Source organism: Polypterus senegalus, chromosome 11 (genome assembly GCF_016835505.1).
Source record: "Polypterus senegalus isolate Bchr_013 chromosome 11, ASM1683550v1, whole genome shotgun sequence".
Lineage (NCBI taxonomy): Eukaryota > Metazoa > Chordata > Cladistia > Polypteriformes > Polypteridae > Polypterus > Polypterus senegalus.
In genome coordinates, this window is record NC_053164.1 from 151,348,150 (window position 1) to 151,420,238 (window position 72,089).

The 72,089-nt window shown below is 37.9% G+C and overlaps 1 protein-coding gene across 1 annotated transcript; it reads right to left on the reverse strand.

The window, feature by feature from the left end:
• Positions 1–7,010: 7,010 nt before the first annotated feature.
• On the reverse strand, positions 7,011–58,239 carry LOC120539624 (transcobalamin-2-like). Its single transcript, XM_039769907.1, has 10 exons — positions 58,147–58,239; positions 42,104–42,181; positions 34,732–34,921; positions 33,198–33,355; positions 30,143–30,289; positions 26,912–27,090; positions 18,820–18,994; positions 16,588–16,774; positions 11,749–11,867; positions 7,011–7,378 (listed from the first exon to the last, which is right to left on the reverse strand). The coding sequence occupies exons 2-10, from the start codon at positions 42,168–42,170 to the stop codon at positions 7,317–7,319; spliced, it is 1,284 nt and encodes a 427-aa protein (XP_039625841.1). The 5' UTR covers positions 42,171–42,181; positions 58,147–58,239; the 3' UTR covers positions 7,011–7,316.
• Between the last annotated feature and the right edge of the window lie 13,850 nt (positions 58,240–72,089).

Sequence of the window (72,089 nt, forward strand, 5' to 3'; positions counted from 1 at the left end):
TCATGTCTTGACGTTTTGTCTTTTTTGGGGGGTAGTGTACTGGACAATGTTTTAAAAAAAACAAGTTACATTATTGTAAGTTAAAAATGTTTATTTTCATAGTCTCTTTTTTCCTGTTTTCTTAAGAATTTCCTTTATTGTGGTTTAATCTCATTTATACTTCTTATCAATGAAGCATAGTTTCTATTATTTGTAAGGTACACATTTTAAACATACAGCCTTCTAAAATCTCTTTGTTTAGCCTATAGCATTTTATTTTTCCAAGCTCAGAAGCACTACCCACATTTTCAAAAATATTTAAACTAAAACACAGACATAACCCAAACAGCATACACTAACTACATACAAAAAATAGGAGCATATATTGCAGTTTAGGGTTCAAGGAGCCTCTCTCTGCTGTATCTGAAGTAAGGCATTAAAGCAGCACTCTGCAAGATGCCAGTTCATCACAGGGTCCATTCCAACACTGGGATAAGGTGGGATCACCAATTAACCTGTCACTCTTGTCTTTGGGGATGTGGGAGCAGACCTCATGCAAACAGAAATATAAAGTCCAAAGGGAATCAAACATCAGATTTAAACCCAGGAAGCTGGCTCAGTGAAGCAGCACCACTATTCACTTGTTACCATGTTGCCTATAAATGATATCTACATACACACACAAGGGCTAATTGAAAAGGTTTGCTTTCAAAAAGTAGTCACCCCGCCAATTATTTCTCATTTAGCTGTGGTTCAAACTCAGACTAACAACACATTTTTCTATTCCTGTAAAAGTAATTCCCCTTAGTGTTAAGATGAAATGAGAAGGATTTAGGAGTCATTGTGGACTCGACCCTATCAACGGCGAGACAGTGTTCAGAAGCCATTAAGAACGTTAACAGAATGTTAGGTTATATAGCACGATGTGTAGAGTACAAGTCCAAGATGGTTATGCTCAAGCTTTATAATGCACTGGTGATGCCTCATCTGGAGTACTGTGTGCAATTTTGGTCTCCAGGTTAGAAAAAGGACATAGTAGCACTAGAAAAGGCCTAGAGAAGAGTGACTAGGCTGATTCCAGATGAAAAGTGCTTTGCCTTTTCAGTTTAAGCAAAAGAAGATTAAGATGACAAATGACTGAAGTGTTTAAAATCATGAGGGGAATTAGTCCAGTGGATTGAGACGGTCATTTTAAAATGAGTTAATTAAGAACACAGGGACACAGTTGGAAACTTAAGGGTAAATTTCATGCAAACATTAGGTAGTTTTTCATTACACAGAGAACCATATGTACATGGAGTAAGATACCAAGTAGTGTGGTAAACAGTAGGACTTTTGGGACTTTCTAAACTACACTTGATGTTATTTTAAAAGAATTAAGTGGGTGAGACTGGTGAGCTTTGTTGGGCTGAATGACCTGTTCTCATCTAGAATGTTTTAATATTCTAATTAAATAGACGGTACTAAATGTATACGTTTTCACCGTCTTTGTTTTAATAAAATAGTGTGAGACATTCAGCTCTCTCGAGAATTTGCACTAAATAAGTTAATTGTGTATTCGAAATGTGAATTTAAAATTCAATTGTGTTCAATCGTATTATTGCATAATAAATATCCTTGACTTTGGGAGGTTTTAAAACTAAAAGAGAAGAAAGCCATTCTAAAAAAGACTAACAGTAAGTCACTCCAGGCATTTGCTGGAAGTCACTTGAGAAACTCTGATACCTATTGGAAAGAACATTTTGTGGTGTGATTTGACTAAAGTTGTGTGGCCTGAATGCAAAGCACAATCTTTGGTACAAAATAGTGAGGTAACATCTGTGGTAGAAATTCAATAAAATCCCTTAGAGGGAGAATTCTTCAAAAGCAGTCCGTTACGGAAACTAAAAATTGAGGTTCATTTTTTAAACTATCGAATTTACATACAGTGTCAATCAATGCATAAATTTACTATGGTTGGTTTGTGGGTTTACACCCAAATGACTTATATAAAATAAAACTTTATAATATTGTATTCTGGTTCTTCTTATACCTTTGAGTTGAGCCACCACCCTTGAAATTTTTGTGTATATAACAACCGTGCATTCTGGTTCTTTTCAGGCCATCTGCTGATTTCTTAGTCATCTTTCAGTACATTCTGTTTTTCACTTAACCTTTACCTGGCTTCCTCAGATGCCTGCAAAAGTTTCTGACATTTACTAACTCTTTATGCTATTTCTTTAAGATGAAAGCTATGTTACCCTAAATTACTCTTCCACACATCATCCCTGCCACCAAGCATCATGGTGACAGCATCATGCTGTGGGGGATGTTTTCAGTAATAACTGGACTGCTTTTTCCCTTCCAGAGCAACACGGATGGAGCCAAATTCAAGCTAATCCTTGAGAAGAACTTGTTTATGTTAGCCAGAGATCTTCATCTAAGGCAAGAATATACTTTCCAGCAGTACAATAATGCAAAATCCATTACGAAATAGCTTGATAAAATGGTTAATATTCAAAAATGGTCCAGTCAAAGCCCAGATTTGACTCCAATTGAAAATCTGTGGTATAACCTGAACATTACTGTGCACCGATACTCTCCAGTTAATCTGACGGGGGTGTTATATGTCTGTATTGAAGAAAGGACAAAAATTGTAAAATCTAAATGTTCAAAGCTCATAATGGACACTGTATACCGAAGATTAAGACCCTGTATACCCTTCTTAAATTAAAATATTTACCTACTCTTAAATGTGTTGAATTTATTATACTGTGGTATTGAAGGGAGAAAAAAACATTCCAATGCAATAGGTGTTACAAAAACATAATTTGAAAAAAATTCAAAGGGGTGGGTGTATATTTGCAAGGTCAGAAGGCATAGTCAAGATAGCAGTGATGCCAAGTGCCACTTCAGGGCACTGAAAAGACAGCTATGAGATAAATGCAATGATAGTGACAGCTATGAAAAAAGAAAAGCCTCAACAGCACTAAATATCCAAAACCCTTCTTCATATGTTAGGTAATCACTTAACAGATGGCACATCTATTTTTTTCTGAATTAAATTAAAAAAATAATAAATAATTGATGGTGTAAGTATTCAACGCATTCTTCTGAAACACTAAAATTACCCCTGTAGGAACCATCTTTCTTCTCCAAGTCACACAATCATTTGACTACAACCCATATCCATATTGACTACAATCCATATGTTGGTAGCTGAGCTATTTTACATACTTATAGAATATGCACATCTGTGTCTGGGAGGTTCCCTAGTTAATTGGAGCATTTCCATGAAACAATACACCATGAAAGTCGAGGACAAGGTGAAAAAGATCAAAGGAGTGAACATTTTTTTTCTGAAGTACAGTACATGCTGTGGGCTCAGATGGGTTGTCTTCTTTTATAGTTGGACACTTGACACCAAGTGAAAAAGAAGAAGAGAATACAAGAAGTCAATAGGGAGTCAAACATACACCATAATAATTCAGTCTTATTATTTTCTTGAAGCGCAGTTTACCACCTTCCCCTTTTTACAGTATCTCCTAAAACAGAATTAATGGCAAACCAGCAAGGAACACAACACATCCTGTTGTTGTACATTTAGTCTGAGAACCCAGGGGCAATTCTTTAAATAGAGAATGTGCTCAAGGGTACGGTGATGTATAAAGTCCGTAGATGACAATCTTCGGATGGTCAGATGAAACAGAAAGTAGGAAGGTTACAGGATAAATTGAAAATAGGCATTTTACTAGGAGACAAGGGATCACAAACTAACAGCACTTCTTCAACGCCATGTTTTTCTTCATAGCTATACCAGGTTGAATGTGATCTATTCACCACACTTTATATTTCTAAAGTTAGAACAACTCAATATCGGTCATTTATTGTTTTTGTTTAACTGTTCTAGGTGCCCTTTCTACTTAAAATTTAAATAAATATTGAAGAGTGCATTGACTGGTAAATGCATATTTGTTAGCTTTACAGCTTATTCCATAATGGTCATAAGATTTACCTTGTTTAACAAATTTAAATTATCTTTTAGTATCAACATTTACAGTTAGGTCCATAAATATTTGGACAGAGACAACTTTTTTCTAATTTTGGTTCTGTACATTACCACAATGAATTTTAAATGAAACAACTCAGATGCAGTCGAAGTGCAGACTTTCAGCTTTAATTCAGTGGGTTGAACAAAAAGATTGCATAAAAATGTGAGGGAACTAAAGTATTTTTTTTTTTAACACAATCCCTTTATTTCAGGGGCTCAAAATTAATTGGACAAATTAAATAACTAGAAATAAAATGTTCATTTCTAATACCTGGTTGAAAACCCTTTGCTGGCAGTGACAGCCTGAAGTTTTGAACTCATTGGCATCACCAGATGCTGGGTTTCCTCCTTTTTAATGCTCTGCCAGGCCTTTACTGCAGCGGCTTTCAGTTGCTGTTTGTTTGTGGGCCTTTCTGTCCGAAGTTTAGTCTTCAACAAGTGAAATGCATGCTCAATTGGGTTAAGATCAGGTGACTGACTTGGCCATTCAAGAATTTTCCACTTCTTTGCTTTAATAAACTCCTGAGTTGCTTCAGCTATATGTTTTGGGTCATTGTCCATCTGTACCATGAAACGCGCCAATCAATTTGACTGCATTTAGCTGGATTTGAGCAGACAGTATGTCTCTGAACACCTCAGAATTCATTCGACTGCTTCTGTCCTGTGTCACATCATCAATAAACACTAGTGTCCCAGTGCCACTGGCAGCCATGCACGCCCAAGCCATCACACTGCCTCCACAGTGTTTTACAGATGATGTGGTATGCTTTGGATAATGAGCTGTTCCACGCCTTCTCCATACTTTTTTCTTGCCATCATTCTGGTAGAGGTTGATCTTGGTTTCATCTGTCCAAAGAATGTTTTTCCAGAACTGTGCTGGCTTTTTTAGATGTTCTTTAGCAAAGTCCAATCTAGCCTTTCTATTCTTGAGGCTTATGAGTGGCTTGCACCTTGCAGTGCACCCTCTGTATTTACTTTCATGCAGTCTTCTCTTTATGGTAGACTTGGATATCGATACGCCTACCCCCTGGAGAGTGTTGTTCACTTGGTTGGCTGTTGTGAAGGGGTTTCTCTTCACCATGGAAATGATTCTGCGATCATCCACCACTGTTGTCTTCCGTGGACGTCCAGGTCTTTTTGTGTTGCTGAGTTCACCAGTGCTTGCTTTCTTTCTCAGGATGTACCAAACTGTAGATTTTGCCACTCGTAATATTGTAGCAATTTCTCAGATGGGTTTTTTCTGTTTTCACAGCTTAAGGATGGCTTCTTTCACCTGCATGGAGAGCTCCTTTGACCGCATGTTGTCTGTTCACAGCAAAATCTTCTACATGCAAGCACCACACCTCAAATCAACTCCAGGCCTTTTATCTGCTTAATTGATAATGACATAACAACGGACTTGCCCACACCTGCCCATGAAATAGCCTTTGAGTCAATTGTCCAATTACTTTTGAGCCCCTGAAATGAAGGGATTGTGTTATAAATGCTTTAGTTGCCTCACATTTTTATGAATCTTTTTGTTCAGCCCACTGAATTAAAGCTGAAAGTCTGCACTTCAACTGCGCCCGAGTTGTTTCATTTAAAATTCATTGTGGTAATGTACAGAACCAAAATTAGAAAAATGTTGTCTCTGTCCAAATATTTATGGACCTAACTGTAGTTCAATATCTTCAATTGCACAAGTAAGAGACATGCTTTGTAAAAATACTAGGAGTACTGCAACCAAAACATACAACCAAAGTTATTGGACCTGAGAAAATATTTTCTCTTCATTTGTAATCTTTTATTACCACATGTCCTGCTCAGATGGTAATAGCAACATTTCTTTAAAACGGAGGTTGGAGGCAATGTAAGACAAACAAAACTAGAGACCAATAAGTACTTACTATGTCAAGAATCATCCTTGGATGTACACTTCTTTTTCCTGATGTTAATTAGCCTGGCATCACATTTAATGCAGTTCATCATGGAAGCAGTAAGAAACAAAACAGGAAAAATTGAAGTTGATCTGTTTCTTCCAGTTCTTCTGTGTTAATTCATACTCAGCTAAAATAAGTGAGAACTAAAACTCTACATATCTATATATAAAGTGACAAAAATTGGGTGTCCACAAGAGGGGTACAATGTCCTGTGAACATATGCAACAAGAAGTACAAAAAAAGAGGGATATAAGGGCTAGCATATCTAGTGAACACAGGTACTTATATGCAAGATGTGATTGAAACAGACATTCCATTTAAGAGCATTTCACTGTGCTAGTATTGCATAACAAAAAAAAAGGGAAAATACTGGAGAGATGCACAAGCTGGCGCCTAACCATGCGAAACAAAAACCTGTACCATAGCTCCTCATTTATACAGGCCTTGTATTGATCTCTGATTAGAAAAAAAATCGTGATGCTCAGTCCAGTGTTAAGAGCCTTAATGCTATCACATTGTAGTGCAGCTGTTATGTAAGGATTGTAATTGTTCATTGGACAAGCATGACTTTCATTTAAAGTCCTGTACAACATGTTAAATCCTAACAGAACACACTTTCATATTGTACAGAATTATGATTGCCTGTCCTACCTCCTACCTTAGTGAGTCCAGAGATATGCTGATGCTACCCCCATCCATGACTTAGTAAATACAAAACCTGAACATTACATTGCGATTGCCCTTTTTTATGATTTCAAAGTAAATTCAACTCTTTGTTTGTATATATGTGTGTGTGTGTGTGTGCGTGTGTGTGCATGTGTGCACGCGTGTGTATATAGTTATATTGACTTTTGACATATTTCATGTGACATTATTATATGATGTGTGGTACTGCCATCGAGTAAATAAATATATAAACAATAATAATGTTGAAAGGTTATACCTATCAACTGGTAACATTGATTACATGTCATACATGTAAAGCTCTTTGGCACAGGATGATCAAAGAACAACGTTTAAAGAATTCAGTTTTTGATTCAATTTATTTAAAACATTAGGAAAGAACATATACATCACAAAGGATAGTTAAATTAGTATATTGCATTTTGTAAGTAGGTGATGCTACATAAAATTTAATTCATTTAAAGTGCACTGCCATTATACAATGATACTAAAGTATTAAAGTATTATTCTGGAACTATATACTTTTTGTTAAGTTTATTTATAGAAAACTTGATTATCCCATTTAAAAGATATCAACATTGACATAAAATGTCTGTTAATGTTTAAAACTATAACATTTCAATGTAGAGATGAAAAACATTCTATTTTTCCCTATTTAAACTAACGAAATCTAGCAGTTGTTCAGCAGCATGTACAAATTCACATTACCATTGAACCTTTCTTATGATTATAGTGTCATCATGGTAAATTTTATAGTCTGCTATACCTGAAAGTAAAAAAAGAACAAATTTAAGTGAAATGAATTACACATTATGAATATAATTTCTTAACAATGTTCTTCATTCAGTATATAATAGTGAATTATTGGCATATATCCATCCATCCATCCATCCAATTATCCATTTTCCAACCCGCTGAATCCAAACACAGGGTCACAGGGGTCTGCTGGAGCCAATCCTAGCCAACACAGGGCACAAGGCAGGAACCAATCCCGGGCTGGCTGCCAACCCACCACAGGACACACACAAACACACTCACACACCAAGCACACACATATATTTTGACAAAATTATCAATTTTCTTTCAGTCAAACTAGGGGTGCTTTTCCTGAAAATGAATGATAATAGTGAATAATGAACAAGATAGCGAACAATATAGGTAGAGAAGGAGTGAGTTTTGTGATTGTTTCCCAAGGCCCCTCTTTATCTGACATGTAAGGAACAATTTAAAATACTTCTTTGTTGGCTTCTCCCCTGAATCCACATCAGAAAAGTACAGCCCGTTGATAACAGGAACATCAATCCCACATACTGCATTTCACTTTTCAAATATATATTATATTGTCATACCAGTCATATGCAAATATAAAAATAAAAAACTGCAATGAAAAATTAAAACACACAAAATAAAGACCAAATTCATTCAATGAATTAGTCAAAAATCTGTAAATGGGTGCAAAACATGACATGGCTTCCTAAAAGGAGCAGTGGTGAACAGGAAGCAACACTTCAGAAAAGTGGATTTAAGCAGGAAGAGGTGGCAAAAATAAAGTGTTATTTACAAAGGTTCACGGGGATCTTTGCAATACTAAGAAGAAAAAAAAGGATGAGATTATAGAGAGAGCAGGAGCCTGTAGTGCCCAAAGACAATCTGGCATTGGAGTCAGAAAAAAAATGACAAGGCTTTTCCAGTATAACCAAAAGAAAGGGTGGTGAGGTGAGAGGGCAAAGATCAAAAATGGTGACAGGCTGTCACAGGCAGTTCCTGTCACTCCAGAGAAAGAGTAGGCACTGGCCAACCATGACTGAGGGAATGTCTGGAGTGGTTGATGTGTGATCACATGGGTTTCTATCCACCTCATCCCAACCTGCCTCTCCATTGTGTCATTCTTCCTGCTCCAGTGCTAGCCCATTTCTAGGGCACTCTCACAACTGGCCCATTCAGACAGCAGCACTTGCAAATACTGAATTTAATGGATGTGGATGTAGTCACAAGTTGATTGCTTTGGAGAAAGACGGGCTTCAACTGAAGAGAGAATAGCTCCTGTTAAAGAAGGAAGAGTTACAGGAGATGGAGAAGCACTGTCAGGAGCTAGTCCTACTCAGGAAGTCAAAGCTGACATCTTTAGCAAACAGCTTGCACTGACAGAAGCAGAATTGAACAGGTCCTCCATCCTCCATTTAATATATTATGTTCAGAATGTTAGTTATTCATTCAGATTAAAATAAGTTAAATATGAATTAAATATGAAGGTGTTGAATAAAGTGCTGTATTCATTAGAACATTAGAACAACCCAGATAAGAACAGGCCATTCAGCCCAACAAAGTTTGCTAATCCAATCCACTTAATTCTTCTAAAAACATCAAGCCTAGTTTTAAAAGTCTCTAAAGTCCTACGGTCTTCCACACTACTTGGTAGCTTATTCCATCATCTATGGTTCTCTGTGTAAAGAAAAACTTCCTAATGATTGTAAAAAAAATTAATACGTTTACAGCTGTGTCCTTGTGTTCTTAACACTAGAATTACCAGAGCCTACGAAAAAACTCGTAAATCCGTCCCACCTTAAATTGCTTCTTAAAATCGTTCACAGCTCTCCTCCAGCGTCTTTTGTCCTCTAAATGTGCTGATAAAAATCAGGCTGCAAGCAGCCGGCTATTCCATCCCCCCACCAACTTAGAACGTGCACAAACTTCTCCCAGCTCATGCCTTGATTGATTTTCTGGGAGTGAAGTGGAGTTTTAGAGTGGAAATAATAGATCGTTGTTTGGAACACACGCATTTCATGTCTGTTCTGTTTCTACAGTAATCTGTGTAAACACATTGTTAAAACAGAAACGTTTTTTATATTCTACTAGTAGATGACAAAATGTAGGCATAAACTATATACTGTATGAAGCCTGAAGTATCACACAAATACTTTCATAAAAGGTAAAAATCTAACACAACAATTGCACTTTTATTCAAAAATATAACTGCAGAAAAAAAAGCCGCCTTAACATGCGACATTGACACCTGTTGATTATGACTGCCTCCGTGGTGCAATAGAATAAGCTGCCGCCTGGGAATCAAAAGGTCGTGAGTTTGATCCTGCACCACTCCGTTTTGAGAAGTAAACTTCTCTTAGTCTTACTATTTTAGGATAAAAACATACATTTGATTTCAGTCTGTAACAGCCGGTGTAATTTATGATACTTGTAAAGGTTAGCTTTGGTTTTTTTTTTTTTAGTCAGTTTTATTATCTCGGCTGCGTTCATGAACCCAAACACACCCCACCCCCGCATCTAATACTGCTGTTTTCACATAGACGCGCTGTAACAGATGTAAACTCAGCTCCCTTCTACATCGGAGCAAGAATGCACATACCATTGCTTGCATACTAAAGTGTCAGCAGGCACTTTTTGTGGCATTACACACAGTTTCGAGCATGTTATCTGCACTTTAGGCTTTAGGAAGTAAATAAATAAATAAAGGTAAATCGTGTCATAAAATGATTTCTTCAAAACGTCGAATGTTATTTATTTGGCACGGACATGTCTGCATGCACTTTTTGTGGCATTACACATGTATTTTTTGAGCATGTCCCAAGTCCATCTGTAATAATTCAATGAAATCCAGATTATCTGCCAATCCACCCCTCTTGATATCATCTGCAATTTTTTTTTTTCTTCTTTATTTCACCTCATACAATTTCTTGTATTAGGAATTTGTTAGTTTTCGCATACCCCTTGGGGTCAGAGTGCAGGGTCAGCCATTGTACAGTGCTCCTGGAGCAATTGAAGGTTAAGGGCCTTGCTCAAGGGCCCAGCAGATTAGGATCTCTTTTGGCACTGACAGGGATTCGAACCAGCAACCTTCGGGATACCAGCACAGATTCTTAGCCTCAGAGCCACCACTCCACCTAAATTTAACCAACTTGTTACTTACATTCCTATCCAAATCATTTATATATATTAAAAATAGCGGCAGTCCTGGCACTGACTCCTGTGGAACACCTCTGTTAATGTCAGCCAGTTCTTATAAGGTTTCTTGCACCTCAACCCTCTGCTTCCAGTGTATAAGCCAATTAGGCAACCATCTACAAACAACACCCTGAACTCCCACTTCTTTTAGTTTGATGTCCAACTTTTCATGTGGCACCTTCACAAATGCTTTCTGAAAGTTCCAAAGCCAAGCAAAATGACACCTTTTATTGGCTAAAGAAAAGAATTACAATATGCAAGCTTTCGAGGCAGCTCGGGCCCCTTCTTCAGGCTGAAGGCTTGAAGTCTGAAGAAGGGGCCCGAGTAGCCTTGAAAAGATCACAGCATTATCAGCAAAGTCAAGATCCATGAATCTTTCTTTACTAACAGATGCCCTGCAGCCGCTGGACCCCAAAACCCAGTCCATACAAGCATTGAACAGAGTAGGAGCAAGAACATACCCCTGACGAATCCCCAGAATCAACTGGGGAAAAAACGCAGAGGTTCTGCCTCCACTCTGCACAGCACTCACAGTACCAGTGTCCAGGAAAAGATGAGGAGGGAAAAATGTCAGTGGCCTCCATCTGTTAAACCATTCCTGTTTTGGTGGTCATCTCATTGTTTCCCCTCTAGAGCACCTGTTAATTTCATTAACACCAAAGCAGCTGAAACTGATTAACTGACTAGATTAATAGCCCAAACAAGGGCATCAGTGTGTTTTTGTGATCTTAATGGCGACCTTGGTCTCTGTGTCAGAGCAGCAGGCAATGGTCCAAATAAAGAAGGACTTAGAAGGTAAAAGTGGGTTGGGTTACTCGTTAATTTCTAAATGACATTACATACTACTTTAGTTATGTAAGGTTTCAGGAAATACTCACTAATTAAACAAAAAATTTAAGTACAAGATAACACTTAATAGTACTTAGCGTTACAAAACTTTCGGGAAATGCACCCCTGATTTGTAAAACATTCCACTCTAAATTAAGAATTGTTTGTGACACAATTGCAGTCACAAAGTAAAACTCAATCTACTAACAAATAAACTGAAAACAGGAAATTAAACAAAATGCATATTTAACAATACATGTATAAAGAGCAAATGCAAAATTGAATGACTTTAAATTTTCTACTTATGGCAATAAACTTAACAAATACATCACAAAGTTTTTTCCCTACCTTCTAGCAGCATGGTGTCTAGAGTCCTAAGTTGCCAGTACGTTTTGTCTTTTGCCAATGCCTCCACTTTATTGACAACAGTTAGATAAGGCCCCCACAAGCTGTTCTCAGTTTCAAATCTGTTAGGAAAAGATTACTTTAAAACAAAACCTTTTTAAAGCACTTCAACTTCATAGTTTACTATTTTAAATAAAAATAAAACATTCAGTAAGCTGAAGTTTCACTTGGGCCAATAAGCTGAATTTTATCAAACCTGAAGTACTCTATTTTCACACAGATGCTATTTATCAGTCAGTCCAATTCACATAAACTGTGCAATGCATAGTGGGATTTTCTCACTCCATGTTTTGTTAAACTCTTCTTTCTTTTAATGGTGTCTGTCTTTTCCTAATCTTTTTCTGGAGTTATCTTTGATTCAAATTGTGTTGCAGAAAAGTCTACAATTTCAGAATATTTGTTTGTATCATTGCTATTTGAGTTTATTTTTACTTTTCATGTTACTCTTTCTAATCAGTCTGCATTGATAGCTTACGGCACAGAGTACCTGTTTCAAGCATTTCTCATCTGCAAATCTATGTGAGTCTTCAGCACATCGAGTTACACATCAAGGGTTAATATTATCAGAAATTAAAATATTGCAAATCTTCCTAATCCAGTTCAGGGTCAGGGGAATAGCCTAGAATTGCAGGACTATGTACAACATCAGCAAAACACAGGCCACCAGTCTATCACAGACCTACACTCATATTGGGTCAATCTGAAGTAGCACATTATCCTCTCATGGGAATCACCATAATATCATGTTGTAGATGTTTATATGACCTTGTGGGATTTTACCCAACAGGACGACACGTGGAAGAGTGTCCCGAAGCGAATCCAAAAAGACTGCAGTCATGCTATAAGCACCTGCCGTTGATAGGTAATACAAGGAACATTATGCATGCGCAGGGCACAGTATTGCTTGGCCACTAACCTGGGCATGACCCTGCCTGACTGCTGTGTCTGTGTATAGGAGAGTGGCAGATCCCGCTACAATAAATAACTGCGCTGTTCCTGTTTCAAGCTGAATAAAGATGGTGTTGCTAAAGTATTGAGAGTCTGCTTCGTGTTTTGGGGTGCAAGACAGGGACTCACACGTCACAGCACACACACGTGGCCACAATGCTGTAGTAAACAGTATACGCTCGTACGGATGTTGACTACTCATATTGCAAGACCTCGCTCGTTTATCAAGTCAAAATTTATTAAACATTTTAGCTCGTCTTGCAAAACACTTGCAAACCAAGTTACTCGCAATCCAAGGTTCCACTGTACAGTACATGAAAAATGAGAGCCAACTCCTGCTGAAGCTTAACCATCACTTCACTGAGTGAAGAACAAGCACATTTTAACCAAACATGCACAGACACAGACAGTCAAGGTAAAGTGAGACTTCTTGTACATGCACAAGCTGCCTTGTTCTAATGTTATTTTCTATCAGCTGTGCTATTTGGAGGGCAAGTGAATATTCAGTATTATACTGTCAGTGTACAGTATATCTTGTCACTGTAAGTAGTTTGCACTGTTCAAACATACACGTTACCTGCTGTAGGTATTGGCTTCAAAAGCTTTGTTGAGAAAAACTGAGGTTTGGAACTTTGTGTTATTTGTGCATCTTTATTTTGTAAAGATGTTATTTATTTTTACTCATTTTTCATTTTATTATTTTGAAATATCAGAATTTGCACATTATTTTATATTTTTGTCTGTCTTATTACAGTATTTCTAAAAAAATAAATCATTTATTATGATCAAACAGTTACTCAGTACTTGAGTAGTCTTTTCACCAAATACTTTTTTACTCTTACTTGAGTAATTTTTTGGATGACTACTTTTTACTTCTACTTGAGTAATATTATTTTAAAGTAATGCTACTCTTACTTGAATACAATATTTGGCTACTCTACTCACCTCTGCTTGGGAGCTATGTTGTCCAGAGCAGAAGCTCCTGGTAGAGCCTCCAAAGGTAAATTGGTCCCTGGTGAGGGGTCAGACAAAGACCAATTCAAATGCACTTAATGATATAAATGCAGAAATTTAAAAAGAGTACCCACCCTTTATGGGGTTACCAGGGCCTCGGCCTGGAGCCAGGTCTGGGGGTAGTGGCCACAGTTGAGCACCTGGTGGCTGGGCTTGCCACGGAGACCTGATGGGCACAGCCTGAAATCATGGGCCTACCATCAGCTAAGTACAATGTGACTTGGGCAGCAGTTTAAGGCAGAGATCTTGGAAGACTGGAACCCAGATACACAAACTGAGTCTGAGGAACGGAAATGATACCTTTTTTGGAGGAAAGGAGCTGGAGTTGGTGGGTGAAGCAGAAAGCTAATGACTAGGTATAGTTGGGTTCTGGAACCAAACCTCTTAAAAGAGGTTGGGCTCTCCTTTAATCTGGAGTTGCCCAGGGTAAAGGCATTGGGCAGGAGTGGGCTTCTTATTGAGCCCCTGCCTGGTCGATATCATTTTGGAGTTTGTACTGGAAAATAAGAGAGTTGCCTCTGGGTGGCTGAAGGTCACAGATGGGAAGACTCTGACTGCCACATGTGCTTATGCATCAAATGGCAGTTCAAAGTACTAGTCCTTGTTGGGGTACCTGAAGGGGATGTTAGAAAGGATGTCACCTGGAGAATCCATAGTTTTGCTGGGAAACTTCAACACCCACATGGGTAACTGTGAAGACACCTGGAGAGGAGTGGTTGGAAGAAATTACCTCCTTGATCTAAAACTAATCAGTGTTTTGTTATTGGACTTCTGTGCTAGGAATGGTCTGACCATAACAAACACAATGATATATCATAATGTGGCTCATAAGGGTACTTGGTGCCAGAACACCTTAGGCCAAAGATCTATGCTCAATTTTATAACCGTATCATCAGATTTGTGGCCATATGTTCTGGACACTCAGGTGAAGAGAGGAGTAGAGCTGTCAGTTGATCATCACCTTGTGGTGAGTTGGGGCAGATGTGTGAAGGAGACCCCTGGATAGACCTGGAAAGCCTAAGCAAGTAGTAAGGATGCACCGATAACATCTGGGGGAGGCCCATGTCCAGAAGACTTTCAACTTCAAAAGAGCTTTTCCAGAATCCCAGGGGAGGCTGGGGACTTTAAGTCCAAAATGGGCCTTGTTCAAAGCCTTCATTGTGGAAACAGCTGCCAACTGTTTCAGCCTGACAGACCCAAGGACCCAATGGTGGACACCAAAAGTGAGGGATGCCATCAGGCTGAAGAAGGAGCATTTCTATATATGGTTAGTGTAGGAGGCTCCTGAAGCAGCAGAAGGGTAACAACAAGCCAAAAAGGCTGTGGCCTTGGTGGTCAGGGAAGCAAAAATCCAGTTGTGGATGGATTTCAGAATGACTATCAATCAGGCTCAAAGAGTTCTGCCGAACCATCAGGTAATTTAGAAGAGGAAGGCAGGCTGTTCTCTGCAGACAGCAAGTTTCACAAGGTCATTTTGCTGATTCACCCCATCCTGAGAGAATCCCCAGGGAGTTCAGTGAGAATGTATAGAGAATATCCTCCAATGGTATTAGTGTAAGTAGATTTAAGGGAATGTTTAACTTCTCCTTATTAGAATAAAGTTACTTCAAGTTAAAAAATCAAGGTGTCCTCATAGCCAGTTTCTTCTCTGTATCAGTATTGTCATGCCTTGAATTATAAGGCTTTGTTCCCGCTTGAGCTCATTTTGTGCTCAATAAGTCTGCAGAGGGGCCTCTGGAGAGATGTATGTTCAACTCTTATTTACACCTTTGTTATCAGATGATATCCAGGCAAATCCTGGTACAAGCTGGAGTTCAGTCACTTAGTAGAAGTGTAAGTTGGGGAAGGTGCAGCCTGATGCCTGCGTCCCTGTTAAATCTGCTTTTTTAACATGCCTGGTGTGCCATTAAACCCTTGAAGAATGGGAAATGCTTACTTTGTTTGATCTGTACTACAGCTACTCTATTGAGGTTACACATGGTGATGCAGTCTTTTGCTAATGGATCTTATACCTGCAGAGTATTAATATTAGAAAAGTTTTGAAGAAAACAAGCCATTCAGTCCAATGAGCTTGTCCATGGTAGTCATCCAGATTGTCCAAAATAATATCAAGTCAAAATCTGAATATTTCTAAAGTCCTACATTCCAACACACTACTATGGTAATTTATTCCACATGTCTTTGCCTGAAAAAAAAACTTCCTAACATTTGTACCAAATCTTTCCTTGACAAGTGTCAAGTCATGTCCCTTTTTTTTCCCCCAAAGTAACTGCTGGAATCAACTGTACAACTGTCTTTTATCATTTAAAACACTCCAGTCATGTCTCCTCTTATTCTCTGCTTAAAGTGAAAAGGTTCAACTCCTTCAATATCTACTCATAGCTCTTACCTCTTAGTCCCAGAATCAGCCTAGTCACCCTTCTCTGAACTTTCTCTAGTGCTACTTTGTCTAGCCCTTTACATCAGCTAAATGAGTTTACTGGTTTCATATTGTTTCTCTTGCCTTTTGCAAATCACTTTCATTTAGGAAGGCTAGATTATGCTGCATCAATGGCAGTCTGTACTGATTCTCCTTCTATTACATATAGTGTGAGATACTTCATGAAGTCTCCGGAATTTAGCAAGACAATGGTACATTTATTAACTGTACAGTTTGTAATGGCAATTAACCTTCTGGGCAAATTTATGTAAGTAAAAATGTACTAAAATATTTAATGCATATATCTTCTCAAGAATTGTACTTCCTACTAAGGTTTTCCAAGAGGAGCCTAAATATCTACCAGTGGATAAACATATACATTAAAAACGAAAGATACTCACGTTAATTTCTCATTTTCCTTCAGTGCATTTAACACATCAAGTAAAGATGATTTTTTAGGAATGTCCACTGTATCTTTAAAGACTTCGGGATAAGTGTGATTTAAAGTATCCTCAACTTTCAGATTCACCAACACATTTTCAGTTATTTGAATATCTCCCAAAGGCTTTGCAGTCAGTAGAATGTTATCTGGAGGATCAAGAAAATGATGGCTACAATGTGAAACTAAAGTACCGACTTCTAGAACAACTAAAAGTAGAAGTCATGGACGAAAAGACAGGCTTTAATGCTGATAAGAATAATGAGTGTTAGTTAAGCAATTAAAACAAAACAAAATTTAATTTTTACACGTGAACACTTGGAATAAAAAAAAAGCCTGAACATGCATTAGAACAAAAATTCTATTATTGATGACTGCATACCTTTTGTGCAGAAGGGTAGGCCCAATGTTTACATACTTAAGTGAGAGCAACTTGACTGAATGTAGCATGGATCTAAAATGTGTCCAATTGCATAAACATGCCCACACATGCAAACTATGTTACACAAATAAATAAATTACAGTACATACAGTAACAGACAAGAATTATGGTAAATGTAAAGTACAAAAAAATTAAATGATCCCTGTGAATGTTTTATTATAGCAAAGTCACACCACTAAAAAATAAAGTCTCTGGGTAAACAAGACTACAGGAAACAGATGGCTTGCTTTCTGCTAGTTTCAGCTATATGACTACGGATGCCCTTATTTCTCAGGGATGACCTAAGGCAATAAGCATGGTAACTTCACTCCCTTTATAGAAGGAAGTCTTAAGATGTTGCCTCTTTCTCCTTCATGCCATACTGATACTGCATGTTTATAATGCTATATAAAAACTATACAAACAAGTTCATTTATATTATGCCTGCAAGGAAATCTTTAAAAAAAAAAAAAAGTAGCAGGATATCATCTCCATTTATATAGCTTCTACATGATTACAAAGTGAGCAGGGAGAGAGGACTACCCTGATGTGAGCTTCCCAAATCATAGAGAGGTTAAGGCATGCCAAAGATTGTAAGTGTAAATTGTGAAAAGAGAATTACAAGTATTGATTAGACTGATAAGGTAAAAGCATCTCTCAAATATATGTGGTGAAGAATTGACAGCAGGAATGCCCTTTTTAAATATTTAATTGCTTTTTTTAGATTCCAAAAACAGGAGAACAAATTAATTTTTAATTTGGGATTGTCTTAATAAAGCAAAATAAGTATTTTTATTGGTGCATATGAGCAATCTATACAATAATTTACTTAAACATACTACAAATACATTAAATCTGTACATATAATAAATGATCTTTAAGCTCCTAACTGTGAAAAGCAAATGGTAATGTACAAATATGTTAAACTAAGGCCTAAAGAGTTCTTGAATAAGGTTTTCTGATTTCATTGACAAAGGGCTAATTTGGAACTAGAATTCTTATGGAAAACCAATTCAGACACAGGGAAAAGGTCGAGACTCCACATTGACAACAACTGGGAGCAGGATTTACACCCAGGACTCTGGATCTGTGAAGTAGCACTATCCACCTTTCCACTATATATGGTAAATTAATATTAATTACCAATCATAAACAATATCATTCACTTCTTGTGTTTACATTTGAACCACACAAAATTATTTTTTTCATTACTGACAACAATTTTCAGTCCATTACAGAATAATGCTTCCAATTACTTTGCTTTTATTTTTTTCACTGCCAATGTAGGTTTCAGTATTTGAGAAGTTTGTCTAGTTTTCCGGTGATTAATCTGTTTTGTGTGCATTTAGCACCTTAATGGTATTTACTTGTGAATCTGTTCAGTTTTTTTTTTTTTTTAATAATTTTTTTCCAAGTGATGTTTTCTACCATCACCATAGTTAGTTTTTGACTCATTTGATGATACAAGAAATTTAATTATTAATCATGTTATATTTTCTTAATGTGAATTATTTTTACATGGTAAAAAATATGTTTATGTTACCAATTATTGATATTCTATAAATAAGGCATGTTAGTTGTATTTAGAGAAGCAAACAGCAAGAAAGCAACTATACTATCTATTATATTTTAGAACTTACCCTACTGAATATTGATTCCAGACATACCATAGATATGAGCTATTTTAAATGTACAATGTATCTGTCCAGTATAATCCATACATTTGTCCTCTATCTAGTACAATAACTATATTAATGTAATTTCTAATTTTACCAGTCTCATTTAGACAATCCATTGTTCCAATGTCTAAGTAGGTCTTGTGCTTGAGAACAGGAAGTAGCATAGACAGTGCCATAGGATTGTAGAACGTTCCTATCTTAGACTCTCTAACAAGCCTTTCAAGTGATTTGGAACATCCAGAATGTTCAGACTCCGTGGTAAGAAGGACCTGTCAAGAATCAACATTTAAGGGTGTTTTTAGTAACAGTTAATACAATGTCATTAGTGTGCTTACTTTCCACATACCTTTGGCTATATAGCGTACTTTTTAAAAAAGTAGGTACTTAAGCTGTGACTAATAGGTCAGCTTGATTATACTGAAAATGCATATATCTTTGGATCCTTTCTACACCATATTTGTCTCTGCTATTATGTTTCCAGTTTCCGTATCTCAGTATTGTTTATATTTAGAATCTATGGTCATGAATCTTTTTTATGGACCTTTCAGAATCATGGAACCCTTACCTGGGATAAAACTATCATGTATTAATGCTGTTAACCCAGGAAATAACTTGGAGCCCAACTTAGTTTCTTAACGGCTATGTCAACTCTCTTGCTAATCTTGACTCATCATTTTTCATGTCTTCAAATTGTCAATTTACTGAGCTGTGGGTCTAATGATAAACAGGCCATTCATAATGATGGCTGGTCAGTTACTGCACCTCTACTTTTCTGAAGTTGCAATCCTATTAACATTTTTTTCAATGTTAGGTGCAGCCATATTGACAGCAAACTCTGAAAGCACATATGTTGGACACAGTCCATAAATGAATGCCAACTATGTTAAAGGTTGGTGATGGGGCAACAAGAGACAAATTATACTTATATGCAACCTAAGAGACAGGGTGGTGAGTGAACTGAACAACACAGAAGATGTACTGAGATTTACAGGGTGAGCTAAAATGAAGTACCACATTTCACAAAGTCACTGCGTGCAGTAAAGGCAGCCAAGTGGGTTGGGATCCTTTGATAGGTGATAGATTTTGCAGTCTCCTCTTCTAGACGTTCAGTGCACAATCATTCTTCTGCCTTAGGCATTTCCAACACGTCTAATTTCCATCCATACAAAATGATGGTAGTGCAGGAACTGACGGAGAGAGACTGGGAGAGCCATAGAGAGCTGTACGCAAACATTCTGCAAACTGTTCGAGATACCATCGTCATGTGCAGCGACATGGCACATTTCCATTGGAATGGTTGCATAAATAAGAAAAACCTTTGCTATTGGGCCGAAACCAACCCTTATGAACTTCAGAGAAACCTGCACAATGAGCGTGTTAGTTTGAATTTGGCATTTTAGGACCTTATTTTTTTGAGGAGGGTGGGGCAACGGTCACTATCACTTCAGAACATTACAATGAAATACTAGAGAACCTTTTGCAGCCCCAACTGGAAGAAATGGATGTGTTGGATGCCAGGTTTCAACAGGATGGAGCAGCAGCTCATATGACACAGAGATTCATACAAGTTTTGTGGGAGATGTTTCTGGGGATGCTGATCTCCCTGTGCAGCGATGTCGGGTGACCTTCACGTTTGCCTGATCTCGCTCAATACGATTTCTTCTTGTGGGGTTGTCTCAAGTCAAAGGTATACACACACTGACCTCAAAACTACTACTACTAATAGTACTACGTTACTATTCCCCTTGAAATGGCTGAATGTCATGTACGCATTTAGAAACTGTCTCAAAGAGTGTATCGCTAATGATGGCCACCACCTTGAAGATATCATTTTTTAAAAAACACAGTAAGAAAAAATCTATTTTGTATATTCTTTCTTGTGTCATAATGAAATTTTTGAAATGTGGTACTTCTTTTTGGCTCACCCTGTATCAGAGAGGATGCATTAATTACTAAAGGAATCTGGAAGTACATTCCAGAAAAAAAATATTAAAAGATAGAAACTGCTGTGGATTTAAAATATAAAGCAAGTTTATTCAAAAAACTGAAGCATACACAACATTAAAATGATATGTTCTTAACTTTCAGAACCCCACATCTCAAGCAAAGTTGCAAAATTAATTAAAAAAAAAAACTTAAAATATATAATCTAGCATTCTTATACTTAGTTTAATCTAGTTTAAGCTTTACGGAGGAGCAGAACCTATCCCAGTCAGGGGCATAGCCAGAAATTAAGGTTAGTGGGGGTATCAAAAATAAATGAAGCATACTTCTATGATAAATCAGTTGAAACTGTTATGAAATATATTTTAGAAGGGTTCTAACCCAAAATGCACCCTCAGCCTATGCCAATGATCCTAGCAGCCTCAGGGGCAAGGCAGGAAATAACCTTGCTTAGGCCATCAGTCTATTGCAGATACTTATACACACAGCTGGGGTCCCAATTTAAAGTTGCCAGTTACCCAAACAAACCAGCCTTTTGCATAATGGAAGACAAGCAAAGTACCAAAGAAAAAGCAACACAAACCTAAGGATAATACACAAACATCATACAGATGGTGATCAAGTGCAGGTTCTGAAACCAGAGCACCAAATGTAGGAGACAGTAGGACTAGTGTGCTACTTAACTTGACAAATAGATAACAATAAATGATCAAGAGGATCAGAACATAAGAGGATCAGAACATATGGGTTCAGAGTTGTACAAACATTAAACATTACTGTAGAAGAATAATAATCTGAACAAACAAGTGCTATAGTAAAGTTTAGCTAAATGATAAGAACAAAAACTAATAACCCAAACTGCAAACCATTTATCTGTATTAAAGCAAATGTTTATGCCAGTAAAAGTTTTATAGATTTGTATTTTACTCAAAATAAACTATTTGTTTCATGTAAACCTATCTTCTAAGTTTTATAAAGGGCTGTCGGTATATTCATACAACTTACATAATTTTTGCATGTACATCAGTGGGTATCTCTCCCTCTACAAACTCTCAGGTATGAGTATTTAGATTTTTATTAAAGTTTCATGAAGTAAGGTAAATATTAAAGAAAGATATCTTGTCCTCAACTAGGACCTCTATGTCAGGAACTAGGCAGGAGGAAGCTTTGTTCATCCGTCTTTAATCTCACTTCATAAAAAGGGAGCATTCATCAGAGTATTTTGTTACAGAATGATCAAATTAGCAAGGGCAGAGTTCAAATTTATACACATTTGAATTTATAGAACAGTGCTGAATTCATCCTGAAATTTATTCTGATTGGTTAAAAGACATGAGATGTTTTGGGGAGAGAGCAGAGCTAGCTTAAATACTCCAAAATAAAAGTCTTGTTACGCTACATTCTTGTTCTTCTCATGTCTCAGGTTCAGCCCTTACCCTTGAAATTTCTATGTATGTGACATCTGTCCAGTCTTTGCTGGGTTCATGACATCAGCTGATTTTCTTAATCCTACTAGAACATCCTGTGTATGACATCAACCTTCTCCTAGTACATTCTTTGTCTTTTGTTGTTCACTTGACCTTTATCTGGGTTCCTGGTATGCTTGAACAAGTTTCTGACATTTATTAACCCTTTTATACTACTTCTAAGATAGATGCTTAATGAAGCAATATGAAGCACTATTCACAGGTAAATTCATTATGCCAAACAGAACACTAATATCTGCTTCAAGGATTACATGTAATGCTGTTTGGAAATCAGATTTAAAGCTGCTAGTCAAAGATTAAAGAATGTGTCCTGCTATTCACTGTTAACATGAGCAGGCAATCTATTTCATTTTAACTCTAAAAGCAAATTCAACTGGTTTTTCCAAAATAACATCAGGTTCAAATATAAAGATCCCTGGAATAATGTGCTGCACTGCATTGCTGTACCACTGTTTTCATGTGTTTAAACTTTGATAAACACTTTCTTTAACAGGCATGGCTTACCTCATCCTCACTTTCCATTCAGTCAACCACTTTTGACCTGCTTTTCCCTTCACTTTGTTAGAGAAAGCCAGGGCCTAAATACTTAATGCCATTCATACTGTTTACCAAATGCTTGTTTATTGTATGCTGTCTGGTGTTGTATCTAGTATTATAGCATTGTATTCACGGTCCGTGTTCATACTTCATTTATACTATTGTTGTTAGTATGTAGGAGATTACAACTACTGTAAGTGCTATGATTATGTGACAACAAATTGTGTTTTTAAGAATTACTTATCAATACTTTGATATCACTTCAGTTTGTTTCTATTTTTTTTTTTTTTTTATCCAGCACTTTGACTCACCAGAATTACAAAATCCCAACATGTGTCATCCCGTTTAACCTGTCTCCATTTCTAGTTATGCAAGACATTGAGCTTTTTGAGGTTCCCTCCTGTTTTTGGTAGTCTAGACCTGAAAAACACTCGTTTTTGAGGCCACTTTTGGACTATATTTTGTGCAGGAAATTACACCTTTACAATAAAGAGTAAATCAAAAGGTGTCTTCAGCAAAAATGATCAGGACTTGAAGTTGTGCATGCCACATCAACCGACCCCAGGGATTCACCCTGTAATTATATGCAAGGGATCAAAGTTACTCCTTTTAACAAAACAGAAAAAATGGACTTCGGTAGTAAAGTGTCATTTTATGTTATTTCAAAGTTGCTGATGATGAACATTTGATTTTTGAGTTACTTTATTAAACCCCATGGGGGAATTGTTTTTATGTATGACCTCTTAGGTGGCCGGATTGACCATTTATAGTGCCTCTGGAGCCATTTTCAGTTTAAGGGCCCAATGGAGTAGGATCGTTTCTGGCAGTAATGGGATTGGAACTATCAACTTCCAGATATTAACGGAGATGCTTAGTGACATAGACATCCAAATATGATAATATTTTTGACATTTGATTCTTTACTGGTGGTCCTAGCCCTCCAAGAAGGTTAAAAATAACAAATTTCAAAAATAGGCATGTAGGATATCATTTAAGACTACTTTAAGATTGACAATTACGAATATGATGTTATTTTTGATCCGTCACTAGGGATCTAGCTGTCAATGGAGCTCCTCAAAAGGGTGAAAAATTACAAATTTCTGTTACAATCGAGAATATTTTGTCTTTTAATATTGTGACGTGTGTGAGTCCCTGTCTTGCACTCCAAAAAATGAGGCTGAGTCTCAGTACTTTAGCAAAAACAATTTTATTCAGCTTGAAACATGAACAGCACGGTTACTTATTTTAATGGGATCCATCCTGGGTATGACATTACTCTGTATCCAGCCCTGCATGTAGGCCTTCCAACCTGCAGGGGAAAACATGGGGGTTGGTGGCAGAATTGGCACTCCGACCACCAAAAAAATCCTCACACTGATTCCATTCTAGCTGAACTAGTGTGGTGCTGAGGAGTCACCCATTGCATGACTGGACTCAGGTCCTAATCTGGATCCTGAGTTGGTTTGTCATGGTGGGTGCGGCAATGCGCCACATCCGTGCGTGCTCCTAACCTCTCTACCACTCTCCTATACACAGACACAGCAGGGTCATGGCCAAGTAATCCTGTTCCCTGAATTTATAACGTTCCTTGCATCATCCATCATTGGCAACAGCTTATAGCGCAACCACAATCGGCTCGGATCTGCTTTAGCTGCAAGCTGCTACAGCGTTGGCAGCCCGCGGTTGCCCCAGCAACTGATAAACTGTCTTCCATAGACGCAGCTGTCACGCTTTAAACCAAAGCACAAATTTTAATATTTAAAACATATGACACAACTGTTTTTGTTTATAATATACTTCTACATGATGAAATAAATCATTACATTTCTTACTAGGAGGCTCCACCCCCTGCTCATCAATCCCCAGGTTTGGTTAACCGGATATACAATTTAAAGAGATTGTTTTTTCATGGGAATTGTCATATTGTGCATTATTTTCACTTTTACTTTAAAACTTCAGTTAAAATAATATTTGGAATTAACTTTACTTCAAGATCGTATTGAATTTTGATTCCGTGTTTAGATTTACATTGTGACAACGCAACGTATAACTGCCCGTGAGTGAATATCGTTTCTTTCTCGCTCATAAATAAACCGACTTTTTCAAATGTTTGTCCCTATGATTTTTTAATTGTCATAGCAAAAGCTATTCTCACAGGAAACTGTAAATGTTTTAATACGAATGGCATATCAAGATCACCTTTTGTGTCTAATGCTATTCATGGAATATGTACTACATTACCTTTCCTATTGCCTGCTAAAATTTTACATGTTAGAATTGTTCGACCAATTTTTAAAACAACTAATCTTGTTCCATTGGATAGTCCATCACTCATACATAAATTACGCAATAACATTACGATACATCCTTGTTTCAACAGTAATTTGGCTGTTGGAAGATCGGACGGTGTTAACGCTTATAGTTATTCTATGGGATATTGTAAGTTGATGTTTTCATCTTCCGCACGATCACTACGAACTGCTTCAGCATAGTCTATTGATACGCATTTAATCAATTTGCCGTGTCACTGTTAATTTGTTTGACTTCATCATTTCTCGCTGCCATATTTAGATGAATGGGTAATTCTAAACTGGATCTTCGTAAGTGTGTGTGTGTGTGTTCATAAGTAAGCCCTTAAATGGACTGGTGTCTGTCCAGGTTAAGTGCCGGAATGCACCTGATGACCGTGGTCTTGTTTGAAAATAGTTGTACGTAGGGTGTGACTTGAAAGAATCTAATGGTAAAAGTCTCTGTCTCACAGGACTTCCTTCCAAAAAGTCTCTTCAAAAAGTCATGTCTCGTCGCAGGATTAGTCTCATCCCAAGATTTTTTTTATTATAATTGAGAGATGAGCATCATAAATTAAGGCTGCTTATGCAAACTCAGACTTTTTTGAACTTGAACGTGATAACATATTAAATCCAGCAGTATCTGACAGTGAGAGGGACAAATCCTAGCTGCTGTAAGCTTCCTTTCTCCTAGGGAGGACAAATATTTCTTATTTATAGATTTTCTTCCCATGATTGTTGGTGTCCTATCCTACACCTAAAGAAGATTAAAGAATGTGTCCTGAAAAATACTCACCACTGCAACAAATACCATTATTTATCTACACCCATCATTAAGTATTATTGGTACGTTCACCTCAATTTTCTCTGTGGTCTCATCCATTCCATTTAAAACATGTTGCTTGTACATGTTACATTACCATCACATAGATACTCATTGTATTTAATTCTTCAGTGATATTTAGGCTCTTGGTACATGAACATTTTTATCTCCAACATACAGCATTGATATAAGTATTTTTTGCTGTTTCAATCTAGCAATTTAGCATTTTAAGTCTCTAGCCTGCAGTTTTGTCAAATATCAAATGCAGGGTTTCAGGACAATGACAAATAACACATTTTAACACAGCATAACATTCTCAAGCCTACTTTGCCGAATTTGGTATTGGGAGGTACATAACATGGACTTGATGCTTGTCCATCCATGTACAAATCCTTGATAGTTTCATATAATGCACAATTTATGATGTGCTATTCTCAAGCCAGACAGGTGTGCTAATTTGAGAACACCTCCAATTTATCATAAAATAATAGGGTGAAAGAAATCTGAGAGGGGAAGATAAATCACATGGGAACAAAAAATATGACTTCCTGTATTGTACATCAACATGATATCTGTAGGAGGGAGATATGTCTTTGTTAAAGTTCACATAATACACCTTCAGACCAGTCTTATGTAATTACTTTCAAATTATGTAATAATTAAAAACACATACTAACAAATACTTAATTTAATATTTTCCTTGTTTCTTTTTATTTTTCAGTTGTTGACAGTTTGGGCTTTATTACTGAATATTCATTTCCATGATTTTTTTCTTACTAAAGTTCAATAAAAATGTGGTCACAAAAAACTTCTTGATTTCATTATAAATACATTAAAAGTTTGAGACGCTAAGTTGTGCAGGTTCTGGGTGATGATACATACATAAAATATATACATATATACATATACATATACATATACATATATATATATACATATACATATATATATACATACATATATACACATATATATATACATATACATATATATATATATATATATATATATATATATATATATATATATATATATATATATATATATATATATATATATATATATATACTAATTCGTTCAAGGATATCTTTTTTTTTTCTTACTTACCTGAACCGCCAATAGTGTGCTGAACTTATTTCCAATGATGCCATTGTCATTTTGGGCTTTCTGGAGAGTTTCTTTTACTTTGAGCGTGGCAGATGCAATGTCTTTGTTTAGGTGCTCATCATAAAATGTGTCCAGATGTCTCAAACATTGAAGTGCAAGACCACCCATGGACAAAGTATCTGACAAAAAAATGAAATACATAAAGAGGGAATACAGCATGAAGTTCAGATTTGGTCTCATATAACCAATACAGCATACCATACTTTTAAATTGTCAGAGCACATGCATGTCAGTACAATATAAAATTCTTTTGCTTCAACTATAATGAAAAATGTATTTTTTTCAGTGACTAATTACAAGAGTCCTGAACCACAAGTTGGAAATAATATGGGGTATTTATATCTTGTAAATATGGTATAATTTCTAATATGTACAAGATAACTCCTTCAACATCTGCAATAAGATGCTGCAGATGTTCTATCAGACGGTTGTGGCGCGCGCTCTACTACGCGGTGGTGTGCTGGGGAGGCAGCATAAAGAAGGACGCTTCATGCCTGGACAAACTGGTGAGGAAGGCAGGCTCTATTGTAGGCATGGAGCTGGACAGTTTGACATCCGTGGCAGAGTGACGGGCGCTGAGCAGGCTCCTGTCAATCATGGAGAATCCACTGCATCCACTGAACAGTATCATCTCCAGAAAGAGGAGAAGCTTCAGCGACAGACTGCTGTCACTGTCCTGCTCCACTGACAGACTCTTCAATTCCACCCAGGGGGGTAAACGTTAACATTATACAAAGCTATTGTCCGTTCTACCTGCATTTTTATCACTCTTTAATGTAATATTGTTTTTTATCAGTATGCTGCTGCTGGAGTATGTGAATTTTCCCTTGGGATTAATAAAGTATCTATCTATCTTTCTATCTGAATGGGAATAAAAAAAATCTAGCAGCTTTCTATTATTATACATCAACAGAATATCTTGTATGAATGAGATAATAACTTGTATATGCAAGATAGTTTGGATTCAGAGTTAGTTAATTATGTCACATGTCTGATTTTTCAAAATTTAGGTTACTTTGTTTTATAGTCACCTTTATCCTAATCGACCCCTTAGGGAAGTGTTCAGATCTGTATGAATGTTCAGTCTTGGTCTGTTAATGCAAACTTCATGTGAAGCCATGGTGTCTCTCACTGTTTTAATGTAGTGCCATTTCATTGCTTAATTATTAATTTGATTAGCTTGCATAATACAATTCAAAAGTGGCACTGCAACAATGGGCAACTGTGGATGGGATTGAAGCTAGTTGTTGGACACAGGCTCATATTAATGAGAAACTTGTTGAAATTCACCAGTCAGGTTAAAGACAACTTTTTAAATTGGGGAGAAATTGAAGAATTGATGCATGGGGAATCTCCATTTGTAAGGCACACAATGCATGTCGAATAATTTTTAATCTGTCACTTACAGTGATCCCACTTTATAAAAAGTTGCATGGTTCTGCATGCATTAATCTTCCACCCACCAATCTATTTTCTGAACCCCCATAAATCAGTTATATGGTTCCAGAAAGCAGGAGTGAATTCTGGCAGCATCAAGTGAAAATTACTGCAGGAATTCAGCCCATCAGAGGACACACACAAATCAAAATAATAGCAATTTTAATTTTGTTCAGGACTGGTTCAATAAATACAAGATAATAACTCCTACATACAAGATAATATCCTCTACATAATAGAAACTATCATAATAAGAAAAACTGCTTTCTATGTGCCTATAACTATGATAAATGATATTTTACACACAAGTTAATTTCATTTATGTACACAATATTATGTCAAGCGCATGAATTTGGATTCCGACATGTTCTTTATTTTTTCACTTTGTGGTTCAAGGCTTACATATTTATCTGTTTATATTAGAAGTAACACTTTAATCCAATTGCATTTTAAAACCCCACATCTTGATTTTTTTCCTTCTTAATTGTATACTTCAGAGCCTTATATAATTCGTGGAAACATGGCCCCCTACATGGAATATGGCACCTTACACCACGTGCTAATGACGTACAGAACAGACACTATTCATAATCTCCCTTACAAAGACTACCACTGACAACTTAACCATCATCAACTACTTCTAAACTACCACTGAGTTACCTTCAGCAATGAGCCTCTCTTCTCTCTTGGAATTGGTAACCTCGAAATTTTCAACAAATCAAAGAAGATAAAGACAACACTGCAATATGAATAACATTCTCAATTGGCACACCAATTGGTGTAAATATTATGATTCTGTAGTGCAGATGATAGGTAAAACACAATATTATATTAAAAAGGCAATACCCAGCAACACTCTACTACCCTGCCCCAAAAATACCTGCTAGATATTTTCCGTGGACAACTGTGCCACCAAATCTGATTCTAATTGAGTATGGGCAGGACGTCTTGGGGCACCAGCTGCAGTGGCCTCTATAAACTTCATAAGACATTGTCCCCCTGGAAATACTCTGTGATTTGTTTAATTTGTCAGTACATTTAGGACTCCATGCCTCAGCATATAAATGCTTTTACCAGCAGTCACAGTGTTTTTACCCTATATTCTCTTTCCGTAACCAGTATTTCACTGTGGTTCTAGATGCTGCCACAAGGGATCCTACTCTGTTGGGTCCTTAACCTGAAAAATACTCCTGGAGCGCTGTACAATTGGCAACCCTACATACTGCCCCCCAAAGGACATGTGAAAAGATCATTTTTTTTCTCATGGATTAACAAAGAAAAAAAAAAAAAAAGAAATTACACAAATTATATCACCCATGCTACACTTCCATTTTCATACAAATTGAACTGTTATTTCTATGCATAATTATATTTTCTTGCATAGCATACAATATTTAATACAAGACAAATGAACCATTATAAAGTACATAATGTATTGAATTATTTCCTAAGTGTTAATCAACAAGATACATTAACAATTCATTAGTCCATGTAAACCCATGGATAAAATAGTGCTAATATGGCATTGTAGAATTGTTAATAGTTTTACCGCATTTTTTACAGTAATAAAATCTGCCAAAATGTGTTGTCATGCAAATAGTATCAACAGAAGACAAAAATATTATCAAAAGGCATTGAAAAAATGTGCATACTCTTGTTTTTCATAAACATATTGCAATATGATTAAAAATGGAGAAGATTCTTTATGCTTAAGAAAATTTTACTGTTTATTACCAATGCAAATACTGTGAATTTCTGAATCTTTCTTTACTTCATTTACAAGTTTGCGGATGACATGAGGGTCAACTTTGACATTTTGGACACACAGTGCCAGAACTCCTAAACTGTACTGGTAGTAGTTGCTCTGAGGAGTGTTTGTTTCTGCAGGGGAAAAAAAAAGAATTAGCAATTTTTTTACTCTAACAAGAATGAAGCAATTTATAGAAAAGTCTGTAAGATGTGGCTGGAAACAACATATAATTTAACTCAAAGCTGATTGTAAATTGTACCATGGCAGCACCCATTAACAAGCTTTATTTATACATAATCCTTACACAATCACTTTCTCCCAGCTAACCTGGTGCTCCATCCAGGGTTGGTTAATCTTTATATGTTATTTACTTTTCTCAATTTAAGATTACATAAAAGCAAGAAAATATTCTCTTGGCAATACATCCAAGTTTGAATGTAATAGGGGTGTGTTGGCATCGGGAAAGGCATCTGGCCTCATGGGGAAACCTATAAAATATTAACCCCACATAGAAGTGGGAAAAGATAAAGAGGAAAAAAATTATTAATGAATTTATTTTACATGTTTTGTTCAATTCAGATTTGCAGTGGCTGGATCATATGCTGGAAACACAATGTGTAAGAAGTCTGTAGTGAAGCACGATTCTAATTGTAAGAGCCATATGTCACTTGGTTAGGTTTTGTTAAATTCAAAGAAGTGTTTTCTTAGTTATGTTAAAAAGTATGCTTATATATTAGCACAGAGTAAATGGGAGGTTCTATCATAACCGCGACAAGCTAAATTATAAATGGACTATTCTAATTATTTCTTGACCCTTTGACTACAGACTAGTTCCAGTTTATGATCTGCCTTGCAGTTGGTAAGGCATGGAAGGCAAACAATTTCAAACTGTACGTACAGAATGGACTAAGTGAAGCCTATGTAAGTTTACCATTGAGAAATGGCACAACCTTTAAGTATAGCATGTAACTGAAGTTTAACACAAGTAAGCTAAAATAATGAAGCAAAGAAGAATCTTTTTTTGCCTTTTATTCAGCATGTGTAATAACTTTTTTCTGATTTTTTTTGTAATTTGTTCCTTTTTAAATTTTCATTAAACCTTTTAAAAGTATTGTTGTACTGAGAAATTTATTTTGCTACACCTTTGACTCGATTGCTGCTCGATTTTGGCAACCTAAACACAGATTAATAAATGGTCACAGTCCCGGAGTGTGCAAGCTCTAAGTGAGTGCAGATGCATGTGTGAGTGTTAACACTGCAATGTGAGGATGACTTAGGTTCTTGGCTGATCGTGCTTTCACATGCAAATGCGAGCAGGTCAGTCAAGTGCTTCATTCACATCTCAGAGTAGGTGGAGGACAGCACCTGCATCCAACCGGGTCTATAAAGGGAGTCTGCACGGCAGAGGAGGGGAACAAGAAAAAAAGAGAAAAGAACAAATGATAAAAGAGATGGAGGCAAGAGACTGTTCCAAGTGAAATGGAAGCAGGTGGTTGGGAAGATGGCCCGATAATAGTGCATGGCCACTTCTCAAGGCACAGAGGGCTCCTGCTGAGTGATTTGAGAGTATGGATGACAGGACTCCATGTGGGCTCCAGCCTTAAGGCTGTGCTGTGGTTGCTGATGGGAGACACAGCAAGGCTTGGCATGGTGTCCCACTGAATGCTAAAGGACTGGCAATGGGGAACTGAGCTATGTTATGGTTGACTGCACCTGTTGATGAACATCTTCTCTGGCTGCAGAAATGCTGTCTGAGGTAAGCAGGGTAGACATAAGTTTTTAGAGGCACTGAGGCTTGGGATTATTTTTTAAAGGACAAATTCTGTCTGGAATTTTAACCTCGTATTAACGGATTATTTCTTATTGTTTATTTTATTCTCCACTTCACACGTCATTTTATGACTTTCTGGACTATCTGAAGAAATCTGCACGGGACTTTAGGATACGTTTTATTTTTGTAAATATAAACATCCCACCTTATACAACCTCCTTGCTGACTATGTATGTCCTCATTTACCCAGCTCATCAAATGTATGTTATCAATTGTTCTGGGTTCAAGAGGCTCCCAGAAGCAATCAGGGAGGGTGAAGCTAATCTGGACCATCACACACGTTCCATTAAGCTAATAAGCACATTCTTGGGAAGTTAAAATTTTAGACACATTAAGGTAGACCCAAATAGTGCCACATGAAGCAATTTACCTCAAGACACCACAGCCCATAAGCTGCCGGAGAAATATTACCTTTTAAAGGCTACATTGAAGACAGGGGTGCACAGACATTAGGGATCACTGGGCAGTGTCCTAGTCATACAGGTCTATCCTGATCCAACAAGGGATTCCAGGGCTTGGCTAATAAAGAGCTACAGGGGGATGATAAAATGTCTCAAATCAGAGCTCATGGAGTCTGGAACCTTATAGCACAAAGACTCACCATTAGGAGAAAGGAGCCAGGGTTGAGACAGTTAAGAAGAGCATGTTGATAATTCTTCGGAAGTGGCAAGTGGATTAGCCAACAAAACTAACAAATAGGAGCCAAGGCGACTATGTTGATCGTTTTATTTCTATAGTTGTTCCATTTGTTACTTTGTGTTTCCTCTCTTGTGTGGTTTAGTATTGGTTCAATAACTGTTCAATTTATGTGTCTTGACTTAATCATGAAAAGACACCAGAAGAGCACAGATTAAATACACTAGGGTTACACAGTTTTATTTTGTTTTCATTCTGAAATGTAAGCAACATACTGCACTCTTCCAGTTTTCTCACAGCATAATTTTTATCATCATATGCTGTCTTACATTTTGTACTGACAAATGTGTACTTATGACTCAGGATACATCTGGGGGGGTACAACTCCTACGTCATATTTTTAATTTCCATTCAGTATTTTCAGTTGTCAATAGCATTTTAATATAATGCAGTATTTACACTGGCGAATGTGTCAGTTGCTGTTTATTCACATATTTTCTGCTTTAACACTTCCATTTTTAAAACCACTTAATTCTTGCTTCTCATAAATAAATAATATACAAAGCCGTTACTGCTGATGTGTTCCTTCTCCTGGTGCATCCTATGCTTCAGTTGCTGTAACTGTTTCCTCATGTTGGCACTATTGGCCGGTTCACATGAAGCACGAAGGGCCAAAGTATGAAGGGCCAGAAGACCAGTACTCCTCTGAGAATCAGTACCCAACACTGAACTTTGAAAGACAAAAATGAGGCATAGGAATTATTCACTTTATACAGAGTTGGTATCAGTCTATTTATTTTAACAACACATTTGCTTTTATAATTTAATTTTAGTAAGCTGATATATGAACCATTATACGCCTACTGAACTGCAAAATGTGTGATACATAAAACAGTCAAGTCCTGTAACTAATTTCAGTAATGTAGAAGATCTACATCTTTCATAAATTAATTTCTTTAATAGTCAAATTCTGTTTTATTTAGTGCCCTTTACAGGCCACATTATATGCTATTTTAGAAATACAAACTCAACTAAAAAATAAAATTGAAAAAATACAAGTTTTTTTAATATATGAAGGGTGAAATAGTTGTCTGTTTTCTCCACAGTCCAGAAGTCACCAACCCAAAGGAAGAACTCAGACTTTCGCCTGAACCCTCCTACCAGTTCACCCTGTTTTAGGTCCCATCAGCTCTTCTGTTTTTGTCTTCACATTAGGCAGAAAGACCTTCCTACTTCATACTGACTCCTAATGCAATAGCTGTAGCAAGCAATGTGTTTATGCACCACCATCGTAATCTCTTCATCAATCAAATTAATGGGGCTTTTCTCACCTGAAGCCTCAACATTTTATCTTCTCTTTTGTGTTTTGTTTACAATATAGATAAACATAAAACACAACATTCTATTAATTAAATGAAAAAGTATCATATAAGATATAAAACTGATAAAAGTATCATAAAATATTATTTTTGATACCATCTAAATAAATATATGCATTTCTTTAGCCTCCTAAAAGTGATAATAGGTACTGCAAATGAAAATATTAAATAGTGTAATACCAGAGAGAGAGAGAGAGAGAGAGAGAGAGAGAGAGAGAGAGAGAGAGAGAGAGAGAGAGAGGTTGGGATCATGTGGTTACATGAAAATATATCTCCAAACTACACTGATCACAAGGAAAAAAATCTTTAGGAACCAATTGTCAATTAAAAAGTACAAAAGTCTGACCAAAGGGCTGAACAGCCACTCTTTCATTTATTCTTTAACATATTAACTACTACATCTCCACTATTATCAAGTGGCCAAAGTGTAAACTATGTATTTCTCCCCATATTCTCCCAGACTGCACTGTTCATACAGCCCTAAAAAATAAAGAATTGTGTTTGATTTGGTTTTGCTTAGTACACAAATTGATTGACTCTCTGAAAATTAGCCCTTGCTGCTGTGACGTGGACCTGGTTGCACTGTATTTGTCCAAAACTAAAGTGCACTGCATTAAACTCCATACTATGCTGGACTAGAATTGTTTCTTCCTCAAAAAATGTATTAAAATCTAAATTACTACAGATTTCCATAGTTTGTGAATAAATGCACATGCCAAATTTTTACCTGACTGTTGGCTCTTTCATGTCCTCCTGTAGTCTAATTAGGTACTCTTGCTCAGTCTTCTGATTATGAACATCTGAAAGTCGCAAACCTATGTAAAGGCTAGGATTGGGAGCAATGCTCTTATTTCCCAAAGATCTTAGCAACTTCTTGTTGATGGAAAGAATCAGGTTTTCATTTCCACTTTCAATTCCTGAAATAATTTAAATAGATCAAAGTTAGTCATCAGTTGTTAGAAGGCTGTCAGACCTAAACATTAAAAAAGTTGAGTCTTTAAATAATAACATACAATCACTGTGGTGATTGGGCATTAGTGTTCCTTCAAGGTGCTGAAGTCCATATGAATCATTATGGTGCAGTGTAAGGTATTAAAAGGAGAGTTTTTGTAGAGTTTCTGTGTGAATGATGCTGAGATACATTTCAGCTTCCCATGTCCCTCAATGGAAATATTTGTGTTCAAAAAGCTTACTTAACTTATATAGAAACACCCTTGTAGTAGTGAATGCAATAAATGTTAAAGGCTCCAAGTACGTAATACACACATTTGTTAGGCTGGACCCCCAAACTAATAGGAGAGGCATTAACTGTCCCAAATACTTTTGGTAAGTTGTGATCACCTCCTAGATGACCTGGTGCAAGGTTCCTTTGTGCCAAAGACATGGAATATTTATAAAAAGGTATGGAAAGAATGGTCAATGGTAAGTACACAACGGCCCAGAATAAGGAAACACTGTGTACTTTGGAGATGCCTTGGTACAAGAAGAAGAAACAGCATAACAAGGGGAAAAGCTAGCAAGCTCCAGTGGAAATTTCATTTTTCATTTGCTTATATTTTTTGTCTTGGGTCTTCCCCTGGGCCTTCTCCCGGTTGGACATGCCCAGATCACCTCACCAGGGAGGCGTCCAGGAGGCATCCTGATCAGATGCCTGAGCCACCTCATCTGACTCCTCTAGATGCGGAGGAGCAGCGGCTCTACTCCTAGCCCCTCCCGGATGACTGAGCTTCTCACCCTATGTTTAAGTGAAAGCCCAGACACCCTGCGGAGGAAACTCATTTCAGCCGCTTGTATTCGTGATCTCTCCTTCGGTCACTACCCATAGTTCATGACCATAGGTGAGGGTAGGAACGTAGATCGATTGGTAAATTGAGAGCCAAGCCTTGCCTTATGGCTCAGCTCCTTTTTCACCATGACAAACTGATGCAGACCGCGCATTACTGCGGACACCACACCGATCCGCCTGTCGATCTCACGCTCCATTCTTCCCTCACTTGTGAACAAGACCCCAAGATACTTGAACTCCTCCACTTGGGGCAGTCTCCCGGCTGTCCTGGGAACGCCTTGGGTTTCTTCCGGAAGAGCTTGAAGAAGTGGCCGGGGAGAGGGCTCTCTGCTCAAGCTGCTGCCCCCGCGACCCAACCTCGGATAAGCGGAAGAGGATGGATGGATGGATGGATGGATGGATAGAAATATTTTTTGTTAAATACCACAAATAGCTTTGCAGAAAAAATGGTTATGAGAGGATGGGTCATATTCAGAGGCACTGCCGGTGACAAGAGAGTGTCAATTATAGGAGACAGCTTAATTTAATTGCCTTGAAAATAATTTGTAAAGATAAGTATGACTTTGGTGAGGTGAAGTCCATTAATCATTTACTCTGTTTTGCTGCAGTTGAGTTGCAGATAATTCTCTTTGCATCCAGAAACAAAGTTCTCCACATGACTCCTATACTCTTCCTCGTTCTCTTTATATGGGAACATTGTGCTGTCCACTTAAAACCAATGGAGTAATTATAGAAGTAGATTCTAGGTATGACATTGTGTGAGTTCACAAGTCCCTCTAAAGGATGATACAGTTGAAATAGCACTTTAGGCAAGTGACATTCATTTACAAATATGTTCAAAACAAAACAAAAATGGCAAATGTATAGAAATTTTCTTTAATAAATTCACACACAGTCCCTGCTACTCAAAACAATTGTAAAATGTGTAGTCTTTTTAGTCTTGGTCACAATATTGTCCTTCAGCTTGATTACAATCATTCTGCCTTTTTGCCATTCAGCTACTGTGCCATGGTTGCAGATTGATGCATTCACGTATCCGGAGTCACCAGGCAAACCATGGAAGTTTGGTTGTACGGTGCTGTATACATTAGTTTTCCATAAATTAAAATCTTACACAGTTTGGGTGAGACATAGAAATTGTCCATTACACAGCAGTAAAGCAAAGGGTCCACCCATGACAGCACAGAAGATGTAGCAGTGCAGTAGAGGGATCATGTGGGGTGGCAATTATCAAGTCCCTTAATAAGGATAATGCGTATGTATTGTGCAATAAACATCAACACCAGTGTTTGTCCTAAGGTGATCAATTATATTGTATATGGGTATCATGTTGTAGTGTAATTTAATAGAAAGCATATAAGAGTGTAAACATTTGTAAATTTTATGGATGCCATATAATAAAAACAATACCAGGATTTATATTACATTCTATATACTAAGGTAGATTACATTGTGCCTAAACTTTCTGCTTGGAAGGTGAGGCCTGTGGCTGAAGCTCTGGAATCTGGGCCAGCAATTCAGTTTCTGCCTGCACTCTCTTCTTCACCTTTCTGCTGCACTCTCCATTGCTTTAGACTGTTGAACACAAGTACCTAAGTTCGTCTACCTTCACCACTCTGCTCTTTGCAGTCACATCCTTCCACCACCTTCCCTCTCATTTATGCACATGTACTCAGACTTACTCCTACGGACTCTCATTTCTTTTCTCTCCAGTGAGTACCTCCACATCTCCAGGGTCACCTAAACCTGTTGTCTACTCTCACTACAGACCATAATGTCATCCACAAACATCATAGTCGGCAGAGACTCCTGTCTGTCCTCATCTGTCAACCTATCCATTACCATTGCAAACAGGAAAGATCTCTGAGCCAAATCTTGATGTAATCTTCATAGCTTCCCTCATTTCAGCCTTGCTGATCCCTGATACTTCATGATTTACTATATCCATTTCATCCAACCTACACTCTCTCTTATTTTCTATATTCATAAGTCCTTCAAAGTACTCCTTTCACCTTTTCAACATACTCTTCCCCACTTGTCAGCAAATTTCTATGGGCATCCTTTATCACCCTGATTTGCAGCACATCCTTTCCCGCTTGGTCCCTTTTTCTGGCCAAATGGTACAAGTGTTTTTCTCTTCCTTTGTGTCCAGCTTCTCTTACAGCTCAGCATACACCTTTTCCTTAGTCTTCACCACCTCTCTCTTCACCTTTTGCCACATCTCTTATTTTTCGCTACCACCTCCTCCTCTTCATGCTGTCCTGTACTTCCTCATTTCACCACCAAGTATCTTTGTTTTCCTTCCTCTGTCCAGATATCACACTAAGCACCTTCCTAGCTCTCTACCTTACTAGTTCAGATTTGGTGTTCCAATCATCTATCATGTCTTCACCACCATCCAGCATCTGTTTCACTTTTCCGAATTTCACACAAGTGTCTTCCTCTTTCAGCTTCCAACACCTGATCTTTGGTTCCATTCTCACCCTCTTCCTCTTTTTCACCTGAAAATTCATCCTGCATACCACCAATTAATGCTGTCTATGTCCACTCTCCCCTGTCACCACCTTATAGTCTCTAATATCTTTCACATCTTGCATCTCCTACATATGACACAGTCCACCAAAGTGCACCTTCCTCCACTCTTATACGTCACCCTGCACTCCTCCTTCTTTTTAAAATATGTATTCATCACCGCCATTTCCATCCTTTTAGCAAAGTCAACCACCTTCTGCCCTTCAGCATTTCTCTCCTTAAAGCAACATCCAGCCATCACCTATTCATCACCACTGTTCCCTTTGCCAATGTGCCCAAGATCCACCCTGATCACCACTCTTTCTTTTTTAGGTATACTGTACTCTCCGCCATTTCATCTAACTCACTCCAGAAATTTTTCTCTTCCATCTTCAATCCCACTTGCGGAGCAAATGCACTGATGACATTCAATATTACCCCTTCAATTTGAAACTTTATGCTCATCACTCTGTCAGACATTCTCTTCACCTTCAAAACACTCCTCACATAGTGTTCCTTTACAATTACCCCTGTCCCATTTCTCTACCCATCCACACCATGGTAGAACAGTTTGCACCCACCTCCAGTGCTTCTGGCCTTACTCCATTTCCACTTGGTCTCCTGCACACACAGTACACCCATCTTTCTCTGTTCTACCATACAGGCCAGCTCTCTCCCTTTACCAGTTCATTGTGCTAACTTTTAAAGTTCTGACTCTGAACTCTACACTCTTTCATCCCCTCCCATTGTCTTCAAACCCGCTTTCTACCTCTTTTTCTCCTTCACTTTCTTTGGCCAGCAGTAACAGCTTCCTTCGATACCCTGCTGGATAGCTGTATGAGTGGCAGCTGCCGATAACCTGGCCTCAACTGATCCAGTACGAACATTCTGTTTCTCATCCGTAAGTTTACCTGGGCTTGTGCCTGGCACTAACATCGAGCTGGCTTGTGTCACCCTTGCGGCTGGGGTTTTTATTGCTGTTTCATAATTTCTCAAATTAACGTCTTTGAAAATCACCTGTTGTAATCAATTTCCATTAACCAACAGAGAGATGACTTTAAGTTAACACTAGTTGGGAGCACAGAAAATAAAGCATGAAAGTGAGGACATAGCAGCTTGTACAGCACTTGCAGGTAGGTTTAGAATTAAAAATCTGTATAACTTCCAGTAAGCTAGCTAACGTTACATCAATTGCCACTACACTCACAATCACTCACTCACTCATTCTGATCTGCCATCTCCATCATCAAGACTCACTTGTTTCTTGCCTGTTGACTCTCTTGCCATCTCTGAACTTATTAATAAGTCTAATTCTTCCTCCTGTCTTCTTCATCCTGCCCCCACTTCTCTGCTTAAGACATGCTCATCCATAATTAGTATTCCTGTTGCCTCAATGGTAAATGCATATTTCATTTCAGGTTTGGTCCCTACTGCCCTCAAAACAGCTGCAGTTACACCAATCCTTAAAAAACCTGACCTGGATCCTTCCTTTCTCTCCAGTTACAGGCCTATCTCTAATCTCCCTTTTTGGCTAAGGTGATATAACACATGGTTGCTACACAACTCCATGCTTTTCATCTGGACAATATACACTCTGAGCCTTTTCAGTCTGGCTTTCATACACAGCACAGCACTGAGAAAGCTCTTCTCCATGTAGTTAATGATCTTCTCCAGTCTGCAGACTATGGTTCACTTAATATTCTCCTCCTTCTTGACTTAAGTGCAGCATTTGACACTGTTAATCATGAAATCCTCCTGTTATGTCTCTCTGCTGTAGGCAACTCCCTGGCTTAGCCCTTCAATGGCTCACATTATATTTCTCCAATAGGCAACAGTTTGTCACACTCGGCCGATATAAATCCTCCACCTCACCTGTGTCGCGTGGTGTCCCTCAGGGTTCAGTCCTTGAGCCATTACTTTTTCTACTTTCTATTTTTCCTTTGGGTCAGATTATTCACAGACATGGCCTTAACTTCTACTGTTATGCAGATGATATACAGTTATATCTTAGTACACACTCCCCTACAGATTCACCTCCCAGCACACTCAGTGACTGTATCACTGATTTTAAGCTATGGATGGAAAATAACTTTCACAAACTTAATGCCAATAAAACTGAAGTGTTACTGGTAGGTCCAAAATCCCAGCTTTCTAAGGCATCCTACTTCTCTGTTTCTGTTAATGGTACACTTGTCAAACCTGCTCCTGTTGTCAGAAATCTTGGTGTTTTGTTTGTTCTGTCATTTAACTTTGAGCTATACATTAGGTCTCTTTCCAAAATTTAATTCTATCATCTCCATAACATTGCCCACCTCCATCCATTTCTGTTCTTTAATGATGCTCAAACATGTCTCGTACAGATTACTGTAATTCCCTCTTCATTGGCTTCCCTGCAAAATCTATACAGAAGCTACAGTATATTCAGAACTCCGCAGCCACAGTCCTCACCCTCACAAAGCGTTCTGCTCACATCTCCTCTGTTCTGTCCCAGCTTCACTGGCTACAAGTTCCATCAAAGATTAAATTCAAGATTCTGCTTCTCACCTTCAAAGCACTACATAACCTTGCTCCCCCTCTACCTCACTCAGCTAATAGCTCCTTACACTCCTTGTCACTCTCTCAGGTCCTGGAGCAGTAATCTCCTTACTATCCTACGCACCAGACTGTCCACCCTGGGAGGCAGGCCCTTCAGTGCTATAGCCCCTCAACTCTGGAACTCTCTTCCTCAGTCTGTCTGAGATTGCTCCTCTTTCTGCACTTTTCAATCTCAACTGAAAATTTCCTCTTCTACAAACTTTTGTCATCTGTTTAATTTTTTTACTCTGTATGTAAAGCGACATTGGGTTTGTGAAAGGTGCTCAATAAATGTAACTTATTATTGTTATTATAATAATTACACTAAAGGTATTGATTTATCGGAGTAACAATGAAATAACAATTACTGTATATGTAAAAGTTTTAATATCGAGTGCGTAACAGATATTACAGTAGCTATCTGATGCATGGTTGAGGATTATATATTACCATCATATACAGGTAGACATCAGGACCTCTACACATTGTTAAAGGCTGCTAATGTTGGACATATTAGGTTCTCTGAATATTGTTGCTTTGAGAACATATATATTCAAATTCAACCAATACACAGGCCCGCTTTCTTCCCAGTTAGTTATTGAATAATTATAATTGTGGAAAAGCACCATGCAAACAACTCTGACATACAAAAACAGATTAACATCAATTGTTGGTTAATTTTATTATTAGCTAACATTACTGGTTTATTATTTATTGCTTATTGCTCTCTGCTGTTATTGGAAAGAAAGAAATGAAGCTTAGATAAATTTGTAAGTGTAGGTAATTAATTAATCAACATCTGAAAAAGTATAATAATAATAATAATAATAAATGTGTAGGCTAAGTATAGCTGTGCAGGTGTATAACTACTTGTATGACGTTTATGTATTACTTCTGGATGCTCAAAAAGTTATTCCATTTATTAATACTAATTGCATAAACAAAAATGTTCCTTTCAAAGATTGTCAGTATTCTTTTCTGCTGTATCTTTAGAAGTAGGTCACTTGAGAGTACAATGTTCTAATCAGTCAAGATATGTTTACTTCATTCATCTGCAACTTTCTTTTGCCCACATGCTACAAATATCCTTTTTTTAGCAATCACCACTTTAGCAATAAATAAAAGCAGAAGTGATAATAGTTATGCATGGAGATAAATCATGTTCTAAAATTTTTTTTGATGATCCTAATCATTTTACCTTTATATTAGAAATTAAGCAGTTACTTACGGCACGCTTTTCCATTTACAGAAATGAAACTGACAGCCACAGTTACAAAAAGGAAACTGAGCAGCATCTTGTCACAGTCTGCAGAAAAAAAGGACATAATTATCTGCTTACAATTACTCACTTAAATGAATCTTGACAATGTCATATTTGGTCATTCATTTTGTATTCATAACTGTAAGAGATCTGAAAAAAAACAAAAAAACATTTAATCTGGTAATTTACCTGCTTAAAGATACAGCACAGTTAAAACAAAAATGATGTTGTACTTGCATCAAGTGTTCTTATATAGAGGTGTTTAATAATTTAAATAAACTACTTTATTTCTTAATTAAGAATGTGTCACTTTATTCTCCAAAAACTGAGGTGACACCAAACAAATTTCAGTACATTACATTTTGACCAACTTTCAGCCAGTGTGGGAAAAATGAGCAAAACATTTGACGTTCATACCTCAAGTTTCTATTCAATTTGACTTTATGACTTAGTAAACTGCGAAGATTTTAGAGTCATCATTTTTTATAAACTTTTTATTAAACAGACATGCAAATACAAATTAGAGCAACTCAGACATGACCATGAAAACATTAATACATTTAAAAACACTCACCAAATGGTAAGCATTGCCCTCTCTCCATCCCACAGAACAGCATTGCAGAAATTAATCCCAAAGGAGAGAAGGCACACTGTGATCAGTGGTCCATGGTGCTGTGCAAGTTTTGAATATATAATCGTACTCTGTGAGGTGCAGGCTCCAATCGGGTGCGGGTGCTTGGTTGCTCACGCACACATGTGCGGAGGCTGGCGGATCAGTCAGGTGCTTCATGCATACCTTGGAGGTAACACTGTATCACACCTGCACCCATTCATACAAACTAGATATAAAGGAACAGGCACAGCAGATTAGGAAGGACTGAGAAAGAGACAGATGGAGAGATCAGAGGTTGAAAACAAAATGAAAAGAAAGGGTAGGATCACGAAGAAGGAAAGAGGCAGGCATCTAGGAGGAAAGCCCCTTGGAGCAGTGTAGGGAAAACGTTTGGGGGCTGAAGAGGTCTACTCGGTTGAGGATTATAGGGGTAGCTGGAGTGACCCAATACCTGCTCTCATGTAAGGCCAAGGAGTGGCGCGAGAGTGGGAGGTATGAAGCTCAAGTATGGTGCCTTGCTGGGAGCCTGTGGAACAGCAAGGACCCAAGCCTATGAGGAAAGATTGGCTGTGCCTCTGTGGAAGATGTTTACTTTTTCTGCAGGGTCCCATTTGGGGCAATGCAGTAAGTAGAAAAGTCGTTCGTCTTACAAAGGATGCACCAGGGACTGAGGTTTCTTTAGAACTGTATCTTGCCTAGTGATTTTAACCTTGTTTTATCAGATTATTTTTTTACCTCCACATTCACTGGTTTTTATGGACTATTCATTTATTTATTGAAGAATGGGATGCACTGCACTAATTGTACGGTCATGTTGAATTTTTGATTTATTTTAATAAAAGCTCTTGTTACTTATGCATCCAATATTTGCTTTAAGTGTGTGTCCTCATTTGCTCAGCTCATCTTGATTCATGATTTTCAACAGTTTGGGTTCAAGATGCTCCCAAAAACAACTAGGAACTGACCCAGTCCATCACATACACCACCACACACAACAAAAATCCATGTGGAATTCAAGTCAGAGCTTCCATCCAAGCAACACCAAACAAGTTCATTCTACCATCATATAGCTATATAAGGTTGTAGAAACATGATTTTCAGAAATTAAAGGAATAAAAGGGGGATGGACTTTATAGAGTTTCTGCCTAAATCTCGTTTAGAAATTTTCACATGCATTAAAACAATAGCCCTGAGGACTGGTGCATTGTATGTTCTACGTACAGGAGATGTGCAACTCTCTTAACCCATACTCTGCTTGTAAGCAGACAGGAACTCATGAGTAGAATCTTACATAATTATAATGAAGGGAAATTAAATGAAAATAGCAACCACAACAACTATTTCAAATTTAGAGTAAAGATACAACATTAAAGAGCAGTTATGAATTAATTGCTTAATTCTAATTGTTCTAATTCTATTTGAAAGATACCATATGTAACTTATATTACAGGCTGAACTGGTGTGAATGATCTTGAGAACTGGAAGTATTAGACTGTCCAGTATACAGTAGATATAGTAGCATGCAATGTTAGCACGTATACCATGAGCAAAATGAGAAAGAACACTTTAAAAACTTGCACATCAGGTAAAATGTATTGTAGTGTCTCTGTGAGGAGTAGTTGAGAGAGGGAAACAGCTTCTCACCCTTGAGTTTATAGCAAGGAATATTGCATGCTAATGACATAAAGCCAAACCACATAGAAATATTGAAATTCCCTGAAAAATACAATTTAGGGATTGATACCTAGAACACAGAACGCACCAATCCTCATGGCTATAGTTTTAATGCATGTGAAAATTTCTAAACTAGATTTAGGCAGAAACTCTATAAAGTCTGTCCCCCTTTTATTACCCACCCCAAAAGTCATCTCAAGCAAACTTATTATGAGTGGCTCTTAAGCTCTCATTAGGCACTTACATACATAATTATGCAAAGAGCGAAATACTCCTTCAACAAACACTCAAGACAGTGGATGAATTCAAGAGGTTTAATTAGTGCTGCTGACTTATAATCACCAATAACATTTGAAAAATTTCTGAAGTTTTTTTTTTTTTTTTTTAATGCAACTCCTACATGTGTTATTTTATTCTTGTCAAACTGACCGTGCTTCACACTTAATGAAACAGCACCGAGTAAATCAATGTCTATTAATAGCGCTTTATTGTCTCTTCTGTTGTTTCTTGACAATGGTCTTCATCCATACACACTAGCAGAGTCGCCATTCAACCCCTTTTCAATGCGCAATCATCCTGTATTGGAACATAAAATACAGAGTAGCGTACTGAAATCGGTAAAGAACATGATTTGACCTGTATTTTCATTCACTTCTTTTAATATATACACTAGCTCTTCAAAGTATAGAGAATAAGAACAAATAGAAGTGGCATGACTGAGTCTCAACTTAGTGCTGTGCTAATGATGCTGACAAACAAGCACTGTAAACCGAGTGAAATAGCACATCAGTGTCATTATTGCCATTAAGCTGCATTCACATATTGACATTTAAAAAAACAAAAAAAAGTTACATTGTGCAGAATAGCGTAACATCCAGAATAAGACAATACACACAATGCAAATTAGCTGTTGAAACGTAAGAGGCTGTCAAGGTATAGATTTAAATGCGAGAAGGAATTATCAGTGGGTTATCCCTGTCCCTGGTGAAAAATACATTTGCCATGGAGCTTTATTGGTCACCCATGGAGGAACATCTTACCTGAAACAGCACAGTGCAGGTGCTATACATACAGTATCTAAGCAGCTAAACAGCATAAATGACCCTATCAATTGAAATTTAAAAGTTTTTTCAGTCTATTCTTTGCTGTTTAAAAGCATAACCTATACATATTTAATTGAGAATCTAATTAATAACTTCTCTTCTTCAGGCAACAGTTGTGGAGTTGACCTGTGTGTATCACACAGTTAAGCACAACATGAGCTCTAACAGTACTGACAATTTTGATTAAAAAGTGTAATTGTTTGAATAACCCAGATTAAAAATTTTAATCAAATAGCAGCCCTAGTTTTAATACAAGTTGTGTGATACTGTAATAAAACAAATGTCTGCCAGACTCTTGCCAGTATACATTCTTAAACATACTTTACATTTCTCTATTGTAAAAGAAAATCTTGAGACGACATGAGACTATTGCCAAGAGATTTTTTGAGTCCCAGAAGACAAGACTATTGCCAGGAGATTTTTTCAAGTCCCGCCATCCTCTCAACCATTTACGGTTAACGGCCCACACCCACAGTCCTCTCACCTCTCATTTATGTGAATGATTTTGTCAGACACTATTCCAGCGCTCTCAGCTCTTACAATTTTTACGTTGTCCTCACTTTAAGTTCCCAATAAAAGAAGAATTATTATGTCCAAATCTTATTGAAGAATTTCATCCCGAAGTGTAATCAAAAGAAGAAATAAGTTACACAGCCAATCCTAGCACCAAGAAACGAAGTAAAACGAATTAACGCGAAAATCGTTGATCAGTTACACAGCACATTGGTTAAATGAGTATCAATAGACTATGCTGAAACAGTTGGTGGTGATTGTGCAGAAGATTAAAACATCAACTTACAATATCCCATAGAATATCTACAACCATTAACACCATCCAGTCTTCCACCACCTGAATTACTATTGATAGAAGGCAGTACAGTAATGTTATTGCGTAATTTATGTATGAGTGATAAGCTAGGCAATAGGACAAGATTAGTTGTATTCAAAATTGGTTGAACAATTTGGACATATAAAATTTTAACAGGCAACAAGAAAGGTAATGTAGTACATCTTCATGTAATGTTAACATTATACACCAAAGGAGATCTTGATATGCCATTCATATTAAAATGTTAACAGTTTTCCGTTAGAATAGCTTTTGCTATGACAATTAACAAACCACAGGGACAAACATTCAGAAAAGTCGGTTTATTTATTAGAGAGAAAGAAACGATATTCACCCATGGGCAGTTATATGTTGTCAAGATGTAATTCTAAACGCGGTATCAAAATTCAATGCAATATTGACAAAAAGTTAATTCCAAATAATGTTTTTAATGAAGTTTTACAGTAAAAGTGTAACTTTAAAAAGTATTTGCGTGTTAATTTCAAAGCCAAACAGAATGGAAACTTATAATTGAACGAATACCTCTAACGCAACTCGAAACAATTTTATTTCAATTTATTACATTTTACTATTTTTACTATGGTTAATTACTCACTATAATGTAAAATATTTAGGTCTATTAAGCATATGTAACAATTCCCATGAAAATAACAATCTGTTTAAATTGCACATCCGCTTCCCTATATGCGAGTGGCAGAGCCATGAAGTGGCTAGCACGTAGCGCCCGCTTGGGGGTTGGTGAGCGAAGCGAGCAGGGGGCAGAGCCCCCTAGTGTAATACAAAATAATCTGTCATCACTACCCCGTTAAACTGTTTAGATTATAGTTACAAAACTTATCTTACCCTTCCTTAGGGGAAGGACATCCTGCCGCTTCATATACCTGTACATAAGACTAGGCATCAATTTTATTTCAATAACAATACAAAACTAAAAACATTTGCAAAACTGCAATATGAACAACTAAAACTTAAAACAGTGTATATCCTGATAGAAAAAAAAAAAAAATATTGCAGGTTATGCAAGGGCAAATAAAGAGCAGATGGAAACATATCTGCCACCTGCTTCTCCTGCTTTCTTCAAATTGGAGTCTTAATAACAATGTAAGGCAATACTTAATCTAACCACTAGAGGCCCCCAAGAAAGAATTTAAATGGAGGGCAGAATGCTCACTGCCCAGCAACTGTAAGATGTTACGCTAATGCAAACTCCACATTCAACCATGTAAAATATAATAACATTCATTGATCTGTGTCCCCAGATGCCAGATAACAACCCCAGAGACAGGTCTCAGGAAAAAATTGCATGCATCATCTTTGACAATATTCACCTCCCTCACCTTCCGGTCATCATTGGAAAATATTTTTGTAACAAGTCCATTAGGCTAGTTGTACCTCTTAACCTGGTTGTCCTTCATATTTACTGCATTCCTTCAGATTTGTTTTTTCATGACTCTGTTTGTGAAGACACTGAAGGCTATAGACGCATTCCTGTCTCCACCATTACCAAAACGTATTGGCTAAGTTCTGCACTTGATGCCATTAGTGATTACAAAAATCTCCATCATTAAACTACGCTGGGAGTGCAGAAGGTACTCCAACTTTCTGAGTGAGCAGCACACGGATGTGGACAAATTTGTTGGTATCCCTCCACAAAAAAGTAACAATTGTTTCTAAAAGAACTTGAAATTGACAAAATTAACTGGAACCCATCATTGTTTATTACATATTTACCAAAAATCAAACTTTGCTTTAGGGTTTTTATTCAACGAATAGTTCAAATAATAACAAACGAAAATGGACAAAAATGAAATGGGACTATTATCGCAATATTTTATTGTACAACTTTAAGAGGCAATAACTGCAAACAAGAGATTCATGTGGCTCTCAGTAAGATTGCTGCACCTGTCAACATGTAGTTTAGCCCACTCTTCCTGAGCAAACTGCTCCAGGTTTGAAGGGTGCCATCTGCACACTGCACATTTCAGTTTTTTCCATAGATGTTAGATAGGATTCAGATCAGGGCTCATCGAAGGCCACTTCAGAATACCAATGTTTTGTTCTTAGAGATCCTTGGGTTCTTTTTGCTGTGTGTTTTAGGTAATTATCGTGTGGGAAGGTCCATAACCTGCAACTGAGACGGAGCTTCCTGACACTGGCCAGTATGTTTCACTCCAGAATGTCTTGATAGTCTTGAGATGTTAGTGTTCCCTACAAAGATTCAAGGTCAGACAGAGCAAAGCAGCCCCAAAATATAACCAAGCCTCCACCATGTTTCACAGTAGTTATTCTTTTCTTTGAAAGCCTATTTCTTTCGTCTATGGACATAGAGCCTATGTGATTTGCCAAGAAGTTCCAGTTTTGCCTCGTCTGTCCAAAGGACATTCTCCCAGAAGTACTGTGGCCTGTCAAATATTCATTTTATAAAATTCCAGTCTGGCTTTTTAATGTAGAGTCCTCCTGAATCTCAGATCTCTTTCTTTCGAGTTGACAAAGATGAAAGTGATCTGTGAAGCCTGAGAATTGTCAGTTCTTTAAGATGTTCAAGAGAGTTGCTCCACTTCCACCATTCTTTGTGCTTCTTACTGGGAAGTAGTCCATGCCATTCACATGCACTGTAGGTAAGTTCTCTCAAATTAACATGTCTTGTATGCATAAAGGAGCAGCAAATCCAAAGGGATCAAACAGGCTGCTGATTGTAGATAACACACCACACCACACGAAGGACTCCTCACAGGCAGCTGCTTGAAAAGTTAATGTGTCTTTTGTTAAATCCCATTGAAGGCCTAGACTGCACTGCATGGAAGGCAGGTCTTGGCCAAAGTCAAGGTCACAGAGATTACTGGCTAGGTTTTGTCCTAGAAAGGCTTGCATCACTTCAGTGGTGTAGGATGTAATCTTAGTGGTCTTAGATTGGATTGAGCCAACATATTTTGAGTTCTTTTAAGTACATCAATGGCCCCAGAAACACAGGAAAATTATTATTTCAGGCCATCAATGCAGAAAAGCCTTTCTACCATGTTTCCCCGAAAATAAGACCTACTCTGAAAATAAGCCCTAGCATGATTTTCAGGCTGCTCTGTAATATAAGCCCTACCCCAAAAATATGCCCTAGTCAAGATCGTCAGCTGAAAAGTAAGGCGGCTAAGGCTGGGTTGATACTTCATGCGATGTGACACATGTGCCCAAAACATCCATTAAATTTTGAGGACACCTTGCCACAATATCTCTGAAAAGGATGTTTAATGATTACATCCATCAATTCGAAGATGTGCCCATTCTAGCAAGCATCAGGCGCAAGACAGAAACAAAATCCCTGGACGGGAAATCAGCTCATCGCAAGGTGAACACAAGCACACACATACACTGCCGTCATTGTAGCTTCACCAGATCCCCAAACATTCATGTCTTTGGATGGAAAACAGCACACCAGGAAAACATGCAAACTCCAGGCAGGGATCACAAGGGACGCGACTTCCTGTGAGACAGCAGCACTACCCCTCTGCCACCCTATATGTGTAATTATTAACAGTATTAATTATTTAAACAAATTAAACGATTTATCTGTAAAATGTAACATACGTATTTTAATGCATTTCATCATGAAAGTGATAAAGTATAAATCTAAGAATTATAATTATATCAGGTCAGGAGGAAGCCCCAGAGATTAACAACTGGGTCAGTTTTAAGATGACGTTTACGACAGTCTACTTTAATGATAAAGTAAAACTAAGAGGTTAAAGTGGACATTTTGAGTTTAAAGCCGAAATTTTTACTTTAATCACAAAATAGACATTTTCATTATGTCCTTAATTTTTCTTTCTCTATGACTCAAAAATGCCACCGTACATTCTATTCTATTGCTATTGTGAAGGTGCAAAAATAAAAAAATAAAAAAAGGCACAGAAGATGGTATGTGCGACTTTTAAAATATATTGTGTAATTACTTTGGGGAATATGCGACGCTTGAATATAAAAACAACATGAATACATTTGTATGCCGAACCATTCATCAAACATCGAAGTACATACTGTACATCGATCCTGAAGGATCCTAAAAGCGGTTGGAGTAGCAAGAAATTCAGGGATTGAATGTGGAGAGTTATGATGATATTCCAGAAGAAGACAACATGACTGTATTTGGATAAATGTATATTGTTGTACTTGAATAAATATAATGTATCCTTGAAAATTTATGTATTCATTATGTGGAGGGTAGACTTGTCTTCAACAGAAGGTGATAGCCTGTTGTCATCATCTGAATGACTGAAGATTAGTAAATGTGACAGAAGTAGGTTTGAACTTCTCACTTCAGAGCTTCTCTGTCACGCAGAAAGCAGGAAGGTTTGAAGTAGCTTGGACATCCATTCTCAAGGGCGTTGGTTTTGTAAATTCCCAAAGAGGGCTTATGGGTGCCCTCAAACAGACATCACAGACAATGGCCCTCCCGAGATCCAAAAGTTCACCATAGGGTGCATTATTTTGTCCACTGCACTGGCTTCTTACTTTGTGTGCACATATACAGTAATGTCTCTGCCAAGCAACAGGATAATCTCAGCACAGGGATGAAAAGGTGGAATGCTTTTAGTAATAACTCTGGGATGAGGATGGTTGTGAGTATCTTCAGGTATAAGAATTTTTATGCCCGTTGTTGGTATCACATTGCACTCAAAAAGGGTTGGCAGTGTTAGTTAAATCTCTCCATTACTTGATTGCACCAAGAGTCCACTGCTTTGATTTAGAGACATTTTTGTAATCCCAGCACATGTCTTTAGCGTGAAAGATAAGGTGTCATTCTTCTTGTCGGATATGTCAAAAACATGCAGAACTTGCCAATGATACATTGCTCTGATCATCTAGCATTGAGTACATTTTCACTTTCTTCTCAGGGTGCATCTTAGGCTATATATTTACTAAGCATATTTTGGAACAGGACTAACCTTGGATATTCTTCCCACCAACCTCTGTACATATAGAAGTAGCCACTGTTTGAGCATGTTCAATTTTCTCTCAACCATGCTCTTTGGCAGAGAATTTAGGCTCTCTTGTAATCCAGGGTGCTGGACCTGCATGGAGAGCTGAAATGTGCCCGTCAGTGTAACATTCTGAACAGTGGATGATAGCTTTACAGTCTTTTAGCAAAGTGGTTTCATCTGAAACAAATACTGTGCTCCTTAAGGGAGTTCTTGCATTCTTCAAAATTGCCTTTTTTAATCTTTGTACTTCTTGAGAGCATGGAGCTCATTATAATGGACACTTTTTGGTTGGATCCTCTAGAGATTTTTCAGTGGAGTCAGGTTGAGAAAATGTCACCAACAGTTGTTTTATTAACTGATATAGAATTATGTTTCCATGGTTTAGAAAAGGACATTTCACTCCAGAATGACCCTGCGCTAGAGGCTAGGAGAGCAAAGCTGGGGTCGTTTCCCATCTCTTCATAGCAACACACAATATTTTAAAAGAATGAGAATGGAGGACATTGTATATGATTCTTCTCTTTTGTACCATAAGCCCAGTGAAATCAATTTCTCATGAAAATTGTGGGTGGGCTTCTCCAAAATAGGATTTATTCCCTTGGCTGTATTAATAAAGCCAAGTTCAGGCTTCTGGGGGGCTGTAACGTTTTTTTCAGGCCAGATAGTTGTGATGGACATGAACTGCTCTGCTGCTTTGAGCATGCTGCAGTGACTCACCATCCAACCACTTAATAAGCCTGTCTAGTTCTTCACTTGGTTTGAGTTTCAGTCCTTTTGTGGCATTGTGAAAACTAGATTTACAGGAGAGGTAATTTACTGACTGATTGCCATACATTTTAAGTCCTCCATTTAAAAGATCATGATATGCCAAATATGCTGCAAGGTCAGATATATCTGAAGATCTGCTAAAACAGATGGGCAGGCCTGGTTTGCTTTAGATGCCAATGTATTGAATTGTGAGTGTACATTGGAGTGTACAGTCCTTAGCTTGAAGCCCTTGTTTTGATGGTGCTTTGGCAAGACATTCTGAGAGTTCAACAGCTTTTCCTTGTCATTAAACGGCATCACCAAAGTCTTGCCATATAGGTGGAGGAGGATAAGTGATTGTTACTTCTTCAGTACTGTGTTAAAGTTCTGTACCATTTTCATGAACAGCAAAAAGAAATTGGATATATTCTCTGGTTCAATAAATTGATTGTTGTGGTGACAGGAGGTTCTCAGTGTCATTGATGTGTTTGTCTCCATTAACATGTGCTTCTTCAAGAATCTGTGCCTCTACTAATACAACCTCAACCTCTTGGTATCTTACACATTGGTGTTAACAGTATGAGACTGAATTGGATGAAAAACTTATATTTAAATTAAATAGATGGTTTGCACCTCCACTGAAAAAATACTAATATGAATTTTTACTTTATACATCTAATTTAAGTTAATTTAACTTAAAATGATGGTGTCTGTTGGTATTGGGCAGCTGTTTGCAGCTATATTGACATAAACCTCTTGATTGTCACATTGACACAATTGCCATTAAAGTAAAGCCATTTTGTTATTATTCACCTGCTAAGTTAAACTTTTGCCACTTACAAATATGTAATATTTGATCATTTTCCTCAATAAATAAATGACCAAGTATAATATTTTTGTATCATTTGTTTAACTGGTTTCTCTTTATCTACTTTTAGGACTTGAGTGAAAATCTGATAATGTTTGATATTTATGCAGAAATATAGAAAATTCTACAGGGTTCACAAAGGGTTCAAGCACCACTGTATTAAATTCAACAGAATTAAAAAAGTGTTTTGCTCCCGATTTTCTTTTGATTCAATGTCTGGTGCATCACATTGCAGTTTCCTACAGTAGTCAGCAAGCATTGACGGATTCCAGTTACCTTGGTATCGTTTCTCCATCGTAGCAATGTCCTGGTGAAACCTTTCACTGTGTTCGTCACTGACAGCACCGAGATTTGCGGGGAAGAAGTACGAGTGGAGGAAATGAATCTTGAGTGACATGTTGCAGTTCATTGTCTTGTATGCTTTGAGAAGTTTGTCTACCAGCTGAATGTAGTTTGAGGCTCTGTAATTGCTCAGAAAATTGTCAACAACGTCTTTGAAGGCTTTCCAGGCATTTTTTTCCGGCCCAACTAACAGATCTTCAAACCGCTTGTCACTCGTAACATGTCAGATCTGGAGGCCAACAAAAATGCCCTCTTTGATCTTGGCATCAGTTATTCTTGGGAACATCTGTCTTAAATAACGAAAACCTTCGCCTACCTTGTTCAGTGCTTTCATGAAATTCTTAATGAGTCCCAGGTTTACATGAAGAGGAGGCAAAAATATCTTTGCTGGGTCGACAAGCGATTCATGTGCCACATTTTTCTGTCCTGGAACTAACTTTTTACGGAGTGGTCAGTTCTGTCGAGAATAGTGTGACTATTTGGCACGGCTATCCCATTCACAGATGAAACAACAGTACTTTGTATAGCTGAGCTGCAGTCCTAGTAACAGAGCAACAATTTTAAGATCTCCACAGATATTCCAGTTTTACCTGCTATATTGGACGTGCCTCAGCAACAGTTCCATATTCTCATATTTCTTTCATGTGTGCTGCATAGCCAACAGGCACTGAAGGATAAACGTTGCCATTGTGTAGCAGAACATCTTTCCAGCTTAACATTGACCAGAGAGATGCCACTCTTCCGGGTTGTGATCACAACCCAAGGCCAAGAACAATCCTTCAATGTCACAACAGAAATACAGACTGTCAACTTGTGCAAATAATTTGGTTATATCATGATGTCAGCCTCAAAACACAGAAATTTTCGTACCTGGTGACAGCAAACACCATTCCTGCCGTCTCGAACCTAGCAGCTCGGCTTTTGCTTTTGACAGACCCAAATCTCTGGCCAAATCGTTCAATTCGTACAGTGTTATCAGATGTGGATCGCCTGATGAGCACCGTTCAAAATTCGAGTCAATGTCACGGTCAGTACCCTGCGTTGCAGTTTCTTCATCTGGTTCGTCTAAGGTCTAGTCCTCTCTGGTGGTTTTGGAATTGGTAGCCTATCACCATGTGGCACGGGTCTCATTGCTGAAGGCAGATTTGGCAGAGAAACCAGAAACATTATTCAAACAGAAGTAACAGTCCGTCGCATGGTCTTTCTGTTCTCGCCATATCATCTGAACAGGAAACAGCATCGTCTTTCAAGTGCCTCGGAGCCAGGCTCTCAGACTGACAGCACATGTCAGCAAATGTGTGGCGCCCATTACTTGTCTTGATCACCAATTTTGCAACCAAAATACAGATGATAAGCTTTCTTCACAAGAGCAGTCAACAAACGTCTCTAAGGTACAAAGTGTACTGTATATTCGCCACAGATATAGCAGAATGTATCACGGCTGTTACGACATTGACGAGACATATCACCCGACACCAAAACGTCTATAGCATCAAGCTTACTTACTGTTATATTGCTACAGATACTATACTTTACTATACTAATACTATACATACACACTGACTATCTATATAAACCAAATGAGCAGGATCGGTGTATGCAAGCCACCTTTATAGCATGCCGAGACAGCGTCAAGCTCGTTCAGACCTGCCCAGGATGTCAACTTCCACAGAACAGCTTCCAACATGCCCAGGCTGCACAAACCGTTGTTAAGTCACTTAAGGGAGCAAAAATGTTTGGGTACAAATATAAGAAAAAAATCATGACAAAACTGAAACGGTACGTGATGGGTAAGTTTTGATGTGATATTCGTGATCAGCACCCAACACCCAACAGTGTTCAAGAAGCAAAATCTTTGCTGTGTAGTGTCAAGTTTTATGTGCATGACTATCATATATTTACATATAGTATGAAACTCTGCATAAAGAACTGACCTATTTTTACAGTGCACAGTTTTAATAAAACTTGTATGTCTAAATTGGCCCTAGTGCGTGCTTGGTGTGTGGGTGTGTTTGTGTGTGTCCTGCGGTGGGATGGCACCCTTCCCAGGATTGGTCCCTGCCTTGTGCCCTGTGTTGGCTGGGACTGGCTCCAGCAGACCCCCCGTGACCCTGTAGTTAGGATTCAGCGGATTGGAAAATGGATGGATGGATGGATGGATGTATGTTATATTGTTTGTGATTATAGAATGCATGTGTTATTTATAATGGGTCATTTTAAGTAGTTAAATATGAACATATTCAGTTATTAAAACTAGCTGTGCTCCAGTCTAAGATGGGTTAAAATTAAAGTAATCAACGTAGACCTCAGAGTCAATGTCCGCAGTGTACTATACAATGAATATGTCTCTGTTAAATGCCATTTGGTATTGGACTCGTAAAGGCAGTGTTAATGTTTGTGACGCTCCATCTATTGGAATCACAGGGACATTGCAACTGGAAAGACACACAGACACTTAGCCTTTTATTAAGGTGGATTCCCATGTTCCTTACGTTTGAGTAAACCAAAGCATGTTGTGGCTACATAACAAGAAAGTTGGTCTAACTTAAGTTTATGTGTAAAATTGCTACAAAAATGTCATACATATTAATTATGCTTACATGGAACCTGTTAAAATAACTAGATAATGTAATTCCAACATTTTCTTTTTACAGTATAGATATCTTTTTACAGTATAGATATTTTTAAATGTACTGTATGTGCATTTTGATGAAGAGTTGCTTGCACAGACTGACTTTTGGATTAGTCAATGTAGGCAACTTAAAATGAACAAACAACTTAATTTTATAAATTTAATACTAATAAAAGTACTTCCTAAATTCACTCACCTTCTGTAGGAGACAATGGAAATTACAGTTACTTGCAGGACTTATTCATCTGACACAAAATTTCAAATTGTGTAAAGATTTGTTTAGTTTAGCAAAAGAAAGAACGGGAATGGAAATATGTGCATATTGTTTTCTGATATGTGGTGCAACAATCAGTTCTTCATAACTACTTTTCACTATTGTGCAAGATGCTTTTTTGTAATTATTTGTACTCGTTTGTATGTTTGTTATATTTCTTCTTGCCATTGCATAAGCAGTGTGTGTTTTTGGGCCATCAGGAGACAGAAGTGGTAACCACTAACTTCCAGTTAATCATTCTATAATACTTGTAATGCGTGAATCACTGTCTTGCACCCCAAGACACAAGGCTGAGTCTCAGTACTTTAGCAAAAACAAATTTATTCAAATGAAACAGGAACAGCATGTTTATTTATTGTAGCGGGATCTACTACTCCTATACACAGACAGCAGTCAGGCACGGTCATGGACAGGTTAGTGGCCAAGTAATACTGTTCCCTGCACTTATAATGTTCCTTGCATCACCCATCGACAACAGGCGCTTATGGCTTGACCGCAATCTTTTCGGAGTTGCTTTGGCAGCGAGCCACTGCAGCACTGTGAGCCTGTGGTTGCTCCAGCAACAGATAAACAGTCTTCCACAGACTCGGTGATCATGCTTTGGGATGCTCTTCACCGTGTTGTCCCATTGGGGGGTGCCCCAAAAGAGTTTAGAAACCTCACATAATAATAGTTACATCTCATTAATGAGTAAGTGTAAAATGTCGAGCATAATGGGGTATGCCTTTTTCTAATGATGTTTTATATATCCAACCTTATGTGCTTCCTGTGAAGTTTTACTCAATTTTCTTATGCAAGAAACTGATTTTCATGAAACTAAAAGAAAACACAAAAGTCTACATCAAATAAAACATTTTTTTTTGCATTTCATTTTCTTTTTCAATATTTGTTGCAAGTTCATTTTTAACTTTATTCCCTCTTTTGAGTCAATTTCTAATTGACACAGCCAGTACCAATTACTTTCCTGCATTGTATTTTCTGTTGCCTTGTCTGATTGTATTTTTGAAGATGACCTCTAAATGACCAGAATGTACAGTTGTTATAGGCACAGAAATTGAGGGTGGTGGCTCATCTCAATGGTATAAGAAGAACCAGAATATAATAGACTATAATTTTATATTAGTCATTTGGGTGTAAACCAACGAACCTACCAGAGTAAAATGTATATGCTGATTGACACTGTATGCAAATTCAACAGTTTATAAAATGAGCCTGTATTCTTTGTTTCTCTGGTCATTCTGACCATGCTGTTTTTAATGAATGTTCCCTCTAAGGCAGTTTGCCAAGGAGGAATTAAAAGATAAAATGAACAGCTTTTCTTCTGCCCGATTACTGATTTTGTCCTACTAGAGGATGTTTCATTCTATTAAGATGTTAAATTTCTACCACAATAGTGAAGACATTGATGCAAAAGTAAAGTTTTGTTAGGTTCACACTAGTGTAGGATGTAAAGAAGAAATTCAACACAAGTAAATGATATAAATCAGAGAAATATACTATATACTCTCTTTATATACATATATATCTATATCTCTCTCTATATCTATCTATATCTCTAACATATGTTTATATATATATATATATATATATATATTTACATATATACAAATATAGACATATATACACACATATCTCTCTCTCTCTATATATAGATAGATAGATAGATAGATAGATAGATAGATAGATAGATAGATAGATAGATAGATATACACACACATATACATATACATACACATATCACGTAGTATACGTGTACCAAATATCAGGTCAATAGGTGAAACGGTTTGCGAGCTACAGGTGACTTAAAATCCTGGACAGACAAACGAAAAACCACGGTAGCATATTATATAAGATCATGCGATCGACAACACTGATTTATGTCTCTGTATGTCCCATTCGCGTTTAAAATGTTTTATAGAAGGCAGGAAAATACTTACGTGACTGCTTTCCAGCCGTGAATTAGAAACTTAGTGGGATCTTGTGACAGGATGCGACACCCCATAAATCTGCAAAGCTTTGCTTTTTTTTTTGCTAGATTTGACCTGGAACTTTACCCTTTATCTCCTGCCTGATGCCTAAAACCAGGTCTGCGCAAGCGGTTTTTAAAGTTATATATTTACTAAAAAGCAAATTTCAATGCTTGTAAAACTAAACTGTTGTAAACTTCAGCCTCGTCAGTACACGTGCGGCAGCCTGTATTTCCTCACGCACAACGATGTCATGATGTCTGCGTGTTCCAATTGTATTACATGTTACAGCCGCTTTACCGGGATTCTCAGTGATTGACGGCGGACAGTAAACGTTTTTGTAAAATGTTACCGAAAAATTGCCACTTGTTAGTTTTATTTTCAGTCGCTGTGGCGTGTTTTCTATACGTTTTGTTACCTTTAAATTCATCAAAGAGAGCTCATTCATACAGGAAAACGGAAAATAAGATTTGGTAAAATATCAATGATAGGAATAATTAGTAAGTATTTCATTACTGGACACCCAAGAACTCTGTACAATGGCAATTAAAAGACAAATCGTCAAAAAAACTGTAGTAATCCAGTTTCCCCATATGTGACCCCTTGCTCTTAAACATTTATGTAGGTGGTGGCACGTGAAGAAAAACTTGGTTGGGGCACAGCTTTTGGGGTCACAAACTGAAGCAGCACTTATCTATTACATAGTGCCTTTCAATTCTATTTATTATATACTGCCTTTCATATCTATCTGTCTGTCTCTTTGGTCATTCCACATGCTCTGGTGATCCTCACCATAGCGTCAATGCACATCTTGGCCTGTCCAGTAATAATTCTTTTATAAGTTCTTTGCATTTATATAGCGCTTTTCTCACTACTCAAAGCACTCAGCAATTGCAGGTTAAGGGCCTTGCTCAAGGGCCCAACAGAGCAGAGTCCCTTTTGGCATTTACCACACCCAAAGGACAAATTCAGTCTAAAATGTATTATACCCTTGCTGCTCAATCTGATTTCAGCTTTTCCATTTCTACTGTGCTCTAAAACTTCAGTCCATGACATCCACAGTCCCCGTATTCTTCCCATAACTTTCCATATGCATGTGGAAAAGGACAGGTGCACCTGACACCCAACCTCTGCCACTTGCCTAGTTCCTCAATCTGCCAAAACCCACACCATAATGTCTGCACCCCCACCTACATAATCTTCTAATAACATGGACATCTGTCTGTCGAATAACACATTGATAGCATATGTCCAATCCAAATCTTATTCCGTCTCTGCTAATGGATAGCCCAGACCTTGGCTATTTCAACTGTATTCCATAAATTCACATTATACAAATCACTAGACCTCTTATTTTTCCCAGGTCTTGCATCCCAGTTTATCATTTACCACATCCAAAGAGTCATTCCCACCCCAATTTTATTCTACACTTGATGCCAGTCTACCCAGTCCTATTCAAGTTTGCCAGACTTGCTTCACTTTGGCACACATCTACATTGTAAGATCCACAGACCCCGACATTTTTAAATATAACTCGCCCCCAACCTGTCTTGTACTACACCCACAGGACAAGTTCAACCTAAATTGTATTCTGCCATTACGATCAGGATACGCAGACTTCCCTGAACGTAAATTTTGCCCTCCTTTCATTCAGGCCAAAAAAATTTACAATTACTTTCTGATTAAACTGAGTTATTTCACTAAGCCTATCCAAAAATTAGCTATATACTATTGTCTAGAGCAGTGTTTCCCAACCTTTTTTTCCATAGTGGCACACGTTTTGTAACCAAATTCATCCCAAGGCACACCACTATTCTACTAACCAAAACATGGATATATCTCATCTATTATTCTAGACAGAATGTGTTGATTTTTGTCACTTCTATGTTGTGCCTTCTAACGGTAATCCTGCAGTCTACATCTACAGTTGTGCTTGAAAGTTTGTGAACCCTTTAGAATTTTCTATATTTCTGCAGAAATATGACAAAAAACATCATCAGATTTTCACTCAAGTCCTAAAAGTAGATAAAGAGAAACCATTTAAACAAATGAGACAAAAATATTATAGCTGGTCATTTATTTATTGAGAAAAATGATCGAATATTACATATTTGTGAGTGGCAAAATTATGTGAACCTCTAGGATTAGCAGTTAAGTTTGAAGGTGAAATTCAAGTCAGGTGTTTTCAATCAATAGGATGACAATCAGGTGTGAGTGGGCACCCTGTGTTATTTAAATAACAGGGATCTATCAAAGTCTGCTCTTCACGACACATGTTTGTGGAAGTGTATGATGGCACGAACAAAGGAGATTTCTGAGGACCTCAGAAAAAGAGTTGTTGATGCTCATCAGGCTGGAAAACGTTACAAAACCATCTCTAAAGAGTTTGGACTCCACCAATCCGCAGTCAGACAGATTGTGTACAAATGGAGGAAATTCAAGACCATTGTTACCCTCCCCAGGAGTGGTTGACCAACAAAGATCACTCCACGAGCAAGGCATATAATAGTCGACGAGGTCACAAAGGACCCCAGGGTAACTTCTAAGCAACTGAAGGCCTCTCTCACATTGACTAACGTTCATGTTCATGAGTCCACCATCAGGAGAACACTGAACAACAATGGTGTGCACGGCAGGGTTGCAAGGAGAAAGCCACTGCTCTCCAAAAAAAACATTGCTGCTCGTCTGCAGTTTGCTAAAGATCACGTGGACAAACCAGAAGGCTATTGGAAGAATGTTTTGTGGACGGATGAGACCAAAATAGAACTCTTTGGTTTAAATGAAAAGCGTTATGTTTGGAGAAAGGAAAACACTGCATTCCAGCATAAGAACCTTATCCCATCTGTGAAACATGGTGGTGGTAGTATCATGGTTTGGACCTGTTTTGCTGCATCTGGGCCAGGACGGCTTGCCTTCATTGATGGAACAATGAATTCTGAATTATATCAGAGAAGTCTAAAGGAAAATGTCAGGACATCTGTCCATGAACTGAATCTCAAGAGAAGGTGGGTCATGCAGCAAGACAACGACCCTAAGCACACAAGTCGTTCTACCAAAGAATGGTTAAAGAAGAATAAAGTTAATGTTTTGGAATGGCCAAGTCAAAGTTCTAACCTTAATCCAATCGAAATGTTGTGGAAGGACCTGAAGCAAGAAGTGCATGTGAGGAAGGAACGGAGGAATGGGCTAAAATTCCTCGAAGCCGGTGTGCAGGAATGATCAAAAGTTACCGGAAACGTTTAGTTTAGTTTAGTTTGCTGCAAAGGGGGTCACACCAGATACTAAAAGCAAAGGTACACATACTTTTGCCACTTACAAATATGTAATATTCGATCTTTTTCCTCAATAAATAAATGACCAAGTATAATATTTTTGTCTCATTTGTTTAACTGGTTTCTCTTTATCTACTTTTAGGACTCGAGTGAAAGTCTGATGATGTTTTAGATCATATTTATGCAGAAATATAGAAAATTCTAAAGGGTTCACAAACTTTCAAGCACAACTGTAGCTGTTCAGAAATATTAAGCCTGCAAAAAAAGTTTGTTTAGATGACTATGGCACTTTCATGCCAGTTGCATTTTTCAGAAAGATGTTTTAGGTCTCGTACCCCCTGTCTTTGACCACAATGCTGTTGTACAGACACTTTGAAACAGCAAACAGGGAAAGTAAAAAAGGCATTACTTACACCACACCCAGTTAGACAACTCTTTGTTATAACAAGAATGAGGAATAATTAATTGTGTCAGATCAGTCAAGTCCAAGCTCTTTTATCTTCTTTTTTTCTTCATGTGGATGATTTATGAAGGGGGGGTTTCATTAAAGAAGTAACCCTTTTTTTAATTTTTTTATTTAATTGTGAAGGTCTGCTTGAAGTTGCCATCCAAGCTGTGCTCACTCATTTGTAGTAACATTAAAGATGGGTGTGAACTATGAACCATTAATAATAATAATTACATTTTATTTATATAGAGCCTTTCCCATGCGCAAGACAATGGCAACATGGACAATGTGTCAACTATTGCCTAATCACATTAGATTACAAAAAAACTAAAACAATACAAATTCGCTGACAATAAATGTGGGAGTGTCCTGGACGCAGAGAGCTTTGTCCCTGGAAAAATCTGAAAGTAACTAATTAAAAGGACAGCCTCAGGTCACCTGCTTGCCAAAAGATCAAACACTTAGATAGACTCATTTGGCTGGTGTTCTTCACTCCAGAAATATAGGTATTCACACAGAATTGTTTTTTTTAACACAAATTCATTTTAATGGTTTTAATGGCTGTTGACATGCGCCGACTACCAGGTATAATTTCAGGATTATTTCACATTACCTAATTAAGTAGAGTTTTAAAAATATTTAGACACCCCAGCACCCCACATTACAATTACAAACTGCCACTGTACATAGAAGTTGTTCTGGGGATAAAAAGAGGGGGAAATTTTTACAAAGGAAAGGCTTGTTGTTGAACTCAAATTTCACCTCTGCCATATGAGCGATTAAAACCATTTCAATGAAATACTATTAAAAAAAACACACACACAAAAAAAAAATACCTGTCATGACCACCCCATCACTCCTTTAAATTGGGGAGGGATCTAATTTTAATATCCAGTGTCATTATCCTATAAAACTCAATTTTCCCTTATATTACATGCACAGTTGTTTATGGGAGATAAAAACTGATCAAATGTATTTTAAAAACTTGTAGGAAGCAGTCTGTGGCATTCCTTCTCTGCCGTGGTCCCTTGCAAAATGCACAGCAGGTAGCTAAAATTGTGTGAAGTTTCTTTTCCTTAATAAGCCTAGCAGGCAAACTTCTGTAGTAGTTTCACATCTACATTCTTTCCTCTGCATGTCCATGAGTCCTGTGCAGACTGGGCAAGATCAGGGGTGGGGGGAAAACATGGTCATTGATTACAACCACAAGAAGGTACACAAATGAATATGAATAATGTTGCATCCGTGCCACAATGTTTTCCAAAATGTACTACAAGGTCATAAAATGAATAATTCCAAATATCATATATACCTATGTTATTTTGTCAGTGTGGCTTTGACGTCAGGAGCCTTAAGGCACATACTAATTCAGCGTAAGCAGGAATACTCAATAAAATTAATTAAAACAAAATCAAGTGTCAATGAGATACGAATAAGGCAGATTTGCCAGCGTTTGTGTGTCAGCTTTTATTCATCCAGATCAGAGAATTTCCAGTTGGATTGTCTCAAAACACCACTCACATCTATAGTTATTCCCAGTTGCAGATAAAAAGTTAACAGCGTGAGATCTCTGGGGGTGAAGTAGCATGTATCGTGATCGTGACTGACAGAATAAAAGTGAAAAAAAGGTAACTTTTACAAGTACTATACATTTAATACAGTGTCTGTTACAGACGCAAATCAAATGTATGTGTTTAATGTATAATATTAACAATAAGAGCAACTAACTACTCAAAATAGTAAATATACGAGGCAGTCAGGATCAAACGGGGGACTCTTGATTATAAGTCAGCAATTCCTACCGCTGCACCATGGAAGCTATTATATCATCCTTAAACCTTTTGTGAAAGGGTTTATTTGATCTTTGCATTTCAGGCTTTACACATAATATAGTTTGTCTACATTTTGTCATTTATTACTAAAACATGAAAAATGTTTAGTTTTAACAATGTATTTTTTGGTTAAGTTAAATTAACTTTTTTTTTTTTAAAGACTACATGCACTTTAGTTTGTATTGTTTAATGTATTTCTTTTTTTATTGTGATGATCACACTAATATAAAAATATCTGATTATTTTCAAATTCATGTTTCACTGGTTATTTTAATTTGATTATTATTAATTTTAATCGTGTTAATGCAGAGACATCAGGGTGACATTCACAGGTTGACAGACATGAGCAGATGAGGTGAGACATGCACTGGAGCCCAGAACAGGATGTGCAACCACAGGTCACAGGCATCAAAATAGTCAGGCATGAAATAATCGTGACTAATTGGCTAATCGAAAAATAAATTGAACGATTAGTCAACTACCAAAATAATCATTAGTTGCAGCCCTAATTAAAAGACTATAACAAAACAGAATCAATAAAATGCTTAACATACAGTATGTGTTGCCATTTGTCTAAAGGCTCATTCATTGACTTATAAAAATGTGCATCAGGGGATAAGTCAGTATATCATTTGACAAAAAATGTTAGTATTTCATATTCTCATATATATTTGTTTGACAGAAAGGTAGGTAGATAGACAGCATCCACTTTACTCCCAAAGGTAACTTTTGCTTTTTTACATAAGCTCAATGAATACATAAATAAATATTGTTATAAAATGAAAAACAACCACCACCAATCAAACAACAACTTTAGCTTTCTAGTGTTCATTTTGTAAACAGCAGTTAGGCACACACAACTCTGAAGCAAAGGTTCAGCTGGATAGGACAAAAGGGCACTGAAGACTTCAAAGTGATTTAAAAGATTTTCTACACATTTTTAAACAACATTTTGAAGAATTTTAGCTGTCTTTTGCTAATTTTGTAAGCAGCAGTTAGGGGCATACATTTACATGGCTCTGCTTCAGTTGAGAAAACAAGTGTCCCCTCCAGTGGACAAATGGGCACAGTGGAGAAGAAAGTGAAATTGAACACTTCCTAGAGTCTTTTTAAATAGGTTTAGCAAAAATTGTAGCTGTCCAGTGATTATTTTGAACACACAAGAGCTTTTCAATGACAAAGGCTTAGCTGTGGAAATGATCCACTCCAGTGGATGGGATAGACAGGCACAGAATTTCTATAGAGGTCTTCCAAAATACATTTTGAACAATTTTAGCTATATAGTGTTAATTATTTTAAATTAGTTTTACCAGCAGCTTACAGGGGCAAGCTTTTCTACAGTAAATGCTCAGCTCTGGAAATGATTATCCCCTCTTGTCAACAGGAGGATGGCTACAGTAGATGCTAAAGTGCAATAGAAGCACTGATAGGCTTATTAAAGACACTGTGAAACATTTTAACTACACAGTGTTCATTTTGCAAGTTGATACAACAGTTAAAGATTACCATTGAATGCTTTGTACAAGTTTTTTTTTTTTTTTTTAACATATAATTGATACATTTTAATTTGCCATAGATTACCTATGAATGTAATATGCAGGTTTATTAGTTTTATAGGATGAAAACACCTAGATAGATAGATAGATAGATAGATAGATAGATAGATAGATAGATAGATAGATAGATAGATACTTTATTAATCCCAAGGGGAAATTCACCTACTGTGAAAATGAGATCCTTCCCCAAGTTTAAGGGGGTGGTCATGACAGGCAAGGGGTTTTTTTTTTTGGATAGAACTTAAATTATTTCATTCACATGGTTTTAATCACTCATATGACAGTGGTGAAATCTGAGTTCCACAACAAAGCCTTCCTTTTGGAATTTTTTTCTTTTAAATTTCCTCTCTTTCCCCATACCTGAGTAAATATTTATCAGCAAGTCAAGTATGTTAGGTAATGAATTATTAATTATAATTTTTTTTCTAAATCTTTTTTCCCATGTGTCTTTGTTAATGAGCCCCTATTGAAGAATGTATTGGTAACAGAACATATTGTGCATATCCCAAACAACTGAAGTAATGTGATGAGCAAAGTTCAGAGGCCGTAAATAATGCAAACAACGAGGCAGCCGACTGGCTTATGGGGGAAAAAAATGTAAAAGAAATAAAGTTTCATTTACCCGTTTTAGCGCCCCTATACAGATTAACACGGCAGCTGTACAAAGTTTTAGCGGCAGTTTGGGCGCCGGGATGTTCAAATGGCTGCCTGGAGGCCTACAGGTGGTCCGAGAGCGAGCAGGTTGGCTCAAACTTGCCAACGCACGTGTCTAAGGCCGTTTTTCAGGCGCGCTCTCGGTTTCTGACGGCCCAGTATGGAGGCGCGCTTCCGTAATCGCTGGAGGAGAAAGGGCGAAAGTGGTATATTTAAAATCAGAGGAACAAGTCTGAAGGATTAAAAGCTCCGTTTTAAAGTAGCCGGGAAAAGGTGAATTAACACGTGTGGCAAAGTATAGAGCTGAAAGCGTAATAAACTAAAATACTGTACTACTTAATTGAGGCTGAACGGGGTTCCCGCAAGTCACCAAGACAGACGGGTGCGCGCGCGCGAGAGAGAGAGCCGGACCATTTAATAGGGTGGACAGTACCTGAGCAGGTGTTGACATGTCTTATTATTAGAAGGCGGATTGGATGGTCAAAAGGGCTTGCGATATAAAACCCATGTTCGAATGGTTGAGGTTGTCTTTTGTCCGGGTCTTCGGGCTTTGATGTAGATCTGCACCACTAATTTATTTTACCGAGTAGTGGAAATACGTACTGTTGTGTATGTATTAGGTGCTTAATTTATTCATTTTCATTATTTTTTAGCCTGTCCTTCGTGATCCGTTTTGTAGATGGATGAAGGTGGAAGAGTTTTCTGTTTTGTTCTTTTCTTCAGTTTTGATTTGGAAACCACTGTAAATAAACTGCTCAAAAAAATTAAAGGAACACTTTGAAAACACATCAGATCTCAATGGGAAAAAGAAATCCTCCTGGATATCTATACTGATATAGACTGGGTAATTTGTTAGGAACAAAAGGATGCCACATCGTTTGATGGAAATGAAAATGATCAACCTACAGAGCCCTGAATTCAAAGACGCCCCAAAAATCAGAGTGAAAAAATTATGTGGCAGGCTAGTCCATTTTGCCAAAATTTAATTGCAGCAACTCAAAATTGTACGCAGCACTTTGTATGACCCCTGTGTTCTTGTATACATGCCTGACAACATCGGTGCATGCTTCTAATGAGATGACAGATGGTGTTGTGGGGGATCTCCTCCCAGATCTCGACCAGGGCATTACTGAGCTCCTGGACAGTCTGAGGTGCAACCTGGTGGCATTGGATGGACCAAAACATAATGTCCCAGAGGTGTTCTATTGGATTTAGGTCAGGAAAGTGTGGTGGCCAGTCAATGGTATCAATTCCTTCATCCTCCAGGAACTGCCTGCATACTCTCACCACATGAGGCCAGGCACTGTCGTGCACCAGGAGCCACTGTACCAGCATAGGGTCTGACAATGGGTCCAAGGATTTCATCCTGATACCTAATGGCAGCCAAGGTGCCTTTGTCAAGCCTGTAGCGGTCTGTGTGACCCTCCATGGATATGCCTCCCCAGACAATCATTAACCCATCGCCAAACTGCTCATGCTGAATGATGTTACAGGCAGCATAATGTTCTCCATGGCTTCTCCAGACCCTTTCACTTCTGTCACGTGCTCAGGGTGAACCTGCTCCCATCTGTAAAAAGCACAGGGCACCAGTGGTGCATCTGCCAATTCTGGTATTCTATGGCGAATGCCAATCGAGCTGCATGCTGCTGGGCAGTGAGCTCAGGGCCCATTAGAGGACATGGGGCCCTTGGGTCACCCACACAAAGTCTTTCTGGTTGTTTGGTCAGAGACATTCACACCAGTGGCCTGCTGGAGGTCATTTTGTAGGGCTCTGGCAGTGCTCATCCTGTTCCTCCTTGCCCAAAGGAGCAGATACTGGTCCTGCTGATGGGTTATGGACCTTCTATGGCCCTCTCCAGCTCTCCTAGAGTAACTGCTTGTCTCCTAGAATCTCCTCCATGCCCTTGAGACTGTGCAGGGAGACTCAGCAAACCTTCTGGCAATGACACGTATTGATGTGCCATCCTGGAGAAGTTGAACTACCTGTGCAACCTCTGTAGGGTCCAGGTATCGCCTCATGCTACCAGTAGTGACACTGACTGTAGCCAAATGCAAAACTAGTGAAGAAACAGTCAGAAAAGATGAGGAGGGAAAAATGTCAGTGGCCTCCACCTGTTAAACCATTCCTGTTTTGGGGTCATCTCATTGTTGCCCATCTAGTGCATCTGTTGTTAATTTCATTAACACCACAGCAGCTGAAACTGATTAACAACCCCCTCTGCTACTTAACTGACCAGATTAATATCCCATAAGTTTCACTGACTTTATGCTATACTCTGATTAAAAAGTGTTCATTTAATTCTTTTGAGCAGTATATTATAGCATATGCACTGATTTTTCTTCTTTTTGGAAGTGTCTTTGCATCATACTTTGTAAATATTTTTTGCAAGATATTTTTGTAAAATAATATGGACAGTGCTGGAATAAAACAGATTCCCAGTTTTGAATATATATCTATTTAATCTGAGTCTGTCTTACTCCATCCCTTGGTTGCTCAGTCTTGTCTCCTGATACCAAGTTGGGAGTTGTACAACTGGGTCCATACTTAGGGTGTCGAGAGAGAGTGAGAGCAAGAGCTCAGACAACAATTTGATTTGTACATTATGGCTCCAAAAAGACAGTCTGTAGCTGTTACTCCAGACCGTTCCCAGCGAGTAGACACAGGTACAGTGCCAGTTGGCAAGGACACCACCAGTCCAGAGGATTTGTGTGCCCTAGAAGTGCTTCTGAGACAATTTCTGGCCAAGAGGCAAATGAGCAGCATATGGATCAGCGCATCTGGAGCTTGCGGCATAAGTTCACCCAGAGAGAAGTAAATAAATAGAGTGCAACAGCAGTCCTGATCCCCAACCCCTGGCATTCCTAAGGAGGGAAGCAGGCATTCACAGTCCATTTTCCTCATTTATTGCCATATTAGGAGACAGAAGATATTGAGTAGTTCCATTGCTGACTGCAAAGGGAAGGGAAGCATTTTTAGCCATGCCAGCAGAAGAATCATTACAGTATGACAGTTTAAAGGGTGCCATATTGGAAAAATTCACCATTAGCAAAGAGACATACCGGATTTGTTTCCGTTCTGTGGAATGGGGTGAAAACCAGTCTCCAAAAGAACGATTAGCACAACTTAGACCTTTGCTTCAAGTGGCTAGAACAAAAAAAGCACACTGTAAAACAAGTTATTGATTTTAGAACAACTTTTGAATTTTTTTCACAGTTGGCTTAGAATCTGAATAGAAGAACATCACCCCAAGACAGCAAGAGAGGCTGCAGAGCTGGCGGAGGTTTTCATGGCCGCACATCGCCATAGGGATCTGCAAAAGAAAGAATGAGTCAATGTGAAACCCAGGTCAACAGGTATGGCCAGTGGAATGTCTCTGGTCAATATGGGTCATGGTTCCAGCCGGGTAGACAATCTCCCTGAGCAAGGTAAAAATCGGGAAGCTGTTATATGTTACAAGTGTAATCAAAGAGGACATATAGCTAGATATTGTTCCACCAAGCCTAGAGAGGCCAAGCTTTGTTTTGTCCCTTTTCCCTAACCTGGGAAGAAGACTGTCTGTAGTAACAGGGATAGGGTGATTAGGGTGACAATTGCAGGGAAGCAGTAGAAGGACCTCCTTGACACAGGGAGCACTCAGTCCGTGGTGCACAGGGATTGTCTGAATACTTTAGATGCTGAATCAGGGCAGGACGTAGTACTGAGATGTGTATATGGTGATGAGGTCATCTATCCCACAGTCAGGATTAACCTGGAGATTTAAGGCCAGGGATAAGGCAGGGCAATATGGCAATATTTATCACAATATATATTTGAACATTTGCGATAACGATATAACTGACAATATGATTGACGCGAGACAAAATACTTTACAACTCCACACAACTTTATTAGTGCAAAAAAACCCTTCAATTTATTTTCACTTAAACAAGCAGCAGTTTTTATGTGCATTAAAGCTATATAAAAATTTAACAGTGCAAATGCAAATTCCTTGCTGACAGTTTAATCAAAAGGCATTTCCAGTGGAAATGGGCTGACCTATCCTGAGCATAACCATGTATAATATCCACAAAACTTAGAGTTGCTTTGCAACATAAAACATAACATAAAATTAAAGCCTATAGTGTCCATAGTCTCACTCAGTGTGTTGGTTATAGTCTCCGCTATGCAGTCAATCATATTGCGGGTTGATACAAAACTAACTCTGACCTCTTTAGTGACCTGGCAAACATATTTAATGTAAATAATTAATTGTTATACATCTGAGATATCTGTGGTTTTCTTCACACAGAATACTGAAAAACTTTTCTTTTTGTATATTTTTCAGTATGTTAGATTTTATTTCTGATGCTAAGACATCCAGCAGCTCTTGCATTATTCTTTCAGAGGCCCAATGTGCATTTTTAGCAACATTAAGACTTTTGAGTGGTAAAGGGAGAGCCTGTTGGACATTCAGTTCACACTTGCACTACGGCAGGTACGCATTCTCGACATTTCCACTTTATTCTCATTTCTACATTATTCTCACCGTTTATCTCGAGATTAAATTTGACATGTTGATTTTATTCTCGTAGTTTGTCATTAAAGTAGAACATCATAAACTAAACTTCATCTTAAAATGAATGTTTAATTTACTAGATTTTCTCAAACCCCCGTCATAATTTATGTAGCAACATGTCGACTTTATTCTCGTCATAAGCGTCAAGATTAAAGTGGAAATGTCGAGAATAAAGTCAACATCTCAACTTTATTCTCGACATAGTTTTTTTTCTTCACTTTGTCCGTATTTTTTTTTTCCTTCACCGTGGCCCTAATACGCTTCCGTACAAATCCCTCAGCAATTCAGTGACAAAACTTTTGCTCAGGACACAGTGTGTGCTGCAAGGGTTTCTGCACACTTTTTGCCATATGGACACAGGTCCAAATATGAGCAAATACAAGAACGGCAGATGGGGTCACTTTAAACAGGAACCACAGTGAGTGCTACAAGGAGTTTTGCACACAGATTACACCTAATGCTTAAACAACTGCATGTGTATATATTGGTTTGCTATGTACTTTACAAGAAAAGAGTTGATGTACGCTCAGCCGCACTATACAGACTGCGCTGACGCTGAGAACAGAGATATGACTTCCTGACGCCTTTTTTCTGATATCTGACAGGCTGGTTTCACTAGACTTTTTTATTTTATCAAACCTCCTCTTGCCTGCCCACCTCCACATCCTCTTTGCTTGTAAACTGCCGCTTCGCTCCCACTGTTAGCATGTACAGCCTCCTCTCGCCCGCCCTCCTCTCCTTACTCCTTGCAACTGTATTAAGCTGCTACACCCCCGCTATTACCATGTACAGCCCGCTTTCGAAACCCCACCTCCCTATAGTCTTTGCTTGTGAAATCTGCTCTGCCTCGACACCCGCTATTAAATTTAGCAGTATTTGTCCTCCCTCCCTCTCGTCCCTTGCCATCTCTGCAGATCATTAGATCTGCCTGTGCCTGCAGATCTGCGCCTGTTATCTCACAATGTCATGCGAGATGACAGCCGGGCGCTGAACTAAATTAGCGGGGCGGATCGCCCGGCTAAAAGACGCTAGGGAGAACACTGCGTTATAATTAACTTGCCTATTGCAATGTGCAGGCGATGTCCGAAGCATGAAAGTCTGGTCCAGTTGTTGAGTGCGTTGTCGGTCGTCACACACGCTTGTTTTTCCTCCTGAAGATTCCACGAGCTGAGGAACTCTTTTAAGCCTTTGGCTATATTTTCCCCTGTATGGTCCTCGGGGGAAAAAACTTGTTTCAAGGCACTTGTTTTGTAGCTTCCAGTCTTTGTCCGCGTAGTGTATTGTGAGGTTCATGTAGGGGTCTGATGTTCGGCTTGACTACATGTTCGTGGTGGACGCAAAAAACTCCACCGAAGATAATGCATTTGACACCTCAGTACGGACCTCTTCATATAAAGCAGGCAAGGCGACTTTAGAGAAGTATTTCTTGATGGACAGCTTGTAGCGTGGATCGAACCTTTTAAGCATCTTTGTGAAACCTTCTCTTTCCACACTCTGAATGGGAATCATATCCCTGGCTAAACAATGCATCACTACATTAGTTAGTCCCCCCCCAGCATTTGTACTTTTGTCATAAGGCGTGCAGCTATTTAAAG

Excerpts from the sequence above, each read along its gene's own strand:
- LOC120539624 (XM_039769907.1), bottom strand. The coding sequence starts at position 42,170 with ATGCTGCTCAGTTTCCTTTTTGTAACTGTGGCTGTCAGTTTCATTTCT. Across the intron at positions 33,356-34,731 it reads ATGAAAGAGCCAACAGTCAG|TTCAGTGTTGGGTACTGATT; the intron begins GTAAAAATTTGG and ends TGTCTTTCAAAG. Across the intron at positions 30,290-33,197 it reads GGAGAAGGAACACATCAGCA|AAACAAACACTCCTCAGAGC; the intron begins GTAACGGCTTTG and ends TTTCCCCTGCAG.